The sequence below is a fragment of the Lemur catta genome, chromosome 13 (genome assembly GCF_020740605.2).
Source record: "Lemur catta isolate mLemCat1 chromosome 13, mLemCat1.pri, whole genome shotgun sequence".
Lineage (NCBI taxonomy): Eukaryota > Metazoa > Chordata > Mammalia > Primates > Lemuridae > Lemur > Lemur catta.
The window spans coordinates 28,120,222-28,192,310 of NC_059140.1; the positions used below are offsets into that span (position 1 = coordinate 28,120,222).

General features: G+C 33.7%; 1 long non-coding RNA gene across 3 annotated transcripts; it reads left to right on the forward strand.

Moving 5' to 3' along the window:
* Positions 1 to 27,067: 27,067 nt before the first annotated feature.
* LOC123649189 lies at positions 27,068 to 59,766 on the forward strand. Of its 3 annotated transcripts, XR_006738894.1 has the most exons (7): positions 27,068 to 27,545; positions 27,824 to 27,935; positions 31,422 to 31,486; positions 33,987 to 34,034; positions 35,733 to 35,804; positions 58,209 to 58,298; positions 59,682 to 59,766. It is a non-coding gene; the product is annotated as an uncharacterized LOC123649189 (long non-coding RNA). The 3 variants fall into 3 exon arrangements; XR_006738892.1 differs by having other exon boundaries at positions 27,068 to 27,935; XR_006738893.1 differs by lacking the exon at positions 59,682 to 59,766 and adding an exon at positions 58,798 to 58,855 and having other exon boundaries at positions 27,068 to 27,935.
* The last annotated feature ends 12,323 nt before the right edge of the window (positions 59,767 to 72,089 follow it).

Here is a 72,089-nt window from a genome sequence, read left to right on the forward strand (position 1 = left end):
ACCTATAATCCCCCAGCCTTCTCAGAGAGCTCCCCCATCTGGAAACAATCACCCTACTGCGGCCAGAGTGAGGGAAGCCTGGTTTTTAATTTTATGTAACATGTGATTCCACTGATTGCCTGGTTTCATCCACACCTCCCACTTCTGCTGTCTGGCCCTGTTGAGTACCGGAGAGCGTGACCACATGACTTCCCTCTGGGTCCTCAGAGCTGAGGCCCTTTGCCTAGAGTCTAGACGTTTTCCTTAGTAACGCCCCAGCTGCATTGAGTCAATTCCTATCTAGTGGTCACTGACGTTCTTCTGACACACAGAGTAGCACGTACAAGTTTAGGGTATCTGGGTGACCATGGAGATTTATAGACCTTGAGAAATCATAATTTGAAATGTGTTTAAATGTTTATATTCTGAAAAATTCAACACTTAGAATATACCCTATAGTCTCCTAGTGCAGTTTAATCAGAACTGTCTTCTGAACCTCTCCCCTTTGTCTAGTGGTAGAGAATAAAAATCACATCAGCCCTCTCCTCTCCCAGCTGTGCCCTCTACCTAGAGTGCACCACAACACTAAATGGTAAGGTTACTAGTTTAAACCTATCAGTGGGCCTGAATGGTACCATTCACCTTAGAGCAGCAGTCCCCAACCTTTTTGGCACCAGGGAATGGTTTCCTGCAAGACAATTTTCCATGGACCAGGGTTGGGGAGTGGTGGTTTGGGATGACTCAAGTGCATTACATTTATTGTACACTTTATTTCTATTATTATTACATTGTAAATGTAATGAAATAATTATACACATCTATCGGCTAATGATAATCTGTATAATCTGTATTTGCAGCCGTTCCCCAGCCTTATCATCACCACCTCAGCTCCACCTCAGATCATCAGGCATTAAATTCTCATAAGGAATGTGCAACCTAGGTCCCTTGTGTGGGAAGTTTACAGTAGGGATCACACTCCTATGAGAATCTAATGCTACCGCTAATCTGATACGTGGTGGAGCTCAGGTGGTGATGCAAGCGATGGGGAGCAGCTGTAAGGCTATAAATACAGATAAGCTTGCTCACTTGCCTGCCACTTACCTCCTGCTGGGCAGCCCCGTGCCTAACAAGCCATAAACCTGTACCAGTCTGCGGCCCTGGGGGTTGGGGACTGCAGCCTGAGAATATTTCTGTAGCAGCCAAAAGCAAGTTATAAATTTGATAACTCACAGTAATTCTTTGCAAAGATCTTTTCCCCTGATTTCCCAATCTTTTAAACCTTATAGCTAGTTTTTTTTTTAATTTCAGGATATTATGGGGGTACAAACATTTTGGTTACATGTTATGACTTTGCCATACCCAAACCATGATTGGAGGTGTGTGCCTTTTCCCCTCTACAATGCTCACCACCTCCATTAGTTATGAATTTACCCACTCCCAACCCCACAATCCTTAAAAAATATTACTACTGTGTGAGCACCTTAATGTTGATCAGTTAGTGCCAATTTGATGGCCAATACATGAGGAGCCTATTCTTCCTTTCTTGTGATATCTGACATTGGAGGATGGGCTCAAGTTCTATCTAGAAAAATATAAGAGGTGCTGGATCACCGTCATTTTTTTATAATTGAGTAGTATTCCATTGTATACATATACCATATTTTATTAATCCATTTATGGATTGACAGGCACTTGGGTTGTTGCCACATCCTTGCTATAGTGAATTGTGCTGCCATAAACATCCGGGTGCAGATGTCTACTATAGAATGTCTTTTGTTCCTTTGGGTAGATGCCTAATAGTGCTACTGCTGGATCAAATGGTATTTCTATTTTTAGCTCTTTGAGGTATCTCCAAATTCTTTTCCACAGAGGTTGCACTAATTTGCAGTCCCACCAGCAGTGTAAGAGTGTTACTATCTTTCTACATCCTCGCCAGCATTTGTTGTTCTGGGATTTTTTGATAAAGGCCAATCTCACTGGGGTTATGTGATATCTCATTGTGGGTTTGATTTGCATTTCCCTAATGATTAGAGTCAACAAGAAAAAATCAAACAACCCCATCAATAAATGGGCAAAGGATATGAACAGAAACTTTTCGAAAGAAGACAGAATAATGGTCAGCAAACAGATAAAAACAATGCTCAACATCTCTAATCAATAGCTAGTTGTTTGAGAGCTTGTTATTCCTCAAACCCCACTCTCACATAAAGTCTTGAAACTTGTTTTCGTATTTTCCTGTCACTTTTTCTTAGTTCCTCCCCTGCCATAGCTCTCAACTTTCTTCTTTATTATCAAACTAGCCCTATTCATGTGTCTTTTCCCTGACTCAGATTCTGTCTCCTTCTTTTCAGTCTCTTAATTTTTCATCACAAAGTATTGAGCATCTTCCAGTCCTCAAATCATGCCAGGTAAAACTTCTCTTAGAGGTTAAAGAACAAGAGGGAAGGAAGAAAACCCAGGCACTGATAAACTGTATAATGAGCATATAGACAAGATGCAAGGACCAACAAATCCATCACCACATGACACTCTTTTTCCTCTAAGTCTTTATTCATTACTTGTGCTCAAGGAATCAGATTGACAGACACTGGTCATTTGTTCATCAACTGAATCAGCTTCTGGATATTATGTAGGAGGGAATCCTATCCTCTCTATCCCTCATGCTCATGTATAATACTGCAATTTCCAGGTGCACAGACTAGCACCTCTGTGTTCTTAAATTCACGTTTCTTCCTGTAGCACATTTTTCTGATTCAATTCCACAATGAGTTGAAAGAAAAGACAAAGATAGATCACATAAAGAGTAATAAATGGGATTTCTCTGACCATTTTTTCTACTCACTACTTCAGGATATTCAGGATCATTTAATTACTTCCCAAACAATCTCTTAGGCAGACTCCTGAAAAAGTACATTCAGTCTCTACTTATACTTGTCGTCCAGTTCTTGCTGCCCATAGACCCCCGTGAGAGTGTATCTCAACTCCTAGTGTTTCACTAAGCCACTATGATGATTCTGGTCATGTTTTGTAGAGAATTGTGACCCATCAGTAAGACTGGTGTCACTCAAGAGTACTGAAAGGCCAGTGGCACTCTGTTACCATTGTGCTGTCCACATCCATGGTGCTTTTGCTATTTTCTCTAGACACATATGCTCCCTAGACACCACATTGCTATGTCCATTTACACACTGTACTGTAATAGGGAAGATTCATTCATCCAATTTGTAGTTCCAAAATTTCAGATATTTTTTTAGTCTCTAAAAAATGCCCTTTATTTGTTTATTTGTTTTTTTATGGGTTTTATTTTTTTAATTTTTGCTATTAATTTTTTATTTTTTTCTCCCAGAGAATTAGGCATGAGCTTATGAAAGACCGGAAGAAAGGCTGGATGTTAATTTACAAAGCTGAGTAACAGATACTATTGTGTATTCTAGAGTGGATCCTCAAACAAAAAACCCAGTTATCTAAAGAGAGCTACTAAGGGAGAAGTGGACCAGGCTACCTGAACAGACAGTATGATTTTATGAAAGGACTGCCTGTCTAGTTTCCTGATTGGCATAGAAACTCAGCCCCTTACTGGTGTTCAAATGTATTTATAACTACCTTCTTGATAGAAAATGCCAAATGTTTCAAATGGCAAAATTTTGTGAGGTAATACTTTTAATTTTGAGAATAGCTCTAGCCATTTTTGATTATAGCTCAAGAAACCCTCAGATTCTGGCAATAGTTGTATTTATCATTAGTCTAACTCTTTAATGTGGTTCATAAGAGACAGCTTTCCTATAAGTTGTCATAAATACATTAGTGAAAATTTGGGAGAAACTTTTTAAGGCAATTAACTGCATACTCTGTCCCCATTTTTAAATGTCTCTCTTTTTAAAAAATGTTCTTGATTTATACCAGAGTGTGGTGTGTGCCTTCAGATTTTATGGGGATTATTCTTCTCTAGTGTGAAGCTTATATCTGTAGATGAGATCTTTACAGTGAAGATTTTGCAAGGCCAGTCATGGCTCATCCTTCTAATGATAATATGCAACTAGATAAAATAGCAAAGTATTTTCTGCAAAGGAGGATTTCATGCTTTTATAGTTCTACTTCAGTTAAAAGTAGGAATATACCTAAGGCTCAAATCTATTATTCAAAAAGATCTGCCAGACAATAAAAATTTAAAAAAGCAATGCCAGGTGTTAAAAATGACTTCCTATGTGCAAAATGAAGTGTGAAGTTTATGACAAAGTTTTATAGCAGTGATGCTCCTTGATTTTGAGTCTGTATATATTTGTCCTATTGCACTTAAGATTCTTTAATTCTAATATATTAAAAATGTGTTTAAAGTGTTGTACTGTTTATTAATTTACTCTGTGAAGATTCATTTCTGGCAATGCTTACATTTTTCCAGATTACGTAAATATCTTCCAAAACATACTCACTTATATTAGACAGAATCTAGATTCTGAAGTAAGTTTATGAAGCCACTATGCTTCCTATTAGCTATATTATACTGAGCAAAATAAACAGAAATGCACAAACAATACTTTTAAAATAATTGGTTATTTTTATTAATACAAATTGAGAAGACATTTATAAAAATGCCTAGCACAGGATTTGGAAAACAGTTGATGCATAATAAATGTCCATTCTCTTACCCATGCCTTTATAATAAAAAGAAGAAAGTTTTAATCAGAGCAATACAATTTTACGCTAAGAAAATAACTCTGTTTCATCCAGTCACAGTTTTTAGCCTCAGGCAATATAAACATAACAATAAATCTTTATTTAGTTCATCTAACTGTAAAAAGAAAAACAGTATTATATACTTAACACTTCTTGGAAGGAAACTCCTAACGAATTAACAGAACGTAGCCTATTTTCAGGTCTGAAACCCTAAGCAATAACTTGTGGAAATTTATAGAGTTTGAAATTATACACCAAAGTTTTCTTGAGATAAGAGAAAATTGAATAGAACTGTGGTAACCTATCATTTATATTCTTCTATTTACAACCTAAATATTCTATGCTACATTTGGTAGTTACACATTATTCCCCTACCAATACTCCTCACTCCACTACATTTTAATAGTTCTCCAAAACAAACTCAGCTGTGATAATGAGTTTGTTATTTGTACTTTACAGTTCAATAACTGTGGAATCAAAATAGGAAGTATTTCTTGTTTGTGTAATGTAGATTTTAAGAACATATATAAATATTTTTGTTAAATTTAAGAGGACCATTTATTTGAGCTGCATGGATAAAAATACAATTTAAAAGTAAATTTTCTTGAGCTAAATGATCAGTATTTTTTCAAGCATGTAATGAAACTGCACCTCTGTCCTCATTTTATGATTAATACATAAGTTCGTTTTTAAATATTTAAACGAAATATACTTGTGCTTGTTTATGAACTAAACAGTTCAGTAGTTCTTTTTAAATCAAGGATAGTTTTCAAGTAGCATAACAAAATGTTTCAGAGTATTCAAATTCCACATTGTGGAAGAAGCCTCATTTGAATTCAATGAAAAAGAATTTTCAATTTGTAAGGCAGATTATTCTTTTCAATTTTGTTTCTGACAAAATAGGAAAAAAATCACTTCTTTTAAAGCAAAATTGGTTCTTTAAAGCAAGGAGTTTTAAATATGAAAATGTGTAATTAACATTTGTAAATTCTTTTGCATATGCTGAAAATGCTCAATAACTGAACATGAAAATGTGAACAGTTATGTATTTTAGCTCTTCGCCTTTAAAACTGATAGAATATGACAATTTTAAGGATGGATGTTGTATAAAACATAGTATTATTATCAGTCAAATTTCAAACCTGTAATTTTATAAAGGGCATACCCTGAGATATTTACAGGGTTTATTTTGAAATTTTCTAATATACCATAGTTCATGAGTGTATAGAAAATGGAATAATAGAAATGAATAAATAAATAAAATTGCATAATAGCACTAGTTGTTCTTTGTATCTTCCAGGAACATCCATTAAGTTGAACCATCAGTTTAACTGCATTTTGTTCTTACAAGCATTACATCAGAAGGACATTTTCCAAATGATACATTATTAATTTGATTTTTATTGCCATTTAGAATTAAATTTAACTAGTTGAGAAAATTTAGTTTATCCAAATATTACATACATAAAGGAGAAAAAAGAAACAGATTTTACAGGACAGATCTATTTATCATCTAGCTATCTATCTACCTATCTATCACGTATCTCCCTATATCTATAACATTTATTGACTTTTAGATAACTAAGTAGCTTTGACAACTTAGCTACCCTTTTCTATGGAAAAGGGTACCTTTTTTCTGTGGAAATCATTTTATCTTTCTTTTCTGCTCATCTGTAACAGATGAAATTAAATTATATTTCATTAGACAACTAAAATGCTGTAAGTCTAAAATCTAGCCTTTTTAGTTTATTGCTATTACATACACTTGTATATGTCTGTAAAATAAATAGATACCTATGTAAAGAGAGCATTATTATGATATTTATTTACATATCTTCACTAAATAGCTGCATTTTGAGGCCGGACGCAGTGGCTCACGTCTGTAATCCTAGCATTCTGGGAGGCTGAGGTGGGTGGATCGTTTGAGCTCAGGAGTTTGAGACCAGCCTGAGCAAGAGTGAGACCTCGTCTCTACTAAAAAAATAGAAAGAAATTATATGGACAGCTAAAATATATATATAGAAAATTTAGCCAGGCATGGTGGCACATGCCTGTAGTCCCAGCTACTGGGGAGGCTGAGGCAGGAGGATTGCTTTAGCCCAGGAGTTTGAGGTTGCTGTGAGCTAGGCTGATGCCACGACACTCTAGCCTGGGCAACAGAGTGAGACTCTGTCTCAAAAAAAAAAAAAAAAGCTGCATTTTGTTAAAGTTATTTGAAAAGCAATTTTGATAAATCAAATCTTCTTATTAATTTTGTAGAGTATTTTTATTCATATGCATGATCATCTATTAAAGCTAATACTCATTTTAATAGAAAAAAATAACATTTCATAAAATCTTTACAGAAATAGTAGATATCAACATTAATGTATAAACTTTTGTGTAACTGTAGTTATGTTGTCCCAAATTCTGAAGATGTTCTATCAAAATTCTCTATATAATATGCAAGCATTCCGTTACTTTCTATCAAAATGTCAGCTAGTGTAATGAATTTACAATGAATGTAAAGTAAACATAATGAAAAATTTTAAAAGATGGAATATCTTGGTAAATATTCCCTTACCTACATTTATAATGAAACACACCTGTCTCCTGTCACATAGTATAGTATTATATATCTGCAGCAAAATTATGAAAATTGGATTATACCAAAAGAAAATTATTCACTGTCTCTTAAATTGCAGTTATTTATTAGTTTCCTGGATCAATAACTAATGAACTAAATATCAAGGTATGATAATAAAGAATTGTTAAAAAATATCTGCAAAGAAATAAACATTCTATTAATCTACTACATACTACACTGGTTTCTGTATCTTTTTCTCTAAGAAGTATCAAAAAGCAGCTTGAAAAAGCAGACACTCTCAAACTATAATGGAACATATATTCGTTTTGCTAACAAAGACACATTTAATAGAATCACATATATAAAAGAGCGAAAATGCAGCTATAAACAACTTCAAGAAATAATGAGCCTTAATTATTGCTGACTTAAAAGCATAATATACATAACAAAAGAGTGTTTCTTGAAATAGTTAAAAAGAAGTGAAGTATTTCTCTGCAGGAACTCTGGAAAGAAAAATTGTGACTGCTAGCTATGGATGGTGGAATCATGAATGTTTTCATTGTTTTTTCTTTTTGTTACAGTGTTTTCTAATATTTCTAAGTAACTGTGACAAAGTGGATACTATGAGAAATAATTTATTTTTACTTTTGAGCTACCAGCTTTTTTTCAGAGAATGCTAAACATTAGCTAATTTCACACTACTGAAGTCATACTTCAATGTAGCCATATGTCATAAGCTAAATATCGATCTAGGAAGGAAGTTCTAAGAAAACAAATGAATATTAAATTGATGAAGAAAATAATTACATACTTTTGGGAATCATTTAGGGGCTCATTTTGGCATTAAAAGTTAGTAAACACCCTTGCCTGAATCAACTACAAAGAGAAACCTATCATTGTGTCTGTGAGGCAGATGATACCAACGTGTTAGGGCTTTGGCATGACGGTCAGTAGACTCAGCAAAATCAGGATTCAAATCGGATTTCCCCAAACAAGTAACTTCGTGGCCTCAAATCAGTAATTTCATCTCTCTGAAACTCAGATTATTCTTTCCATAAAAATTGATAAAATCATAGTAACTGTTTGAAAGGCACCCTAGTTATCCTCGGGATTAATTAAAATATAACAGTATATGTAAGGTACCCATGATGAGTACACATTTTTAAGATTTATTCCTTTTCTTTCCCTTTATAAGACAAAAATTAATAAGGTCATGCTATTTATTATACAATGCCTCTCCCTACCTATCTTGTTTTCATCTCTGTTCACTTTCTTTGAATCTGTAAATGTAAACAATTCTGGTACTTTAAATCTATGTTTTTGCCTGTCTTCTCATGATTATACATGTTGAAAACTATGTTCACTGATAACCTAAGCTATTCGTTTACAACCTTCCATAAAGTGTTAAAAATGTGTAGAACTTTACTTTTATAATTTGGAGTTACCCTTTTGTTTTGACAATTGTTTTTAAAACAAATTTTTTTGGTTTCTTTTTTTTATTTCAGCATATTATGGGGGTACAAAAGTTTAGGTTACGTATATTGCCCTTGCCCCGCCCCCCCCAAGCTTCAAGCATGTCCATCCCCTAGACAGTGCGCATCACACTCATTATGTACGTATACACCCATCCCCTCTGTCCCCACATCTGCCCGACATCCAGTTAATGTTATTCCTAAATGTGCTCTTAGGTGATGATCAGTGAAACCAATTTGATGGTGAATATATGTGGTGTTAATTTTTCCATTCTTGGAATACTTCCCTTAGTAGAATGGGTTTACTTTGGTTCTGGTAATGACAGTGTTATTTTTACTAGAACAGTCTTCTCACAGATAATCATAAACTCTATACATGATGCAAAAATTATTGTTTGAAGGGTCTTCAGAAAGAGCACACACAGGCAAGAGCTAGAGGGATTCAGCATATGATTAAAGGGTTGCACACGTGATTGCATTGCAAGGTCATATAACTGGAAATATAAAGGAACTTACTCAGGGCTGAAAACATGGTTAAGAAAAATAAATTTTTTATAATGTACTTGCAAATTGCTCATAAGTTTCAGACTGTTTCAAAATAAAAGTATGAAAAATGAAATAAATAAAAACGTGCAGTTTGAAAATTAATTGATGACAGCAGATTTACTATGCATAATAAGCATACAAAAGCTGCTGTATGTGTATTAAGATAAAGCAAATTAGATAAAACAGATTGTCAGTAGCTGATGCAAAGGTACAGATCTAATTTTCCCTTAACAAAGGAACTTCTGAAAAGTGGTTTTAAAAATGAATCGCTACATTTAGTGAATAAATTTGTCTAGTATATAAATCCAGCCAGAGACATGAAACTAAAAACTTGGTATTAAATTATATAAGTTATAAAATTATTTTGTTGTAACAATTAGGCCCTACCAGTAAATAAATAAAATCAGATTTTCTGTTTTCTGTGAAACAATGGAAACATTAAATAAATATCCCAATCTGACATGACTCACAGTATTACAAACCAATTTTAACTTAAAAAAAATCTACACAGAAATTTCTGTAAGTTAATATTAGAAAAGAACTTTTATCTGACATGATTCTATATACACAGCAAATATTTTGCAGCAAAGTAATGAATGGAGATTTTCTAAGTCAGGTTGAAATGTAGAGTAATTTTGATAATATTAGGCAAGGAATGTACCTGTAAACTCTGCTTGTAATCTGATTGCAGTGATTGAAATGGTAATACTCTATCTATTCTTTTTTTTTTTTTTTTGAGACAGAGTCTCACTTTGTGTTGCCCGGGCTAGTGTGAGTGTCGTGGTGTCAGCCTAGCTCAAAGCAACCTCAAACTCCTGGGCTTAAGCTATCCTCCTGCCTCAGCCTCCTGAGTAGCTGGGACTACAGTCATGCACCACCATGCCCGGCTAATTTTTTTCTATATATATTTTTAGTTGTCCAGATAATTTTTTTATTTCTATTTTTAGTAGAGACGGGGTCTCACTCAGGCTGGTCTCAAACTCCTGACCTCGAGCGATCCACCCGCCTCAGCCTCCCAGAGGGCTAGAATTACAGGCGTGAGCCACCGCGCCCGGCCAGAAATGGTAATACTCTATCTATTCTTAGTGATCAAATATTTGGAAACAGAATATATCATTGAAGCATGGCATTTTGATGCATTTTATAAAGCATGCATTTTAAGATACACAGCATCTTTATTTCCATATTCAAAATATATGAAAACTTGCCTTCTTTTAAGTTCATGTCTTAAAATGTCCAAAAGGGAAATGCTTGTAGACTTTATGGGCTGGGTCTAAATCTCCTAGAATCTCAGTTGATTTTTGGAAAAGGTTTTAATGAATCAATAGCTCTACCATTTTTAACTTGACTCAGCCTCAGTTGCAGAGGCAGTGATTATGGGGAAAACATGAGAGACACTTTCAGACAGGAAGCTCTCTTCTGATTTTCTTACCACTAGTTGAATTTCAGTATTAAAGATTGTTTCCATCTTTGTGACCATAAGCCTTAATTTACCTTTGCTCTTTATTTGGTACTCTTCCTTGCACTGTACTCTCCCCTCTCCACCCCCTGAGATCACTGCCTAGGCAGGTAGCTACCTGGAGCATACAGAAATTATATTAGATTGTATTACAGTGCGGAAAATCACAAGTTACAACTGTGGTTATGGAGGGAAGCTCTCAACAGCTATATCATTAACTTCCTCATCTGGCTTTCTGCAATATTTGGGTTCTCATCAGTTCTCAGTTTCTAGCAGATCTAATCCATGTTAGAGTGCTCATCTTCCCCCGGTTACCTCACTTTATTTTTTTTAATGAAATACCTACAAGTAAGGAGTGGAAATTTCTCAAATGGAGTCTTCTAGTAATCCAAGATTATAGCTACATTCCCTGTGTACTGCAAAACCACAAAGCATCTGAGCCTGACTGAATCGATCTTTTATGTTCCTCTTAGCTCATTCTTTATTTTCTTACAATTCTCGTAATACTCTATTTCTGTCTATGTAAGCTCCACTTTCACCTACATCAAGTGCTATTTAATATCTCTGACATTTTCCATGATATATCTCCACCCAGTTATGACTTTATATTTAAAAACCTATACATTTATATGAATAAACTAAAAAAAACTCCAAACATCAATTTTTTGTGACAAAGTATACATAGAATAAGAACAATTGGAAATATGTGCTAAATATCATTGTCAAAATTTTTCAAATCTCTACCCTTGATAGCATCTTTCAATAACGTGACATCATAAGACTATTCTAAGCTTGCTGCACAAAGGTGCCCTCTGTGCAAAGCTGGATGAACTCCAGGTATTTTATATGCTGTGGTTGGCACAATGCACAGATTTATATATCATTCTTTATTTTGACAGTATGCTGACATGGAGTTGAGACAGCACACAGACCTTGCCCTGTACATGTGGCTCTGCCCCCAGAAGGGGCTGGGACATTTTATGCTGTTGTTCTTGTACCTCACAAAAGAAAAAAAATAATAATAAAGAAAGAAAGAAAACTGCAATAGAGAAGATTCTAAGTTGTAACCGTTATTCAGGAACTTTTCACAGCAGACTGGAGTTTCTATTATTGTTGAATTTCCTATCTGAATGGCTTGAGGTCAAGTCTGACTTCAGTACAATTCCTAGTGAGACTGAACTCTGAAATAATACAGCTTTTCTTTCATATCCTTCTCCCTCTCCCCTTGGTTGATTTACCCTGGCTACCAGCCCCACTGCAGTTAACAAACAGATTGGGTGCTATTTCCAAAAAGCAACTCACTGTAAATGCTTGGCTATTAAGCCAGGAAAGGACTGATTTAAAACTCTTAAGAAACATCTCACTTCTTACTATGGTAATCATAGTTTCTTAAACATTAGCAGATACCTAAAAAAGAAAAAACAAAACATAAGTCATTTATAAGTTCTTTTATACAATGTGATCTATAATAGACACATTTTTCTCACTATCCATAATAAGAATAAGCTTTAAGATGCAAATTTTTAAAGAGGACAAAATTGCCAGCCTAACAAAAAAGGTTACTGGAATCTATATTATCTTGCCAAAAACAATGGGAAAAAATCATATTCATTGTACATAGGTAGGTGTAATTAACATAAAACTATTTTAAAGTAATCTAGAATTTGTATCATAATAAAAATAAAATATGAATAATAAATACCAATTTAAAAGTACCACGCAAAATACCCTCATTTCACCAAGATACTTTTTAAAATAACTTATTTTGACAAAGTTTAATCATATCAAGGTGATCTGTTTGACTGTTCAAAACTGAATTCCATTTCAGAATATGATAAAAAAAAAAAGTCACTGAAGTGGCTATCATCGAAATCAAGGATTTCAGAATGCATTTTATCTTCTGGTATGAGAATATCAACTCTAGGTGTGATGACCTAAATTCAGAAATATCTCATTTTTAAAACTGTTTTATAGCTTGAAAAATCAAAAGATCTGCATCTTTGTCTAGAAATTAGTCTATAGATATCCAGGACAGACTTAATGACTTTGAATTTCAAGGATATACAATGCTTGAATCAAATGTATTTTGACAAGTGACATCACCTTCTATTTTATATGAACACTATCTAGGTGGTCTTTAAATATTTAGCCATCTTTATTAGAAATTATTAAATCCATACAATTGACAGTTGAATAAAGTTCTCATACCTGACATGATTGATATTTTGGTTCAGGGAATCATTTTAGGGGCTATCCTGAGCATTGTAGGATGTTTGCAACATTCCTGGCCTCTAGGTACTTGATGCCAGCAACAGTGACAATCAAAATGTATCAATAAAAAATGTATGCAGATATTGACAAGTGGTCCTGTCCCTGGAGGGATAAATCACACTTGGTTGACAACCACTGCAGTAGAAGGAAAGGGGCAGTGTTATTACATACAGATACTTTAAATGTATTGATGTCAACATCTTTTCAATGCATTTGTCCTTTCTATGATGCACCAATGCCATATTAGTTGACACTGGACAGGAGTTTGATTTCCACTACTCATCATTCCATTTCAGAAGCAATAAATCATCATATGATTCTCTTGCATTCAGACAAAAATGTATCTTTACTAATTTTCAGTATGTCATTAAAGAGGTTAACAGTTTTGAACTACTTTACTTAAGTACTTATGTTGATTAATTTTTAGTACCTGAGAGGATAATACAGAATAATTTTTTAAAAATTTTAAGACGTGGCCAGGCACTGTGGCTCACATTTGTAATCCTAGCACTCTGGGAGTCTGAGGTGGGAGGACTGATTGAGCTCAGGAGTTCAAGACCAGCCTGAGCAAGAATGAGACTGAGTCTCTACTAAAAATAGAAAAATTAGCCAGGCTTTGTGGCATGTGCCTATAATCCCAGCTACTTAGGAGGATGAGGCAGGAGGATCACTTGAGCCCTGGAGTTTGAGGTTGCTGTGAGCCTCACTGATGCGAGGACATTCTACTCAGGGCAACAGAGTGAGACTCTGTCTCAAAAAAAAAATTTAAGAAGCTACTTATGATCACAAAATATGCTATAAACTAGAGCTTAGATCACCTATTGGTAGTAATCATCAAACTCAAATAGAAAAGGATTTATAAAATTTAAGTTTCACAATTTCTTAAAGTTATTTCATTTATTGCATTGCATTTGTTGAAATTTAAAGAAAGTCAAAATAGAGTTTGAATTTTTTAGAAAAATTTTTGTTTCCTACTTATTGTTTTAGATCTCAACTAGATTTCAAGATAATGATATTTGAGATATTTTATGTTTAGGTAACATTGTTTCCATTTTTATATGTTTATTTCTTGAAATAATTTAATGTATTATATAAAAAATTATTAATAAAAATAATGTACATTCATTTTTAAAAGATAAGATATAGCAAATGGAAGGAGCTTCTTGCATGTTTTCACAAGATCATAGATCATTACGTGAGTACTAGCCTAGTACTACACAAGTACTAGCCTAGAGTATGACTTTCAACTTTCTTGATTGAAATGTTGATTCCATTAAGGTAGTAACCTAATGCAGAGAACTGACTTGCTATATTGTAAACTAAAGGTGACCTGTGAATGAAATCAACTGCCAATGTATTGATTTTCACTGAACAATAGATGAATACAAATATTTGTGTTTGAAAATTAGCACACACAGGTTGAGGAGCATTATTTTCCTAGACTGTTATGTAAATAGTTTACTCTCTCAGAGTATAAGGAAGCAGTTCTGCTTCTTACTGACTAAAGCTAATATAGAAATTTTAGTGCACATAGTGAGATTAAAGAGATTGGATAGCCTTAATAAATACTAATAAGCTGTCCATCAATATATTCATTTGTTATACAAAATTAATTAAACACAAAAGGCTAAGAATTTATTGGTGAGAAAAAGATTTTTTTAAGTTTTCTAAATAAATACTGGCTGTTTAGGAAATTCTCTACCCCATATACTGCTGAAGATTATGGCAAACTTTAAACACTTAAGCATTAACAACCTTAAACTGTGACAATATAACAGTGCATATTTTTAAATTTTTATTTTGAAATAATTGTAGATATACAGGAATTTGCAAATATAGTACACAGAGGTCCCATGTACCATTAACCCAGTTTCCTCCAATGGTGACATCTCATGTAACAATAGTTGACAAAGATGATTTCCTTGACCAAATTCTAGCCAGGTTCTTCTGAACCCTCTTTTCAACTAGGCCTCAACCTTAGCATATAAAGACTTGGATAAACACTAATATAGTTTCTAATACTTCAGGGCCATGTTCCTAGGATGATGCCAATCCCCCTTACAGTGCCTGCCTGAGAAAATTCAGAGCTGCCCAAAGAATTTACTGGCTATTCTAGCCATAACCTAATATCCAGGCTCCTTTCTCCCAGTCTTGTTGGGAGTACGTGACCTTACCTTCCAAAAGCACCAATAGCAAATCCAGATGGGTTTCACATCAGCCAACACCACCCCCCGGCATTTTGTAATTTTCCACTTTCCTGACATTATTTAACCAATTGAAAGACATTTGGATTGTTTTTAGTTTGGAACTGTTATAAATAAAGTGTCTTTAATCAGTCACATGCATGTTTTTGTATTGACATAAACTTTCCTTTTCCCTGGGGTAAATGGCTAGAATTAAAATTGCTAAGAGTATTTTCAGTTTGTTTGCCTGTTTTCTATTTTTTACTTTTTTATTAATAAACCACCAAACTATTTTCCAGAGTGTCTGTACCATTTTGCATTCCCACCACCAATGTATGAGAAACCCAGTTGGTTTGCATCCTTGCCAGTTTTGGGTGACATATTGCATTGCATCACAGAGTAGTTAGTCTCATCGTGTTGAGAGAGGTCACATTAACAGTACACTTGCAAGACATTTTAGGAGTAGATGTTTACATAAATGATGAATTTGAAATACCCAGATTTGCTAATAAAATATAGTATATTTAAGTGAAAAATGTATTATTCTTCAGATTGTAATGTGTTGTCACATATGCTTTTGACATACACAAAGTTTTCAGAATTGTATTAGAAGAAATAAAATTGCTACTATTTAGAAAGTTTATAATAAAATGTAAGAATTTCAAAAATTTAAGAATACCAAGTTAGCAGCCAATACTAAGGTAAGTCATAAATTTGGTTGAGTAGGGGAGCTGCAGAGCTGTCTAAACAACACAGAGTGAAGCAAGAATTGGATAATTACTGGTATATGACAATTTAAGAATTCTTTAGCTAATAGTGAAAGTAGATTAAGCACTCCACATTGTGGTTTCCCCAGTGATAATTTCCTCTTCCACTTTGACTTTTACAAGCTGCCAAGTCCTACTATTGCTTAAATACTTATTTCAGTTCAAAATTTCAGTGTGTTATGTACCTCTAAAATGCTAAAGCAAACTGTATTTATTGACCTCTACTTTTTAATTCATTTTTTTCTGTGAAAAAATGTATATGATAACATATATTAATATATGCATATACTTATATGTATAATGCATACACATACATACACATATACATCTGCATGTGTGTGTGTATGTGTGTGCGTTCACTTTTTTCCCCAATAAAAAAAAAGATGTATTGGACACTATGTGCTAGACATTTCTTATATAACTTATAGGTATATTCATTATTAAAAACCATCATGTATTAGTATATTAATAAAATATTTTAAGTGAAGAATCAGACAGGTTAAGTTTGAATCTCAAGGCCACATTATTATTCACGAGACTATATTTTATTAGCTTAAACAGAGGGAAAGGAAAAAGCTTGGATAATTTAGGCACCAAGTTCCAACAAATATGAAGCTGAACAATTTGAGAAACTGTGAAGATCTGGTAGATTGGTAGGCATTTTCCCACATTCTCTCTCTTCCCCTCAAACTCACACACATTTTCACATTCTGAATGATGTTTTTGAGCAGATTCTAAAGGACTCCTTCATAATGTTTCTTGAAATTATTTGTACTTATAGTTCGTATACATAATATCATTGGTTTATTGTTATTTTGGTATTTATAAAAATTCATAATTATAAAAATCTACTCCCGGAAATTTCTACTTTTAAGCTTTCTGATTTCTATGCATAAATCCAGACCGGATGTCCATTATGTAATTGTTTATTTTTCAATGAATCTATATTAAAGCTTCAGTTTCCTTATTGACTCTAGTGACTTTATTCATTACAAATTACATATTTATGTTTAGTCATCTGTGTGAAAAGTCAAATAGGAATTTTTTTTCTTTCTATTGTGCCTAAGTCAGTTATTATTTTTATAACTCCATATTTACTATTTACACATTAGTGTTGGCATATTATATACGGACACACACACACAAATAAATCAATTAAAAATAGATAAAAGACCTTAATAGACATTTCTCAAAAAAAAGACTTACGAATGACCAACAGTTATATATAAAAAAATCTTCAACATCACTAATAACCAGGGAAATGGAAATCAAAGCCAAAGTTAGATTGGCTGTTAGCAAAAAGACGTTAGCAAAAAGACAAAAAATAAGGGATGCTGTCTCAGATGAGGAGAAAAGAAAACACTTATACACAGTTGGTGGGAATGTAAAATAGTACAGCCATATGGAACACTGCATGAAAGTTCCTCCAAAAGTTAAAGATAAAATTACCACATGATCCAGCAATATCACTTTGCGTATATATCCAAAGGAAGTGAAATCCATATGTTGAAGAGATATCTGCATGCCTACGTTCATTGCAGCATTATTCAAGATAGCCAAGATATGGAATCAACCTAAGGAAATGTGGTATGTATATATAATAGAACACTACTCAGCCATAAAGAAGGAAATTCTGACATTTACAGCATCATGAATAGGCATGGAGGATATTAGAGTAAGTGAAATAAATCAGACGCTGAAATACAAATACTTCACAATCACACTCATGTGTGGAATCTAAGAAGTGGACCTCATAGAAGTATAAAGTAGAACAGTTGTTACCAGAAGCTTGAGAGGAATAGAGGGGTAGGGAGAGATTGCAGTGTAGGGAGAGACTGGACAGTAGACACAAAGTTACAGTGAGTTGGGAGGAATAAATTCTGGTGTTCTATTGCACGGTAGGGTGACTATGGTTAACAGTAAGGTATTATGTATTATCATATAGCTAGAAGACAGGCTTTTAAATGCTCTCACCACAAAGAAATGATAAATGCATGAGGTGATGAATATGCTAACTACCTTGATTTGACCATGATACAACTTATATATGTATCAAAATGTCAAATAGTATCCCATAAGTATGTACAATTATAATGTGTCAATTCAAAAGAAAATAATTTTTCAGTTGATTTATCTAAAATACCATATTTTTCTTCCCTCATTGGGATCACTAGTTTTCACTTTGAAAAGAGAAGTTTCAAGGAAATGTCATAGTTCAGATTAACTGGATATTTTTAAAATCATTACTTTATTTCTTCAACACTGTGGAAAGTCAATGCAACTAATGCAGTAGGGGTTAATTTTAATGCTAAAAAGGACCAGATCAAGAAACATACTGTAAGATGTGACTGTACAATGACTTCTCAGTTTCCTTGAGTTGGCTCCCTTGTATAATCCTCTTCTCTTGACTTTCTTCTGTCCAACAGAATATAGCAAAGTGAAGGGTTGTCACTTCAGTGATATGTTATGTTATATAAGACTCCATCTTGTAGCAGACTGCTCTAGAGAATCTTTACTGGTTTAATGAAGCAAGTAATCCTGCAGGGAAAGCCCATGTTGCCAGAAACTGTTGGCAGAATTTAGGAACTGCAGGTAGCCCCCTGGATCTGAAGGTGGTCTCTAGAGGCTGAAGATGGCTTCTACTCAGTAGCTAGCAAGAAGCTGGAGTTATCAATCCACCAAATGCAAGGGATTTAATTCTGCCAGCAATCTCCACAAGTATGAAAGTGGAGTCTTCTTCTAGTTGAACTGCAATGAGGCCAACTCCCAGATTGCAGCTTCCTGAGTCTCTGAACAGAGGACACAGGTAAGCCACACCAAGGCTACCGACTCGAAGAAATTATAAAATTATAAATGTCTGCTCTTGTAAGTTTCTTAATTTCTGTTAATTTTTTGTATGCTGTTAAAATTTTGATAATGCATTACACCACAATAGAAAATCAATATATAAGACTTCGGGCTAAAAAATAAAAGATAACCTTGTGAAATACTGTGCAATAAATATTCTTCATAATAGACTTTTGTGAAGAAAAAGATTTTTAAAAGAAGTAATCAACAATTTAGTTTTTATCAAATTACTCTCAAATAAGAGGAATCATGGAAATTAAGCCTGGAGGAGATGACACATCCTCAGCTCTAAGAGATTAAACCCGGAGGCAGGTTTTATTAGCTAATTGAAAAATCATTTCTTCTTGTGGAAGGAGTTAGTTTTGGGAGGCAAGAGAAATTTCCAAGAGCTATTATATAGCCTGTTAGGGATTTAAGAAGGAGTTACCTGTTCATATGCTCATTGTGGACAGTGAGGGAACATAAATAAATGATATAGGGCAAGACTAAATGCTTATACAAACAATGGATCCTGCTAAGAGGGAAGGAGGGCCCTCTGAACAAGATATCTTCTACTCAGTCCATGGCCAGCAGTTGCTGTTTGGAATGATTGAGTCTGCTCTTGGCTTGGGTTTCCAACATTTCAGGATAATTCAGAAGCATGTGTTTATGAATATTAAATAAATTATATAATTTAAAAACTCTTTTTAAAAATATATGTGCATCCCAGCTTTTTGTGGCTCTTAGTTTACCACAGGTTGCTTTATATAACAGTGGATGGGACATCAGGAAATAGCTAAAGAGAAATGACTCACAAAGGAAAACCTTCAACTTGAAAAGGATAAATCATTTTCCTTACATTGAGATAGTAGATCATGGATGCAAGTTTGCAGAAGGTATTGCATTAAGGTGATGTTATCACCAAACACAGAGGGATGACGTTGAATTGATAGCTTTGCAGTAGAACTCAGCTATGTGTGGGTTGCCTTCTACCAATTTTGGAAGGAGAGGGGGAAGTAAAAACTAACTGTAAGAAGGAATTGGGACTTATACCAATTGTAATTATGTAATAATCTATTTAATATTTCTTCCCTGCTCTGACATATAATTTATTAGTTAGACAAGTAAGGTATAGAGTCAGACTATTTAGAGTAAAATATTACCCCCAACTCTTATTAACTCTGTGGCCTTCATGTTTGCAGATATGCAGGTAAATTGTTACCCTAGAGATAAAAGAAAATCTTCCAGATTGAAGCCAGTGAAGTAATTGCTAATGTGAAGGAATGAGATTTACAAGTAAAATCAGTGAAGATAGGAATGGGCATATGTATGTGTGTGTGTGGTGGGGTAAAAGGTTGGGTTATCTGTGAATAGACTGACTAGAAAATTGCTATGAAGTTTTGATATCTATACCATTCCTTCCAGGTTATATTGTCAACATCTCTGGAAACATTTTTTTGCTGCTCTTAATTTGTGACTATGATGGAGTCTTGTTTGAATATGGCAAACAAAATGTATTACAGGTGTGGCACTTTTGATATTGATCAAAATGCAGTTGGAAGCATCTGGGATATAGCACTTTAACCCTTGGAAATAATTTGACGTTATGTATGACCAGATTGTCCAACAATCTGAATATGTATGTCATGAAAAGTAAGCTTGTATTTTGTTGGATCTCACAACAAGTCACTATTTTAAGACCTTGAGGTGTGCTTCTAAGCATCAGCTAAGTAAAAATAGATTTGTACTTAAGCCAGCTGGATCTTATTCAAGAATAAATTTCAGACAGGCAAAGAAACAGCTGGAATACAGTTTCTCGTATGTGGGGTGCCAAAGAAGATGTATGGTTAGGTGTCATACAAGTATGGAAGGTATTAAATGCCAGATGCCTAAAGCTTTTTGTTTTAATAACATGAAGCAAAAGAATAATGATAATATATTAAGCCTGACATATTCTTTATTTGCAGAAGTATGAGAAAGTAGTCTAATAATATTTAGCTCACTATAGCCTAATTTCTAAGTTTTGAATTGAATTATAAAATATCTTAAAAAGTATAGAAATCTTAAGCATGGAGTGTGCTTTTCCTAAGTAAACATGACCATGTAATCAATACAGAGATAAAGAAATAACATAACATCCCAGGTCAACTGTGCCTGCTCTCAAGAACTATCTCCCATTCTAGTCCCATTTATCTCTAAAAGTAATCATTAGCCTAATTTCTAACACCATAGGTTAGTTTTTACTTTTACAATGTTTACTTTTTTGTCTAGTTTCCTTCAGGCAATATTGTGTGTGTGTATGTGTGTGTGTGTCTGTGTATAATCTAGCCACTTTACTATGTGAAACTTTTTGTTTTCTTTGCATTTTTTATTATTATATAACATTGCATTGTACCATTATACTAGTTATACTAAAATATACAAACTCTAGTGTGATAGGGCAGTTGGCTCTTTTCCAGTTTGAGACTATGACAAATGATGTTTCTATAAACATACATGTACATGTCACTTGATCCACACTTTTGTCTCCGGTTGATGCATGACAGGGAAAGAACTGCTGGTTTGGGAACAAATTGTCTAATGTACAATATGTTGCTAAATAGTTTTCCAAAATGATTGTGTAAATATAGAATTCTACCAGCTGCAGCACAAATAGTACCACTATCTCTTGTAATTTATCATTTGTTAGTTTCCTAAGTTTGATCATTTCTGTTTGTGTGGCTTATCATTGGGATTTAAATCGAATTTACTTGATGGTTAATGAGGTTAAGCACATTTTTCATGTCTTCAGGGCATTTTCATATATTTTTTACATGAATGCAAATATCATGTTGCCTTAATTACTGATAATTCAGCTTCTTGATTTTTCTTTGGCTCTTATGATTTCCATATAGATTTTAGAATCGGCTTGTCATATTTCAAAACCAAAAACCTGAGCTTTTGTTTGAGAGTGTGTTAAATATACAAAGCAATTTTGAGAGATTTGACATTTGTAAAATTAAGCATTCTAATCCATGAGCACGGGTAGTGATAACATTTAGACTTCACTCATTTTTCTCTATAATATGTTATTGTTTTCTGGTTAGAATATTTGAACAATGTTCATTAGGTTTATTCCTACGTATTGAAGTTTGTGATGCTATTGAAAATGGTTTCATTTATTAATTTCATTGTAATTATTTATTAATGGAATATTAAAGCACATTTGAACTTTGTATATTGATCTTTAATTAAGCACATTTCGGAAAATCAATTAGTGATTCTAATAGATTTTTGGAAAGATTATTTTGAAATTTTTCTATACAAAATCATGAGTGCACAAAAATGACAAATTTATTTCTTTCTTTATATCCTTATGTCTTTTATTTCTTATTCTTGCATTGTGGAACTGGATAGAAGTCAGAGTAGCATTTTGAATAGAAGTTGTGAGAATGGATATTCATGTTTCCTTCTCAGTCTTCGGGAGAAAGTTTTCACTACTTCGCCATTGAATATATTCAATGCTAACAATTTTGGGTAGGCACCTATCGAAACAGAATTCTTACATAGCCCATGATTTCTGGCCTCTGAGATACATACATCTTCTTGCATGTATTAAATCAAGCACTAACCTAGTTTTACTCTCAGTTCACTGACAGATTTTTATTATTAATGAGTTTTAAATTTTACCAAATGATTTTTCATTATCTATTGAGATGATCTTTCTTCATTTTTCTGTTAATGTGGTAAATAAAGTAATTTGACTCTTATATTCTTAAAATAAACTTTACTTGATCATGGTGATTATATTGTTCTTTCTATATATAACTCTACTTGCTTTGCTAGTATGCTGCTTAGGGTTTTTTTTAATTTTTAATTTTTTGCTTCAGCATATTACAGAGGTACAAATGTTTAGTTTACATATATTGCCTTTGATCCACCCGCCTCAGAACTTCAAGTGTGTCCATCCCCCGGATGGTGTGCACAGCACCGATTTGGTGTGAATATACCCATCCCCTCCCCCCTTCTCCCACCTGCCCAACACCCGATGAATGTTACTACTCTATGTGCACACAAGTGTTGATCAGTTAACACCAATTGGATGGTGAGTACATGTGATGCTTGTTTGTCCATTCTTGTGATACTTCACTAAGAAGAATGGGCTCTGGGCCGGGCGCAGTGGCTCACACCTGCAATCCTAGCACTCCGGGAGGCAGAGGTGGGTGGATCGTTTGAGCTCGGACTTCAAGACCAGCCTGAGCAAGAGTGAGACCCCCGTCTCTACTAAAAATAAACAGAAAGCAATTAGCTGAACAACTAATAATATATAGAAAAAATTAGCCAACCATGGTGGACCATGCTTATAGTCCCAAATACTCGGGAGGCTGAGGCAGGAGGATCACTTGAGCCCAGGAGTTTGAGGTTGCCGTGAGCTAGGCTGACACCACGGCACTCTAGCCTGGGCAATAGAGTCAGACTCTGTCTCAAATAAAACAAAAGAAGAATGGACTCCAGCTCCATCCAGGATAATAGAAGAGGTGTTAGATCACCACCATTGTTTTTTATGGCTGAGTAGAACTCCATGGTATACATATACCACATTTTATTAATCTACTCATGTATTGATGGGCACTTGGGTTGTTTCCACATCTTTGCAATTGTGAATTGTGCTACTATAAAAATTCGAGTGAAGATGTCTTTTATATAGAATGTCTTTTTTTCCTTTGGATAGATGCCCAGTAATGGGATTGTTGGATCAAATAAATGGTAGTTCTACCTATAGCTCTTTGAGGTATCTTCATATGTTCCAAGTGTTTTTTTTTTTAATTATTAGAGGAATTGGCATCTGATTTTCCTTCTCTTGTTATCTTTGTAAGATTTTGAAATCTTAAGAATTTAGAAATACTTAAATTATGTGTTCATATATTTAATAGATATAAGACCATTCAGTTTTTCTATCATTTATTCTGGTCATAATATTCTGTATTTTTGTCTCCACAGCCCTGTGACATAGTCAAAATCCATGATTAGCTTCTCAGATCATTATCAGCTACTTTCTGCTGGACTTTCCAACTCCCACTTAAATTTGGCAAATACTTTAAAGAAATTTCTCCTACATTCTCTTTAGAGTTCTCTTCTGATAATTTGAGTCCTAAAATCTTGTCTTTGGGGATAGATTTTTGGGGTTTCAAATCAATTTTACCATATTTTAATTATTTGATATTATTTTCTAGCTTTTCTGGACAATCTTTATTTGCATTATTTAGTCTTATTTCCATCCATTATGTCATAGCCAGAAGGAAAATCTGGACTGATTTTAGTAAATAGAATAAGTATTCAATAAAACATTGACAAGAAAAATGATTAAAAAGATTATAAAGTCAGTAGAGTGATAAAACTTTTCAATGTCCTTATTTTACAAATATATAACTATTTTCAAAATACTCATATTTTACTAGCATTTGAGGCAATTACTTAAATTTTCTAATTAATGTACATAGACATATATGATCATTTTTCAAATCTCATTATCATTAACAGAACATTCTCTTTCATAGATTACTTTAAATAATTTATAAAGATTTTTCTGAAACTCATGAAATGTTTTCTATTGAAAATAGCGGCAGCCATATTTTGGGTTGAAAAAGTGTTTTAGAGCTTTAGAATACTCTTGTCATCCATAGCAATTAAAAGCTGCCATTTTAACTAAGTGACTCTAGAGATTTTCTTCTCACCGTGGTGCAGCTTTGAGTCACAGTCCCTCAAGTGTGCTATGTGAGACCACATTTCTCAGCTACAGTTAGTCTAGTTCAGTGTTCACACTCAACATTTCCACCTGGCATTTTCTTTACTTAGAAATACATCTGTAATACCAGTAAAAATGTGGAGGGAAGGGAAGATTTCTTTCTTTCTTTTTTTCTTTCTTTCTTTCTTTCTTTTTGTTTTTTTTTTTTTACTCAGTTACAACTTATTGTATCTTATGGGAGTATTATATGGCATAGTATATCTACAAGTAAGAGAATTTGCAAAGTTTTGAGAAATTTTCCTATATTAATAAATGTTAAAAGTTTATTTGATTGAAAATAACTGTAATTTTTGTCTTCAAAAACATGACACTTCTACTCAACGAACTTGGTGATTATTTTAAATAAATCCTAAGTTACCTTGAGGAATTAAAGATAATCTAGTGATGGCAGTCATACATCTTCTTGAATTGGATCTCTCTTTAAGAAGAATTTACCATTCAGTTATAAGAAGTACAGTAACTTGACAGCTCCCAACTCTAGTGCTTTCATGAATCATCATCGCTTTTAAGCCAAAGCTACACCTTTCCTGGGCAGTCCCCAGACAATGCGTGAGGGAAGCCAGGGTGCTAGGGCTTTATCTTCTTCCCAAATTTGGACTCCCCTAACAGCGATCCTTGCTCTAGAGATGCACAGTGGATTGACCAATACATCATCGAATCTGCATCATCATTTAAGACTCACCTGCCCAACCATACTTTCTGCTCAACGATGATTCATTCCCCTTTTCCCACCTTTATCTTTCATAGAATTACTGCCTCCCCCCACTTTATCTTCCGCGTAATATCCCGTACTGCTTATTCTGTCTCAGCATGGCTTCCTGAAAGACCGTACTGATACTCTAGTTTAAACCTCTCCAACTCATGCACATGATTCAATCAAAGTGAGCATTTTTAATACTGGACATTTAAAAAAGGACTTGGGTCTAATATGGGTGTGAGAAATATGGTGAGAGGACACAGACTAAAATAAAGACTTGGCTGAAACTTTATTTTCTCCTACCTCACATTTCCTTCCAGTTCTTTAAAACCAAGCTTAATGGAGTAGATAGGATGTTAAACATGGACTTTGTAATTAGTTTATCTGCTGATGGATCATAAATTTCAGCATCTTATAGAAAATGTCTCATCAGGTAAGGTAGGTGTCATAGATACTTTGGAACAAGTGTTTGCCATTAGAAGGAGAAATGGTGTCCAGCACATTAGAATTCCCTGTCATCCTGCTTTTTCCCTGGAGCTTCACAGCATTTGCTGATCAAAACAGGACCTCGTTTTCATTGGTCTGTCTCTCCTGGAAAAAGTATATATAGGTGCTTATTTTTAATCTTACTAATGGCTCAGAGATACTTGAGTTCCAGCATTATTGACTCAAACTCTTTTTTTATTAAATTAGGAAATGAAGTCTAAGTAATACTCAAAAACAAAATCATTATTTATTGGCATGCTGTTTTTCTGTTAAAAATTTAGATTAGAAATTTTAAGCCTAAAATTTAAAAACTAAAATATCAAAATGTAAACCTGAGAATGATTCTAATCTCTTCTTTTCAAAGGTAAAATCATCACAACAATATTCTATAAGAAATTCTCCATTGTAGGCTAGTAACCATTTTTTCTTTTACCAAGTCAAACTTTAGATAACAATAAAGAACACATTAGATATTTTCAACTCTAAATGAAAGGGCGTTAAAAGGTGTATTAATTACAAAGAGTTTTTCATAGCCACACCAGTTGGAATTTCTCAGTGTCTCTACCCTGATATCATCCTAGTTTGAACTGATCTTGGCTGCTGTTAACTTGTAGTACCAAAGAGTCAATTTTGTATCTCTTCTCTACTCATATTTTGTTCATTAAAACGGGGAAGGGAGTGACTACCTGGCCATGGCCCACACGAGTAACTTTGCTACTACATAAGCATCTTTCTAACTCCTGATTCAAAAATTGTTTATTTGTAAGAGCTTTGTTCTCGCAGCCAAGGGAACCATAAATTCTAACTGTGTGGAGTGACAACAGATCATGTAATGATGAATAAATCCTCTCATATTCCAGCTTGGATAAATGCTGAGGAATAAGGTTTATAGGTACACTCTTCATCAGTGCCCTAGTACCATGAAATGTTCCAGAATTATACAGTCCCCTGGGGAGATAGGGGTTGGGCTAAATTGACTGATGAACTCCTAAATTTATTGAAATTAAATTTCTGCAAACTGACAACATAAAAATTAAATTTAATTACGGAAAAGATTTTAAAGTTATACTTCTTGAACACTTGAGTTCAAAGTAGAGATTTGTATCCACTCTAACACACAAACCCTCACACATAAACACACTTGATTTTTCTTATAAATGGTGAATACAGGATTCATGTTACTTATTCATTCACTTAATATATAGCTCTTTCCATTTTACTACACATAGATTGACTTCTTTTGAAACGCTTCAAAGTATTTTATAACATAGATATAGTATAATTTATCTAACCATCTCCCTAGTGATGGGTACCAGGAGCATTTTTCACAAACAGTATTTTGATATGCTTAATAACTGTTTCTTTTACTTCCGCAGGAGAAGTGGGATTACTGGTCAAAGAGAATGTGCATTTATCATTGTGAGATCTCGTAGTAGACTCGCTAGAGAGCTGGTGATTACTTTCTGAGACTTCTTAAAGATTTATTCATTTGTACTTATTTTCTGTTGTTAAAAATTAGCTCAATCTCTGTTGCCGTGAAATCTAAACTAAGTTATTATGTGGATAACTATTTCTAATTTCAGTTTGTTGAAGTGAAATGAGTATATTGTTTGTCTTTTCATGCACTGTTGTTTTGTAATAGTTTCTTTTTTGAGTCTTTTGTTATTCTTGAGTTTTAAAATTACCAATAAGCCCATCAATAGGTGGCATTTCCTGATGACAGATTTATATTCACAATAGTTTTTCCCCTCTTTTCCTCAGGTCATTGTACCATCTACACACCTTTTTTTCCTTCAAATACTTTCTTGTGAGATTGACTATGAAGCACTTAACAGTAAGTTCCCAGCAGAAGCATGTAATTTGACTTCAGTAAAAATTTGTATTTTAAAGGGAATACTTATAACTAGAAACTATCTAATGTTTCAAATGCTTCCTCCTGACATCACTGTGAAAATAAAACTCAAACTTAAAAATTTGTAAGACTATGATGATGTATTTTACCCAAGAATAATTTCTATTTGAGTAGCAACACTGCCACCAAGGCAACCCATACAAAGCAAATGGAAAACTTGAACAGTTTTTTTGCCTTCTCGTTTCTTTCTTTCCTTCCAGTTTTTCTTTAGTCTATTTACCTACAGGTGCAGCTGCTTAAGGAGAGGAGAAAGCCCCTGCCGGATGCCGGAAAAAGTCCAGACCTGTGCAAAACCAGTGCAGACCAGAAAAGGTGACCTCCGGTTACCTTTAACTCATTAACGTATCATTATAATACTATAATAAAAATCACTCCCCTCAGTGAAAATCGCCTCTATTTTCTGTATATGTGTTGTATGAAAAAGCATGTTCATGAGCTGGATCTGCCCACTTGAAACCCTGCCATATGCATCTTTACACCCACTTCCCCTATCTTGGAATTATCCCTTTAAAACATTCACGTCTCCCTTTATTAGGGGAGAAGGTGCCTTTATGCCTTTATAGCCTAAGCTCCCTTTCTCCATTCTTGCTCACAAAATAGAAACTTGAATGCCTTCCTGTCTGGATGTTCTTTCTTTGTGACTGATACAAAGTAAGGGAAAAAACACATTTTTGTTGTTGTTGTTTATTTCAGAATATTACAGGGGTACAAATGTTTAGGTTACATATATTGCCTTTGCCCTGCCCGAGTCAGAGCTACAAGTGTGCCCATCCCCCAGACAGCAGGCACCGCACACATTAGGTGTGAGTTTACCCATCCTCTCCTTCCCCCCCACTTGCCCAACACCCGAGGAATGTTACTATTATATGTGCACATAAGTGTTGATTAATTAGTACCAATTTGAAGGGTAGTACATGTGGTGCTTGTTTTTCAATTCTTGTGATACTTCACTTAGAATGGGCTCCAGCTCCACCTGGGATAATACAAGAGATGCTAGTTCACCATTGTTTTTTATAGCTGAGTAGAACTCCATGGTATACATATACCACATTTTATTAATCCACTCATGTATTGATGGGAACTTGACTTGTTTCCACATCTTTGCAATTGTGAATTGTACTGCTATAAACATTCGGGTGCAGGTGTCTTTTTTACAGAATATTATTTTTTTCCTTTGTGTAGATGCCCAGTAATGGGATTGCTGGATCAAATGGTAGTTGTACTTTTAGCTCTTTGAGGTATCTCCACAATTTTCGGTACCAACGTGACAAGTAAATATTAGAACTAAAATGAGCACTTGTATATAGTGAAGTTAGATATTTGCATGTAATGTTGTAAATGTTTGGATTTAGAATCTTTGGTAACATTTTACATCTTTATTTTACACTTCTTTTTTTCTGCATTATCATTTATATTATAACTAAACAATATGAGAATGCTTTGTTAAGATCTAGTTGTAATATGAAAGGAAACATTTCCAAAGATAACATAATGCATAATTTAGCAGTTTTATTTTATTTTTTCTTTCAAAGCTGTTTAAGGATTATTTACAATAACTACAGTCACTATGGCAAAGAAAGAATGACTCTGTGTTAAGAGAAAACTGAGGCAACAGCTCCTTTGATCCCAGCAAATATGATTCACCAAGTTTTATAAGAAATAAATCGGCTGCCATGCAATAGGATATGAGACTAAGAGTGTATAGTAATAATTAATAGTGTCTATAGAGAGTAAAAAAAGTTCTTATTCTAACCTCAACTAAAGTTTTAAGCATTGTCACAAATTAATTTCTATAATGGTAAGCAAGTGAAATCTTCCATACTGTACAATGGTGTCATTGTATTCTCTTCTCTTATAGTGTTGCTATGTCAAATTTTATAAATGATTATCAAATATTTGGGACTTAGATTGGAGGCTGGATGGGCAGAAAGTATGCAGACTGCTTAGGATGAACTCTCCAGAGGTCCTGACTAAGGCACTTCAGTAGAGCCCAGCTAAAGCAGCAAGGCTGGAGTGTTTTCATGTGAATAGAGTGCAGCCTGTGTTATTTGAAATAGCTCATTTTAGTTTCATATTGGAAGGAAAACAAAGTGGAAAAAACTTTTGATATTTTCTCAAGCGAAGAAAAGTGTTTAAAATATGTAAATTGTACAACGAGGTAAAGAAAGGAATTGCAAGTTATATCTAAGAACAGGATGTGCCAACACTTAAATTTATAAATGTTAAGAGCAGAATTTCTTGATTCATATTTCATTATCACCAGAGAAGGACCAACAGTGCAAGCAGTAAACCAGAATATGCAGATAGAAGTGTCATGCTGAACTCATTTCTGTAGAAATAGCCACTACAGAATGTCTAGCACATGGTTGGGAGATTCTGAAAAAATTAACAGGTCAATAGTAAAGACCTGGAGAGAACAAAAACCATGAAGCTATTCCTTTACACTTTTTTTCTTTTCTTTTTTTCCATCTTGAATGTTATCTGATTATCCCTTCACCTGCATAAACATTACTTGTTATTCTGTCTGATTTGGAATAATAAGTATATATAGACAGAAACATCAGGCTTTGGAAATGCTTAAAGTCTCGAGAATCACAAAATAAGTGTATAAAAATTAAACTTTAAAAAAAGTAATGGGAACTAGGTGTTTGACCTATTGTGTAAACTTTCTTTAATAAGAAAAGTTAGCCAAGTGATCAAGACTGAGACATTGAAAACAAAAATGCTGTAATATTATACCCCCAGTTCCTATACAGCATCAACATAATGTGAAAGGCAGAATGCACTGCATGATTAAGATGATTTTATCTAGGCTATTGCATAGGAAGAATTGTCATAATGAGGAATGTCTCAAGGAAAGGAAGAATATCTGGGATTTTATAGAGGCAGGCAAACAAGGGAGTCATCTGTGAGTCTTATAGGAGTCATTAAAAAGAAGGGACACCAAGTCATGTGGGAAAATGTAGTTCTTTTGAGGTTAACTCTTTCTGGAACACAGGAATGGGGGTAATTCTTAACCATCACCATTCTCTGTGAGCACAGGTCCCAAGTTAAATTCAACATTCACCACTTTATATGACAACTCATTATTTATTCCATTGCAAAAGTACTTTTAACTGCAATGTTGGTTGTTTTGTTCAGGATACATTGAATATGATCCAAAGTGATAAATTTCTTATAAAATTCATTTCTAAAAGAATAATGCCAATAATCCTGAAGAGTTGATTTCTCTTATTAGACAATGAAAATTATATAAAACAATTGTTATAGTTTTGCCTGTACCTAAGCTGAGAGCTAAACTGAATGTTCAGTTACAAAAACTATATAGTAATATATGACGCTACGTAGGATTCTCCATTATTTTCATGTTAGTTATAAATATTACATATTAGTAGTTTTATTGTCTGAATATATTTTTAACATGATCCAAATCTTTTTGGAAGGAAACGACATATAAGTAATACAGTTAGCTCAATGTAAGCAAGGGCAGTTCAGCTTCTTTGTTGTTTCTTTAAAACCTAGCTCATATGTGTTGAAATTATTTATTTATGAACTCTAAAGGAGAGTGGGGACCATGAGGGTAGGACAATAATTATGTAGCTATTAGTGAAAATAGGTATACAGGAGTTATCTGCGTGAATATGAATTTAATGAAAAATCATAAGATAAAGGATTATAAAGTAAAAGAAAATAGTTCCTAAGCCATGTCTTCTCAAAGGTACACAAAATCAGTTCTTAGATAAAAACTCCTCAGAAATATTTATGAAGTCTTCTTTTTGTGCTGTTGTATTTACCCAGATTCTCATCACTTGACAAAGAGAGAGGAAATATCAAGAGAAGAAGAACTTGGAAATAATTCAGAGGTAACTTTCTTGGTTAATTGGAACTCCTGCTAATCCAATTGTTACAGTTCTTTATACTTTTACATGATTCTTGCTCAGTTAATAGCAACAAGTTAATATTCACTCATAGGAAAAAAGGAATTGATAATTGATTGCCTACTAAATATTATTGGTCATTCTGTCTTTATTCTTTATCTTCTATTTTTCTCTTTCTCGGAGATTATCAACAGTCAAACATATTTATGGCTTTCTCTCATAAACAAACTCTATCTCAATAAATAGCATTGTCTACCATGTAATTGCATAATCCAGAGTTCTAGTGGTCATTTTTAATTCCTCATCCCATACTCACTAATTTATGAACTGTGTATTGAGCCCTGTGTTAAAGATGCTCTTCTTATACATATCTGTAAAATGCTTCTTCTCTACTTATTTCTAATCAGTTTCTATGTATCCACTTTGCCACTACCATTAATAAATTTATTTTCCTATTGGCAACTACAATATAAATATCTATAAATGTATAAGAAAAGATAAACCCATCATCACATTTATGGCTTTGAATATCACTTACTTGCCCTTGAGAGAATTTAATGTTTGGTTTTAACTACTCTTTCTACCATTTCTATAGAGGAATCCATTCTTTAAATTCAGCACTTGCTTTATTTGTCTGCTTAAATTTATTAGATCCTTGAACTTGATGTTTCTTCTGTTTTGTCCTTCCCTTTGTTCACCTGGATAGTTGCTACCAAACTTCTTGGTCATGTTCTTTTTATTGTCTCATGAGGAGGCCAAAGCCTGATATCCCTATGGTACACTACCAAATTAGACTCATGATTCCTTTCTAAGCATGCATTGTATTGTAAGTGAATATTAAATATCTATGTCCTTCATGTTCAAAGGTAATTTCCAAAAGAAGGTGTGATACAGATATCAAATGAAAATATGTTAAGTATTTTAATTCATTGTTAAGATGATGTTTTAAAAATTTAATGGAGACTCTAAAGAACAGAAGAATTTGTTGTTCAGGCATCCAGAACAAATGTACAAATGGAAGCAATGAAGGACTTTTACATGGGATGAATGGAAGTCAATTGAACCTCCAGTGGACAGAATTTTGCACACTGATTGATGATAATTATTTTTGCATTGCTATCAGATACCCATAACCTGACTTACTTGCATAATAATATAGCTCAAATGGGAAGAAAGATTAGAATTGGATAACCTGGAAGAGTGGGATCTGCAATGTACATAGAAACAATTTTTTTTCCTGCATTCAGTAACTTGTCAACTCCAAGGAAATAAAGAAACTGCCTCATTTGTTTACACACTATTTTTCTAGAATTTATAAAAATATATGCCTTAAAATAGTTAAACATTTTTCATTAAAAATTAGACAATGTCTCTCAAATTTTTAACCACAGCCCATGACTCTGTCTTGGGAATGAAACCCAATGTATCTAATTCCTCCAGTAGATAGTTCATCTACATGCACACAAACAACTCAAGCACAACATTATCAAAATTTATATTATGCTTTCATTAAACCAGTTATTTCTTCATTATTCCAGATTAGCTAATATTTTTGTGTTACAAATGAGTTAATGATTCAACAAACTGCCTTGCTTCCAAAAATTTAAATCTATGTGTCAGCTTGGAAATATACACCTGGCATCTCAATCTCATAGAGATGTAGTTAATTTATAGGTTATTTTCTATTTATGAACTTAATATTTTTCATATCATAGCTCTAAGTATTTATATTGCATTAAAACTGTGAAACTTCCATACATTACACATGACTCCATGATTTTTTGCCTTTCAAATCCTATAACATTAGAAATTCTATTCACCTGTTAAGCCTCATCTTAGTAATTTCCTCTGTGAAGCTTATCTTAGATCAAACCTAATCTACTATACTTCATACTTTTTTCCACACTGAGAAGAACAGCTTGCCTCAACCTAGGTAGTACCACAGTATTTGACATTTGGTACATTCTTTTACTATGGTACTTTGATTGCTTCACTGAAATTATTTTGTTTAAAAGTGTGTTTCATTTAATAATCTGCAAAGTTTCAGAAGATAGAAAACTTACACTTCTTATCTTTGAAACTCAGGTGGCTAACAATAAATAAATCAATTAAAGAATGAATAAGAGCACAAATAAATCAATTATCATTATTTTTTGAAAGAGAACTGTTTATATTCACTTCTCTTTTCCTGGAGAACAAAACAGCCTTCTTTAAAATGATATACTAGCGGGAAAATAAAAGTTCAACTAAATTTCTTGGGTTTCAAAACATTTTCCATTTCAAAAACCATAATGATGAAAGAAACACATACGTGGCATTCAAGATTGCAATTGGTGCCAAACCATGACCAACAGCTTTTTTTCTTAAAACGGTTATTGCAAAAATTTCAATCACTATGGAATAAAAGACATCAAAGGCGATTTTATCTGGAAATACAGCCTTCTAAAAATCAGTCATATAATTTGTTTTTCTTTTTTCAACAAAGCAGTGTCAAATTGCAGTGTAATAGCGCAGCATGGAAACATCTCTGATGGTGAGTTTCACTAAGGGTTATGGAGGCTGAGCTATAAGAGCTAGTATCCGACTTCAGCTCACCTAAGCCCCTTCTCTTAGAGAGTGTGGAAATATTGCACAGTTTAATCATATTTTACAGAAAATGAAATGCTTTCTGAGGCAGAATGGCAGAGTACATTTGTATTTTATTTTTTAAAAAAATTAGAGTTTTCCAATAAGTTGGCTTTTTCCCATAGCTTTGACCAATGATCTACAGAAAGCTCAGTTTGAAAAATCTTATTCTTTGTGTCTTTTTCTCTACTATCTTTACTACTGCAGTCAGTTCCTACTTTACTCGTGCATATTTTCAGCAGGAAGGCAGGTTTTGTATATTTAGAAATTTATCACTGTTTGGTCATAGATGGAATAAGAAATATTTATTCAAATTATTCCAACATTTCATTGAGTGGGTTGATTGTACACAACATTAATACTGTGAGATTTCAATATGTTAGGTAAAATTAAGAAATTTTAGATAAAATTACAAAGATTTTTTTAAAGGATTTTTAAGATTATGTAATATTAATGTGCTTTCAAAATCTCCATAATAGCAAAGAGCACAACCTGTTTTTCAGTCATGTTTGATGAGGGAGCCCTTTTCTTAGAAGCAATTTTAAGCAACTATGTTTTATAGGCTATAATAGGATATGATAATTCCTCCCATGTAATCTAGTTTTGAAAACAAACATAAACAAAAGTACCTCATCCTATAGCATATATTACTTTTGATTTCTTCTCATTGTTACCTCTGTACTTGTCATTTTTTGAAATGTAACTAACAAAACCATAATTATGATGTGCAGCACTTTACCCATGTAGACACATACAGATATGTTTTTCCATTGTTCATCTGGTTGTTATTAATGTTGCCCAGGCTTGTTTTTCTGATGATTTGTTCAAAGATATTTGTGCTTGGTTTTCATGGGATCTGAGCCATGAACTCACCATTAGTCAGTGATCTAATATAAAATATGCTGTGCTAAACATTAGGAAATACATGGAAATTTATTTTTAATATAGATAGAAGACAGAAAAAAATAAGTTGATTGACAATATTAATAGCTTTTAATTTATTGTTTACCCTGTGCCATTGACTATGCTAAGTGTATCACTTAGATTATCTCATTTACTTTTCACGAGAACTCTAGGGTACAGATATCACCATTCCCTCTATGCTGTAAATGAGGAGATTTAGAATTTGGTAAGTTAAGCGATTTGACAGTGACCTCCCCGTGAGAAACAGAACAGGATCCCAATTGAGGCAAGCTGACCCTGAAGCACACATTTCCTGATGATTGCTGTGTTGCCTCATAATAGCCCTCATTGTGCAATGGTTAGAAACAGTAGTGATTATTTTAATTGGCCTCATTGGTGAATGAGGTTTTGTAAAGGCAAGTCTAGTGGAAAACTATAGGAGAGATGAGAAAAGAGGTGTGTTTTCTGATCCATTGCTACTATGCTTTATATAGGGAAAGAAAGCCATCTTGAGTTGCCAATTTACTTCCATGCCCTCACCATGGGGACTCCTTGGTGTGTGGAATGGAGCTAGGGTGGAGAGGAGGTGAACACAGAGTCCCCATGCTATGAGAAATTGGGTGGCATTTTAACAGAATCAGCTGTCAACCACTGGGACGTTGCCAAAAGTATAAAATCTCTCCTTTTTCCACCCCTTCCACAGCCATGGCTGCCCCAGTATGCTCACAGAGACCTAAGAAGTCCTTCCTCCAAGCCTAAGAATGGAATGATAAAGGTATGACAGCCATCCCAACCAGCCCTAGGAGTTCAATGATCATTTGGACACATGACCAAGTCCACCCCCAAATTCAGATGAACATACACAATATTTCGCACACACTCTCCAACAAAGGAGAACAATTATCTAACCACCCCAGAAGTTGGCTTTTACAAAAATTGCCTCTATTTATAATAATTTTCTATAAGTTCAAGCTCTTGGGTTTTTTTTAAACTATAATAATGGCTTATTAGTCACAAATACTAAACATTCTCGAATTTGATCTCTTAAAATAATCATCTTTTAAGACCAGTATTTCCCCAGTCTCCATTCTCTATCTTTCTATGTGTTCACCAGCAAAACTCTCAAGATAGTATTATTACCTTTGCTGCCTTTTCTTCCAGTTATGACTTACTCTTTATTATTTTTCCTCCTACCAATTTTTCCTCCTACCAACTACAGTCTTTGAGAGCTCAATTTACCAACGACCCACTAATTAACAAACTCAATGATCTCTTCTAGGTCCTTATTCCACTAGTCCTCTTTACAGCAATCAAAATCACAGACCACTTGTTCCTCCTTGAAAAGCTCTTCTAACTGGAAGAAGAAAATGAATGTCTCTTCCCCATAGAGAGATTGGGGAGAAGAATGGCCCTTGGCTAAGAATTTAATCAAGTACTTATAAGAAGTAATTTCAAAGCTTCCACTTGGTCTTAGTGTAGCTAAGGTAGCAGGTTGTAAAAAATGTGTGGTTTAGCATTAGCCCATTTATTATTCCAGGTAGACTTAAAATGGCACATTTTAAAGGCAGGGTGGGGAGATGAAGGAGAAGCAGAATCCTGGCATTGCATAGTAATGAGACTATGCTAACTCTATTACGGTTATGTGAACTTGTGAGTTCTGAGGCAGTTTGGAAAGTGTTTGTTTTCCTGTTTAGAGTTGGCGCTATTCTGGAAGATCTATGCATGTGTATAGGTGCATATGATACAGAAACAGAGAGAGGCAGAAAGATTCAACAGATAATAATCAGAAAATTGGAGAAACAAAGTGTTTGTGACTCCATCTAATCTTTGAAAAACAGCCAAAGGATCCAAATTAAAGTGCCCAGGGTCACTCCTGGACTGCATGAAGGAACTCTGCAAAAATAAGTAGTTCCTGAGTGTTCCATTACAGCCTATATGCTGTTATTCTAGCTTGAATATGACTAGATTGGTAACATTTAATTTGAGATGAAATCAATCTTTATACATTAGCTGTAGAAGAAGAAAATTTTGCTAAAATACATATAAAAAACAATGGAAACATCAACAGAGTTTTTAAGTATGTTTAATTTATATATTCATTTCTCCCCCATCAATTCTTAAACTCTTATAGCACAAGCATTCTAAGTCTTATAAGTGCTCAAGAAATATTTTTAGAATTGAATTGTTGAGCTAAATATAATATGTGTATGGTAAGTTAGCCATACACTAAACTTATATTAACTTTGAAAAATATAATTATTTAAAATGAAATAAATGTAAAAAATACATAATTTGGAACTTATTAATATTAAATATACAAACAATTATTTAGTAACCTGGTATAGAGACAATGTATGTGATAGCGTAAGCAGCTATTTTTGAAAGTGTTAATGGCAGAGGGAGAAAGTTAGGAGCTAAGCTAACATTTATTTAGTGCCTACAAAATGTCAGACACTTTTCATAACATCTTTTCATAAAATATAAATAAATATCTTAAGATGAAGATATTCTAATTCCAATTTACAACTGAAGATTCAATCCAAACGTCAATGATGAGTAGCTAGTTTGGGGAAGAACAATAAGTTTCAATTTTCTTGCAAAAACCTATCAATTTACTATGGCTGCAGAGAAATGATAAAAAAGATTCTTCTTGTATCACTGTTCAATAAGAAAGACTCCTCATGGATAAGCAATAACTGTTTTAAACTCAGAAGGAAGAATAGACTGTTCACTGCAATTATTGTTATCACTGCACAAGTCCAAAGTCAGAAAGTGAGAATACAAGTGTATGGCCATGTGTTTTTATGGGAAATGGAGATTGGAAGAGGAGGCTGGTCAGGATTCTAGCTTAGATATGTGCTACTCTCAAATATACTACTATTTCCATTACACCATTAATTTAACTTTAGGATCTAGGGAAAAATATTAATATAAATTTTTGAGGAATGCATTATTAATGACAGATGTCACTGAAAGGAGATACTCAGGAAACATTACTCCAAATTAAAAGTATTTTAATAGACCATGCTTTATGATAAATTACTAATAATAGGGCAGAAATTGGAAAGGAGTTAGCTCTCTGCTTCCTTCATTCTTGGCTTTCCAAGATAGGTTTTATCATTTTTATATCTAGTAGCCTTTGTGAGCCTGAGAATAGAAAATGTATCTAGACATTTTGACATAGTACTACCACAAAACCAAGAAAATAAAATACATATTTCTGAGTTCAGATAATCTTTTCCTTTCAGTCCCTGGGTCATACTTTTTGAGCCATACTTGTTTTCCACCCATTGTATGCCTTTCTCCTCCTCAGGGAGCTTTAGCCCTTCAGTTTTCTTGTCACTTGTCCCCACACAAACATCTCCCAACACCTGCCCAGACTGTGGTGGCTGCAGGGGGCCAGTGGGTCCCAGGGAAACGGTATGATCCCAGCAGTTGGACATTCAGAGTGGGCTACCTTCAGGGGAGAGGAGAGTGCAGCAAGCCTGGGGAGACCCTCAGAACAAATGGGCCCAGAGTCCCAGCTCTCCTCCATTCAGACTCCTCCTCCTCCTTCTATACCCCACCCACAGCTGCCAAAGCAGCTGTGGCAATTCCCACGTAAGTTGACACAGGTGCCCCAAATGATGATTGAGCCAAGTCTCTCAGGAGTAGATGCTTCCTCTCTGTTGGCACACCTACCACACAGAGGCTTCCACAGAGAGTGCACCCTATAGATAGTATTACCAGGGACTTCATGTTGAGTGGCTTATGATTAAATTTAACAAATGGAAAACACCAACAACACAAGCTTGAAGGGCAAGAGTAGAGACTCTCCACTCTGCTTTGGGGATGCATTTTTGTCTGCAGCTGTGTTTCTCTGCAAGTAGAGATTGAGTAGCCCTTCCTCCATTGGTTCAAATTTTCACTGAACAATTATAAAAATATTTTCTGTCCTTTTCCCTTTGGATCTACAGGTAGAATGGCTCTCTAATATTGCTGCTAACTGGGTGCCTCACTATACCTTGTTTGTTCCCTCAAATCTGCCTGCAGCTCTTGAGCAATTTTTTCAGTGGGGAAAATTTTATGTTCTTCTGGGACCGTGAGCAACCCAGATTGTATCCTGGTTTTGGGTGGTATAAGCATGTTCTTTTTTAAGCCTTGTAATTTGATTGTTCTATGCCTTGGGTTTAGCATCTCTGGTCCACACTTTATCCTTGGTTGTCATGGACACTCCATCCAGTTTGTCCTCCTCATTTTTTCCTTTCTCCTTCCTCCCCTTCAAAAGCAGTTTTCTCTGAATCTTTGTGCAAGTTAATCTGTAATACTAATCCATCATAGAGTTCAAATGTGTGAAAATAGCTGATAATAGATCAAAATGCTCCCTCCTAGGTAATATCCTAATACTTCTACTGGGGGAGTGGTGATGCATTGGGAAGAGTCCTGCAATTTAAGGGAAAAGATCACACCTGAGCTAAGCTCTGGCATTACCTATTTCACATTTCATGGATCTATTAAACACGTACTCTTCTGTGGTATAGCAAAATAAGGTGGCTTTGAGTATGAAGCAAGTAGTTTCTAACCTTAAAGAGCATTTGAATTTATTTTTTCTTTCTGCATTAGGCTTCACTTTCTATTTATTTCCATTTATTACCAAGCAATGATTTTTTTTTGTAGAGGAAGGTGATTACCATAGCTTATACTACGATACTCATTACTTAGTCCTTACCTAAATATGTGTGTAAAATTGAATTAAATTTTCTCTACTTTGTTTTACATTGAAGAATGCATGTTCTCAATCCTAATTCCTAATATTGTTTCAAGACCAATTGTTTATTTGTAGCACTATTAAATATATTGATAGATTGACACTATAGACTTAAATTGTACTCTATTTAGATAAAATAACTTTGTCAATACCTCTTGAATTAACCAGGAAAATGCAGAATCGTGAAATATTCATTTCATATTTATCATTAATACCACTCTAATGTTTAATCAAATTACCAATATTTATTCAAAGGTTTGCATCATGCAAATATAATAAATTTGTTTTCTGGGGGGAGCAGTGAATGTATTTAGAAAATAACAAAGAATAAATTGTACAATATTTGCATTTGGGTTTTAAAAGTTATTGCATGCTTTAAATTCACATTACACAATTTCTAGGATAATTTCACACACTGAATGGACTTTTTAAAAATATTTCAAAATAATTTTGAAAGAAAGGAGATAAATTTATACAAATCATAATGAGTTTATATAAAATGGTATTGTCTTATTAAAATTATAGAAGTTTATATATGCTCCCTCAAACATAATTGAAGTATCTGAGCATTAGCATAAGCTATTTTTATAGTTTATTGATATTTTCTCAAATATCAATCTGTAATTTTGCTCTATGTTAGATAGTATTTAATAACATCATATGATTCCATTGTTCTTGAGTGATTGAGCTCTTTTATAAGATGGAAAATGAAATTAATCTAGTTTTATGTATTTTTTTGCTACTCTTGATAATAAAGTTTGATAGTGAAACAGTTAAGTAAAAACAAAGTTTCTAAGAAGAAGCACTGAAGTGCATGTGATCTAACATAATGTGCTTCACAGAAACTAGAAATTGGATTAATATTGCTTGCTCATGCTTGAAGCACAGAAAATTGCTCAAAGGCAGATGGATGGAGAGTGAAAATCTAAAAATAAAATTCCCAGTGGAAATGAGGATTTTCACAGTTCAGATTGGTTTTTTCTAGGATATAACTCTCATGACGTGGAACAAAACTTTACAAGCAGGGCACTTAAAAGTATTATAAGTCATACATATGTACATATATGAGTGTATGTGTGTGTATGAGAGAAAGAGTTGGAGGGGAAGAGAGAAAGAGATCTGAAAGACATATAAACTAAAAAACAACAACGTTAAAACCATTCTTCATTTGTAGCATAATTGTCATCATTTATTCACCTAATCTATGATTTCTTTTCTAGACTTCCAACAGAAGACTTTCAAAACTTAATCTACTATAATTTTAATGAAAAAATGCATAGACTTTGGAATGATTTTTGTTATTTTATTTAAATAATTCTATATGGGAAATATAGTCTCTTTATGGTTTATACTTATTAACTTCTTGAAAGATCAAGTGTCTAAATGCTGCAATCATAATACCTACAGATAAATCAGCTGAACTGTACAAAATGTAATAAGTGAGCACAGTAATTATGAAAAAATGAATAAATTCTGAATGAAAATTTATTGAAAAATATTTAATTATGCCTAGCATTGAAATAAACTCCTAACCAGAAAATGTGTTAAGTAATAAGATACTTATGTTTTATAATATTATAAGGACAAATATATAAAACTATTGGTTTTTGTTGTTAATCACATACTATCTGCTAATTTAGTATAAATACAAAGTACAAAATGTGCCTGTTTACTAATAATGCATTTATTATTTTTTTCTTGTTTAATTCTAGAAATTCTACTTAAATAACAGTAGTTAACTCTTTTATTAGTGATAGGAATTAATAAAATTGTCTCATTTTCCTTACATGAAAATAGAGAAATTGCTTAAAAATAATACTTTGTCTCCTCTGTTACCAACCCCAATGTATATCAAGTACAAATACAGTCAATATTTTCCTGCTGATTTATCTTATAGTAATTTTTTTCAATATATTTTAAATATATGACCTAACACGTTAAGAAACTCTTTATTCTGGATGGGATTCTTAGACTATATTTAACGATACTCCCTTGTTAGGCTTCAATGAAGGAGATAACAAACTTGTAAGTGGTTAAGCTTTCTTTCATAACTTAAAAGGTTTGACTAAATTCACTTATTTTCTGCTTGTCTGTCCAATGGTTTTATAAATCAGCTTTAAGGGAAATCATGAAAAGCTTTTTTTAATTCTTTAGATTGAAAAGAAAAAGACTCTGGAGTGACCCAGTAATGTTCTTCAAAAGACCATTCCTTTGGTCTCAGACTCACCACGGATTTACTGGTTGAATTTAATGTTACCCATCTTATCCATAAATAGTGAGGATTGATAGTCTCCCAGGACTCTTCTCAGGCTATAAATACATTTTTACAGAAAGATTTCAACAGCTGTTCTTCATCTTCACTGATAACAGGGCAAAAATATAAAAGAGAAAGAAAAAGTAAAGAAAAAGAAAATTGACTTAAATTGTAGGAAGGTTTATTATATCATAAGAAAAGTTAAGAACTGGAATAAACCCTAGAAATCAGCAATGGTGATGGACTAATTTTATAGGTAAGAACACAAAGAAAAACAGAAATCTCTTTTGGAAAAATAGAAGTCTCTTAGAACAGTCTCTTAGATATACCTATCTAAATGAGAGTTTAGAATCAAGTTAGTTTTGTCATAGATACAAAAGATTATCAACATGTCTTCAAGTTTTATGAATCTAATGTCATATAACAGATATCAGATTAAATAACATAAATTTGAGAGAAATTGTCTTTAATACCAACATTATTATGAATTTTGTTAAAGAATTTCAGAGACTAATTTCTTGTCAAATCTCCGCATCAATTTCTATATCCTAATAAAATGAAAGTTATAGCTTCATATAGAGAATATAGCCCATGTTCAACATGCTTCCCTAATTCCAATGAAAACATTTGCATGATTTTCTTCCTAATTTTAGCATCAGCCAAAATTGTCCTTTTTTTTTTGATTTTGAGACATGATCTCATTCTGTTGCCTGGGCTAGAGTGCAATGGCATCATCATAGCTCACTGCAACCTCAAATTCCTGGGCTTAAACAACATTCTGCCTTAGCTTCCCAAGTGGCTGGAACTACAGGTTCATGCTACCATGTCCGGTTAACTTTTTGTATTTTTTTGTAGAGACAGGTATCACTATTTCCTGACCTTAAACAATCCTACCCCCTTAGCCTCCCAAAGTGTTGAGATTACAAGTGTGAATTTCTGCACCCCACTGAAGTTGTCCTTTTTCCTAAATGTAATACTACAGTAAATTAGATTATAGAACTACAGTTCAATTGTTAGACATTTCACTGAGAAAGAAATAAAAACACTTTTTTCTTTAATTAGGAATTTTTATTTTTCCACATATTTAGAAGTGGAGGTATTTGTGCTTAAGCAAAAATTATTTTAATCACAGGAAAAAATATTAGCTGATTGTAATGATATAAGCATATATTCCTTGGAATAGTCATTGTTTTCAAGACAAACCATTTTAATTCAGAATTAAACAAAAAGAACTTTACACTTAAGGAAAAAAAAAACCTTAATTACATAAATTTGAAAAGGCTCATAGATCTGAATGCCCCTACTTTTATTTTCTTCAGTCAAATTTATCGACACTATGTCATTATGTTTGATTGAAAGGTAAAGTAAATCACTTAAGAAAGACTTAAAGAAAATGAGTAGCATATTTTATAAAACAATCATCCTATATTTAGAAGAATTTTTCTTAAAAGAGTTTATTATCAGTAATAATAACTTTTAGGATTTGAGAACATAACTTATGCTTTAAATGTCATTACTATTTTTTAAAGATAATTCGACCATTATTCTGTATCTATCGTATCTGAATATGTGATTTACATATTAATAATGGTTACAAAAATATAGTTAGATAATTAGAATGAACAATATTTGATAGCACAACAAAATGACTACAGTCAACAATAAGTTATGGCAGACTTAAATAACTAAAAGAGTGTAATTGGAATGTTCCTAACACACAAAAATGATAAATACTTGAGGTGGTGAATACCCCAATTACCCTGATTTAATTATTACACATTGTATTCCTGGATCAAGACACCACAAGTATCCCATAAATATATACAACTATTATGTACCCATATTAATTAAAAAATAAAACATTTTTAAAAGTCTTATTATTTTGGATTTTTGCATTCTATTCATTCAAATTTATCAAAAATACTTATTAATTTTCACAAGTATTTAGAGAACAGCAGGAAAAACACCCAATACTACCACAATTTTCTACTTTAGAACTCACTATGATGTTTTGCTATGTTTTAAATACCTTATGGGAAGTAGTTTTCTTTCTGTTAATTTGAAAGAACAAGGCAGTGCCTTCTACTTTACCTAAAACAAGATTTTCTTCAAACTTGGTATTTACAGCACAGCCATACAACCAGAAATAAGAGAAAATGACCTGGTAGGACATTGACTGTCCCGCAGCTTGAACACTTTACCCAAAGAGAGTGAGACTGTATGGGGCTTTAGAATTGTTCATAAAATTAAGTTCGTTGATTTAAGTACCTTGGTTGGAGTGACAGTACAGCAGAACCCTCACCTGGAATCATTCAGGCTAGAAGGAGAGAGAACAGTACAGCTCTCACCTGGAACTCTTAACCCCTCTGGTGCTGACTGGAAGAATAGGAATTTATATAGACAACAAGTGACAGAGCTTAGGAAGTCACTTCAAGTTGGAATATAATTTTTACCCTATTTCCTGAGCATCACTGTCAATCTGCTCCGGACAGTGTAAAAACTTAAGCAAGTACAAAAGTTTTAGAAATCTTTCTTTCATAAGTAATCAAAAACAAAGTTTCCTAAGGAGTAATTGATAGAAACAAGCACATACTTATTTGAAAAGTTTTATTCCTCAAGTATTCCAAATAGATAGATGGATGAGACATGACCATTATTTTTAGGTCTGTTTTTTTGTTGTGTCAATTATACATACATATGACTTTTTTATGCTCAAGAAATGTTTATTGACAATCATGAAATAAGGCCGAGTAAGAGTAATTGCTTATAATTCAATAAAATAGACTAAGTAAAAATAATGTCAAATTAAAAACAAAAGAATAAGCATATTGAAAATCAAATGAATACACAGAATTCCATCAAAATGTCAAGTTCGAGATTGTAGATAATGGTGTAACATGAAACAAATAAATTATCAGTCAAATCAATTAATATACTCATTCCTCAAAACAATTTATGAATTGTGCACGAGACATTGTCCTAGCTACAAATAGTTGAAAGGCAGTGCTAAACACAGGAGACTGAAAATAGTCAAAGAAATTGTATATAATCTCTTGAAGTTGTGACAGTTTTCAACCTTTTACTTCATTAATATTATTCTCCTTTCTCCAAGGAAGAAGCTACTGATTTTAACCTTTTCTAGGCTAATCTTGGCTATTATTCCCACACTCCACACAGCTAAACAATGAAGCGTAATATTCTGCCCCCAAGCCAATGCCTGTCTTATATTTGCTAAATTAATACAAAGTCCTGCCCAATTAAAAAGTTGCTTTTAAAATACTTTTATCTTACAACTTTATTGAGATAATACATGTACCATAAAGTTCACCAATTTAAAATGTACAAGTGAATGATTTTAAGTATTGTCAGAGAATTTACCAAAAAAAGCCCATAATTACAATGTAAGTTTAGAATGTTTTCATGAAGCCCCAAAAGCCTCATACACATTAGCAGCCGTATCTCATTCTGGCTTCACACTCTGTACCCCCCCACCCTAGATCCTCCTGGTCTCAGCTCCAGGCAATGACTAATCTACTTTCTGTCTCTGGATTTACTTAGACTGGCATTTCACACAAAGGGGATTATTCATATGTGGTCTTTGAAACTGGCTTCTTTCACTTAGCATACTGTTATTTTCTTCTTTTTTTTTTTTTTTCTGCTTCTTTTACTGTATTTCCCCCAAACATTTTCTTCCAAAACATTATTTTAGAGAAAGAAAAATAAATCTTAAGCAAACAGATTTTCCACTTCAGGCCAAGATAGAGTAATAGGCTCAAGATTTATAGTATTGTATGAATTAACTTTAAAAAGTACAAAAATACATGAAACAACACTTTTTAAGACACTAAACATCAGGTGAGCCCTCAAAGACAGGAAACCAACAAGGTGAATCCCACAATTGTCCCAGCTTATAGTCTTGAGAGTTTCCAGGTCATAACACAAATAGGGAAGCAGAACAAGCCTGACAGTCTCCCTGAGCCGAGCTTCCAGAGTGGCTAAAAATCACAAAGTGCAGAGTCGGAAAGAAGAAAGCTCTGGAGTTCTGCAGGGTCCTTTTCCAGTACCTTGTCAGAGCATGCAAGTGAGCAAACTAAGCAAAGACTTACCTCTACCAGAAACCTTTAACTTCTTTACTACTAACATTTTTTGCTGCCCCAATGGGGATTTTTTTGATACAAATCTAGAACATTGTTAAGATGTTCCTCTCTGTTACTAATGAATCAATATTTCTTAGTCAATCATTTCTTTCTACCCTGGAATCAATTCAAGATTATAATATTTGATTTATAAAATCTATAAATGTGGTAATGAAATATATTACTCTCACATTTTACGCTCCTATAAATGCTCATAGCTGCTGTCATAGTCTTATAAATATCATAAAACAAATGTCCAGTTATTTTCTTACACAAGATAAACAAAATGTATTGCCTTCCAAAAAGTGTGAAGGTATATGTCATCTTTTAATGAAATTTTCAAAATTAATAGAATGGTAAATCAATCTCATGCTTCTAAAAAATACATCTAATACATTTAATTAAATGCAAATAGATAAAATTTAATATAAAATGCTTTCATTGACAGTATATTTCATAATTGTAAGCTCAATTTTACCTATATTAAAGTGTCTGAGAGATATCTTCTATATAAATAGCACAAAATAAAATAAAATAGATTGTTATGAACATTTGTTGTTATATGTAAGATAGCATTTTCAACAATTAGAAAGAGTTATTTCTTGCCTTGCTTTCTATTTAACTATATGGAATATATAACATAACAATTCTGGGAGATATTTTGTATAAATTATACGTAAATAAATTCAAAATATATAAATTATTATAGTGAATTTGAATTTCAGTGGCTGTTTCTTAAAATTATAAAATAATGTGAACTATAATGATAAAGTGTTAAACTATGTCCTTTCAAAAAATATATTCATATATGTCAAAATAAAAATATATATGTTAATTTAATTTCAAACTCAAAACATTAACATGAGTTTTTACATTCTTATTAGATATAGTAGCTCTCTAAATCAAAATTACTTCTTAAAAGAATATGTAATAGTGAATAAAATCATATGACTTAAAATATATACTCATGTGAGAAGAAATGTGGTAGATATTAACCTTTAATCTTCGTTTGCTATGATGGCACGTAAGTTTAAATGCCAAACTACGTACAACTAGCCACTCAGTCCTTTAACATATATGTACAGAATACCATCTGGGCACTGCCAATGATCTATCCACACATTATTTCTATAGGTTTGCATGGATACAATTCTAATTTCTGAGAGAAAAAAATACAGTTTCATATCTAGCATTTTAGTGTTAAATATTAGCTCTAGAAATGCAAAATCTCTAATTCAATAAACATTCATTAAATTTCATAAGAGAACTGGAAAGTAAGGTGAAGGAAGGTTTCCAGAAAATAGAACAAGAGTAACAACAAATTAAGAAAAATAGGAAAAAAAGAAAGTAAATTTAGAGCATCAGCACTCTTAGATAAGAGTTCTTCTGCCAGTAGGCAAAATGAAAGAAAAAGAAAGAGGAAAAGAAAAAAATATATTAAGATGAGGAAAGGCATTTGTCAAAGTAACAGTGTTAAAACTGAACAAAACAAAAACCCACACCCAAAATTAGCTGATGGCACTCCAGCCATCATTTTCATACTCCCTGTGACAGGATGAAGCAGGGGGTGGGAATGCAGAGTGTTACAACCACTTCCACTAAACTGCATTTCTACAAAGTTGCTCACCACACTTCACTGACTTTTGCTGCCCAAAATCAAGTCTGGAGAAATCTGTCAGGGAGACAATAGGCATGAATTAATTTAAGAAGAGAATTCTTAATTCTGAAGAAAAACAATGCTGTAGGGTAGAGGAATGTGCCTATATTGTTATATAAATTATATATTCTATTACTGACCTGTGAATGATATTTACATACTCATAGAATGTTAACAGTGAATAATGATTTACTAAAAATGTGAGTTTTGATTTGTAGGGTATTAGCGTTATGTATGGAGAAATCATTAGTGTTAAAGCCTCACCTTCTGTAATAGTAATTATATAGCATACTTAAAATAGAAATCAAAAACTAACATTATTGTTAATAAAAAACAAAAGTCAATAAGAAATAGTTAAATGAATAAAAATTGCTACCAGTGGAAGGATTTAGGAGTAGCTTATAGTTTCTTTTTAAGTTGTACATATGTGTTTGCTTAAGAAAACATGAAAAATATTTATATTTTTTAAAAGGTAGGATTAATGGTTTTCTGGTTTGGAAGAGGTTGTAAAATTACCACGGCAGAAGTACTATACTCAGAGAACTTACAAGAACTTGAAGGATTCGATTTGGTACAATGTTACTCACACTAGGGGTGACCATGAGAGTTAACGGCTGAGGTGAGTCGGAGAAATGTTATTAAATGCTAAGAGGTGATAGAACTGAAAAGAAGTTTTTTTGGATAAGACTTTAGAAAGAAATGAGAAAAATGACTACATAGGAAAATACTGAATGATACAATTATTTGACATTAGTGACAACTGAGCTGTGAGTTTTGAAGGAGGAAGACAGAAAAATGATTTGGAAGCAGTAATGGATGACAGTGAGAATCCAATACCTCATCATGAAGACCCAAGTCATATGAGTTAGGAGAGAAGGGATTAAAAAGAGAGTCTACTTCACAGGGCTGCAGAGGAGGTGTTGTCTCTATCAGAAACTTACCTATTTAGGGAAAGAATGTGGAGATTCAGAAAATTGGCTAAAGCTTGAGAGGAGTTGCTTATGATAACTCATATATTTCAGATTTGTTATTTACAAAACATTTACAGGCATTGGAATTGGTTGGTATAAGGGGAACTGGAAAATTGGGGTTCTGGTGAAGACATCAGTAAAAAGTGGGACATTATGAAATTAGTACCTGATGTACAAATCTGATTGTCTTTTGGGTGATTCATTGTCTTCGGAGAAAAGTCACCAAGACACTGTTTGAGGGTTAACCCCAGGGGAAGAGCTATTCTGGAGTTGAGGTCATGTGGGAGACTTACATGATACCATTTGTGTGCACTAAATTTAAAGGTCATTTACAAATAAATCCACAGTTTCAGACATGAAAATTCAAAACTATCTGAAAACATTATCAATGAACAGAAACTAAGATTATTATAGAAAGCCTGGTTTAGAGAAAAAAGGTGCTAAAATAAAAAAGACACTGATCAGAAAAGAAAAACTATGCAAACACAAGAGAAAAAGAAATGGAGCAGGACTACCTTACAACAAGAAATGGAACAGGAAACTATGGTGTATAAATAGCACTGAAAGAGAGCACTGCTGGTAGTGATTTAAAAACGAAAACTCCTCAGTTTGCTCGAAGGACCGCCTTTGACTTTACCTAGTGTTCAGCTTCCTTTGCTCCCAATATACAAGATGCTTGCAAGCCTCTAATAACCATTGACTAGCAGCATGAGGTTCAAGAAATACATTGAATTTCAATGTACAGAAAGTTGCTTTCATTAGCTGCCAACACAGTCTAGAACAAAGTCTTGGCAGCAGCCAAGTAAATCTCTTGAGTGGTTGAAAGTACACTTTTCTTTCCTCGGCTTCCTAGGTAGGAACCTTGTGGAGGCCTCTGGAGGGTAGCCGAGAGAATTGAACCCGTTATTTATTGATATATCACCTTCTTAAAATTGTGAAAGGTGTTGTGTAATTATTTTTACCTCTTGAACTCCCATTAATATCAGAAATTAGACTTTGAGTTTTCATTTATCAGTTCCTGAACTTCAACATGAAAAAAAATAGTATTTTCAGATTTCATAATTTTCTTAAGTAAAAAACTGTGGATTTGATTCCATAAAAATCTATTTCTCAAGAGCCATTTCTCTCTGGGGTAACATTCATGCCAGCAGTGGGTATATCGGCCTATTGTTTATTCAACATGAGATAATCCTGAATGTAATTCTAATTCTATTCTAAAAGCACTGTATGTAGAATTTCTTTTTCTAGAGCCTTCATATTAATAGAGGCTTTTGTTTAAAAAGAGGATGGTAGAGTATTGGATACACTAGTAAAGAACTAATGTGTTTGAAAAATGACATTTTCAGAGTGTTAATGGTAAGCTGTTATGTTTTTCTTGTTTGAACTGTAAAGTAGTTCCATAATTAGGTTCAGAAAATTAAAAAGATGAAGCTTTTGTAAGTCAGTAAAAGTTTTAAGTCTTTTCAAATACTGAAAGAACCCTAGATATTAAATCTTCTTACATTCCAAACTTAAGAGTAAGAATATTTCTATGTTAGAAATCATTACCTGGGTAGATTTGAGGGAGAAAAAGAGCATATTTTTCAACAGAATAATAGTACCTTATTTCCCATGCAAGTACATTTCTGTCATAATGGCCAATCTACTGGCACTTCTCTCCACAGAAGAGACAAAACTATACAAACCTACCTGAACTAATGGAGAAGATGTGTGCGATAAACAACTGTAAGCCAGTTTTCTGAAGTGTTCAATAACATAGCCAGTCAACCATGTAATAGACATCATTATTCAGCCTTTTAAAAATATAAAAAAAGTTAAACTTGAAGTGGCAAACCATTTGTTTCTTTTCTTAACACTATACACTTGAAGGCAAGTAATGCATAATAATAAGATGACAATTATTGGAAATTATATACTTCTAAAGGATCAGAAATTTAACATGGGCCTGATCGAGTTTCAGAAAGTTTTACACACACACACACACACACACACACACACACACACTATCGTTTCTTAATTATAACTCATAGGTTGAGTAAACATGTTTATAATTCAATAAATACTACTTGAATGTATAGTGCTACATACAAAGTCTAAATGGAAACTATATGGGAAAATTGTATGAAGCATCTAGTTTTTTTTTTTTTTTTTTTCAGAACTTCCTTTCACATAACACTATTTTGACAGAATGTTACCTATTTCAATCACTTCTAAATCATCTTGAGAAAGGAAAGTCAAGGAGAGTTGCAGGGTTTTTAACTGTTTGATGAGAACTTCATCACCTTTCCTTTGATGTGTAACTTTCTCTTGAGAGGCCTAGGGCAGGTCTGATGGAGATTGATAACTGAAGGCTCTGAGTGTTGTAACTCTGTGATCCCTTCATTATATTTGTTTGTGGGTAAATATTTTACAAAAGCCTTCAAAAATAAATCTTCCCAACCCATGATTTTTATCATTCCCTCTGGTTTAAGAAAGTTTCTTTTCTTACCTTGTCTTAATATTAGGAAAACTATAGTAAGCACTTTTCAAATACCAAAATCAATAAGCCCATAAAAATCTATTTTTGTACTATAAGAGATTTTGAATAGAAAGTTAAGTAATGTTAATCCTAAATTATTTCAAACAAAGCAGCCTGTCATTATCAGAAAAATTTAGTTTGTTCTGATTGGTACTTTATTAGAATCTTTAATAGTAATAATCAACTTGATTGTGTTTGATCAGTTTCAAAATTTTAATAGAGATCTACAAGCTCTTTATGGAGAATATTACATATAATTTAAAAGAGTTTTGTCTCTTACCTAAAAATACCCATACATTTTAAATCTCAATTATCATAGGATTCATCTTTTTGATTAAGGAAAATAGTTGAAATAACATATTCTGTAAAAAAAGCAGTTCTATGAGAAATATCTTCATCAACCAAAAAATTGTCCATAGACTTTTGTTCCTTATTTCTCTTGAACTAATGCTGCTCTTAACTATGAGATAAAACAAGAGACTGGCTCATACTTAGGAATCAATAGTAATAAAGAGGAAATACAGGAAATGATATTTCAGTGTGAGTACCTTTATGGGTATCATTTAAACCCAACTATTTCAAAAGATTTTTATAGTATTTTATTGATAATAATAAATCATGGTTATGGGAATAAAGATATAAACACCAGTTAAAAGACAATCAAATTAAACTAGCTTTGATACAACTTCGGTGCTAGTCAGAACTTGTATTAATGAATTCTATTGCAAAAGCTGAAAAAAATTAACTTCCAATATCTTCTAAATCATATATATTTTAATAATATTTCTTCTTTGTGTTTGTATCCATTCATATGGCATAGATGTTTTAAAAAATTTATTATGGAGAACACATTATTATTAAGTCATAAACCCAAGATAATTTTTGTCTATTAAAAGCCAAGGCTGCTTTTGTCACTTTCATTAAAAATTGTTTAATGGTACCACTCAGCACCCTGGCCTCTCCTTTGCAGCTTCAGCACATTTCATTCTTCGTCATCAGTATCTGTATAGCACCAAATGTGTACTTCTATCCTAACACTTTCCACATTTTGCTGTCAGGTTTTACAATACTTATGGGCCTTGGAGAAAAATGTGCAGCCCTGAAACAGGTTTGTTATTATAGTTGATATTTTTTTCTTTATTATTTCATAACCTGTGCTGAACATACCTCCTGACCTTATTAGATCTCAATGTATATTTTTGAAAGAGTAGTAAATAGTGTAGACAACATACATTTTTGCAAGGACTTTGCTGTTGAAAATAAATTAATCCATTTGTCCCTATTTATACTCTCAATTGAAAGGGAATGTGCAAATTATTAATGTCCAAATTGTTGAAGTTAATTTTAATGTATTTAAATAGAATGAGCCGAAAAGAAGTCAAACTGTACGTTAACACAAAATTTTGCCTGGAATGGTAGCAACTGAGTCAATGATTGCTGGAAAGTAAATTCTTACTGTATTTTTAAGCTTATAAGTTGTAACTTATAAGTTGTAACTTATAAGTTGCCTTGAACATATGCCACTGGCTATGTCTTGGCATGAGTCAGAGCAGTAATGGCAAAGTGAGCTGATCTATAAAATCAGTGAAAAAGAATGAAACTTCCAGACACGTGACATGAAAGAACCTCATGGGTGTTACGTTGGATGAGGGAACCTAGATACAAAAGAGTATATTTTATAAGATTATAGTTATATGAGGTTGAAGAATAGGCAATCCTAATTAATGTTAATAGTTATTAGACCAGTGGTTGCTTTTGGAGAAGAGGTGGTGATGGGATGATAGACCAAGAACATCATTGGAGTTCTCAGTTTATGTGGGGTTACATAGGTGTAAGCCTAATTATAAATTAGTGGCTGTACTATTTTTTATTTTTATTTTTTATTTTTTTGAGACAGAGTCTCACTTTGTTGCCCGGGCTAGAGTGAGTGCCATGGCATCAGCCTAGCTCACAGCAACCTCAAACTCCTGGGCTTAAGCAATCCTACTGCCTCAGCCTCCCGAGTAGCTGGGACTACAGGCATGCGCCACCATGCCCGGCTAATTTTCTCCATATATATCTTTAGTTGTCCAGACAATCTTTATTTCTATTTTTAGTAGAGACAGGGTCTCGCTCAGACTGGTCTCGAACTCCTGACATCGACCAATCCACCCGCCTCGGCCTCCCAGAGGGCTAGGATTACAGGCGTGAGCCACTGCGCCCAGCCGGCTGTACTATTAAGATTAGTTCACATTATGTATTTTACTGAGTACGTTATGTTTCAATAAATTAAAAAATGAAAAGTCTTATCTATATGATGTCCATGTGTGCCTAGAGGAGGCAGAAGTTGCAGAACAAGAAAGAAGAAGACTCTTTCATAGCAGGTCTCTTTGACTTTCTATTGCTTTCTGTGATGTACAATAGCAGCACAACTTGAACAATCACAGGACTAATTGTCACAATTTCCTCAGTGTGTCAGATGGCAGGAAGACTTCTAGAGACCCACACAAAAAAGATTTTCGTGTACAAGACGTGATCCAAGAGCCCTATAAAATTTCAGACATTTCTGTTGGAAATGTTGGTAAAGATACCCAAAAAATGAGATACATTCTCCATGTCACAGTGTTAAAATCTAGAAGAGTAGTTACATTTTGCTCAAGTGATTACATATTGAGGGCCTAATTTAGTCAAGATTTTTTTTTTTTTTTTTTTTTTTGGCTGATGACATTTGGCCTTGTCATCCCTTCAGGCCCACACTCCTTTTTGCATTTGCCTCGTGCTACCTGCACGGCAAAGCTCTCTGCAGCTTGGCAGTTTTTTGCTAGGATAAGAAGCTTCCTTTTCCTGCCTTCAGTCTCTGAGGACTACCCTGTTCGTGGTCCTGTGTCCTCAAAGCCTTGTCAACATACACTGTGTGAACTAACTTATTTGTCCAGATACCAATAACAGTAGCGCCCTTTCTTTCCCTAGAGTGGAATTACAGGATATGGATAATAAAGTACAAAAGACACAATGTACTTCGGTATTGGGAACCTAAAGGGGTGTATTTTCTATGTCTTTTAAATTATTCCTATGAATGCAATGAATATATAGAGGGATTTATAAAATATAAAAAATGTAAAAAAAATATTTGGGAGACTATGACCTCATAGGATTTTTCTAATTTGTTCTTATGACATTTTATCATATAAATACCTCCTCTTTTGATAAGTAGGAAAAGATTATATTGCTTTTAACAAAAACATTGATTTATGTGCTGAATTATTCTTCCACCACCTTCAGTGGTTCTCTGATTTCAATCAACATACAACTTTAATATGTCCAGTTCCATTGCCTAAAATTTATGCTCTGACATTATTAGCAGGATTTTGTAAAATAACATCATTTGAAATTATCTGTGGAGGACCAAGTAGATTTAGAAAAGGTGACTATAGGCTTGTTTTCATTAGAGATTTTTCTTAATTTCTCGTACTTATCCCACGTGAACATATATAGACAAAGCAGCTCACAGCGAAGTGAGCAGCATGATTTGCCATTCCGATGGCCACTTGGTGTTCCTTTTTTCCTGGCTGTGACAGTGTTGAAAAATGTAATCACTGCTTTAAGGGTGCCCAAGTAACTGTGTTCTGGCCAGTGAGACGTCAGTTGACTTCACAGAGGAAAACCTATAAAGCGAAAAATAGGCTGTGAAGACATTTTGTCCTTTGTTTTTCTCTGGAGGGCACTAAGTGATGCGGAAGATGAAGCAGGCAACGAGAACCTTTTCACCTTAATGTCCCTACTGATTGTTAGAAAGACTATCAGTCCTACCTTCTGAAACAAGCCAGCAGATTGACCAAATAGAGTGATTATTTTTAAAAAAATTTACAGAGAATATAAATTGAATTTGCAACAGGAGCATTTAAATATCTGTTCAGGTCAGAAGAATTGTGTCTTCACAATTACCAGCCTGATAATCTGGCTTAAACAGATGGTCATTTTTTTTCCCTCTATATACCTAGAAGTTTGAAATAGCCAGTCCTGGGCTGGTATAAGAGCCCCAGGGCTATCTGAGACTTGGGAGTCTTTTAGAATTGTTTTCTCTGTCATCTTTTAAGTGGGGCTTTCTTTCCTGTGATTGCAAGATTCCTGCTTTACCTTTAACACATTTTAGGCATTCCAGTCCAGAAAAAGAACAAAGGACAAAAGGGCACAATGTTATTACAGCCTACTTGTCCCTTAATAAACTTTCCTGGAAGCCATAATCTATGAAGGCTACTTACAGTTTATTGGCTAGAAGAGAGTTATTTGGGCAATTTTAGACCAATCATTGGAAGCTAAATTTGGAGAAAGGCGTTGTCCCTGGGGTAGTCAGCCAAAAAAAAAAACACCGTTTTACTTAAAAGTGTTACAATAGGCATAAAAGAGAAAGATTAAATAAAAGGATGTGATAATGTCTTCAAAATTTTAAATGTCCTTTGCACAGTGCTTTTGTACACAGCACTGTTGATTAAAAAGTGTTATTAAGAACTCAACTCTGCTGTTGCTTTGCTTGGCTATGCTTCTCTACTGTGTGGAAAGACTGGCATGCTTAGTTGAAAAAAACAATGTAGAAATAGTCTTACACAAGACACAATTATTATTATGATACTTTCATATATTGTGTATTTCCTGGGGGAAATAACTCAAATACAAGTGCTAGATTCAAAACTAGAAGCTGAAAAAGTAGTATTTATATTAATTTCCAGTAACCAAATTTGAATTGATCCAGCTGGCCAAGGTAAAGTACAACTGAACACGAGTACTTGAACTTGTTTGTTCCTTGACCACAATTACATGGGTGACACTGATTCTTCCATTCAGGGAGAAAAAATATGGAGTAGCCCAGGAATTCTTTGGAACTTTTTATGACTTACACTAGAACAATGTTTCACAACATTTTTCATTTTGTGGCAAAATCGAACGTGATAGCATTTGAGATTCATGGAGGAAGCTACTACTGGCTGAAGCAGACTGGGTTGAGTGGTTCCATGGACAAACTCATTCAAAATCTTGGGACACCTGTAACCCATTCATAGCTTCTGTGTGCATCATAATAAATTGGTTGGAAAAAAGTTATTTCTTATAAGTTTATATCATGCTGAGTAATATTGCACTTTATAGATATATCATATTGTATCCATTCTAAGATAGACATTTTCATGTTTTGCCATTATGAATGATGCTTTCACCTAATAGGTAGGTGTGGAATTACATGGTCTTATTTAAGTCTGACTTTATAAAAGTCTGTCAATGTAGTTTTTCCATTCTTTCCTCTTTCTTATCCTCAATGCACACGTGTTTCAATTCTTTTACATCATGGCCAAAGTCAAACTGAATTTTTGTCTTTTTATTTTTGATATCTAGAAAACTGTATCTTCTATATATCAATTTTATATGACATATTACATAAGATAAATATGTAAATGTGAATATAATATATAAAGTTGTAAAGTATACACTATACATAGTATAGTATAATGTAACAAATATAGTTATATATAAACATATATAATACATCATCTATATAAATATATATTTATGTAGTTATATATACCTATATTTGTATAGGTATACATGCAATAAATTATACATTATGTAATATGTCATATATGTTACAACATAGCCTAGGATAATATAATATAACATATAGAGTTCATATAAAGAATATATAACCTTCTATATGTCAATTATAAAATGTCAGCCATATATATATGAGATTATATATTCTTTATATCAATTCTATGTATTATATTATGTCATCTACTATATAATATATAATGTTATGGTTACACGTTGCAGGTTAGGTTACATGTTAGGATGCAAGTCCTGTGTAAAAGTATGTTTATTAGATATGGAAATATTTTCTCCCAGTCTGAAGCTTGCTTTTTATTTTTTAAACGGTTCTATAGAATGAGAACAATTTTGTTGATATTCACATTATATATTTTTGTCCTTTATGAAAGTTTACTCTCATTTTATGTTCTAAGAAATCACTGACTGCTAAATGATTGCAAAAATATTGTTTTCTTTTAAAAGATTAAAATTTAAACTTTTACTATTAGATCTATGAAAATTCCAAATTAATATTTGTTTATGCTGTACAGTAACAATCAAGGGTTTTTGTTTGTTTGTTTGTTTTTGTCAGTGTTCATCCACTTATTCTAACACTAAGTTTTGAAAAGACTTTCCTTTCCCAACTCAACAGCCTTGGCAGCTCTATTTATGTTTGACTGATAGTGTATATGAAATTAATTTCTGAAATGTTTATTCTGTCCCACTGGTTGATTAATCTATTTTTAGATCAATATTATACTTTTACATCATACTTTTCAGATTATTGTAGACTTATAGATAGTTAGAAAGTCAGTAAATCGTTCTTTTGTTCTTTCTCTGTCAAGATATCTTTGGCACTTCTAGGTTCTTTATATTTTTATATAAATTTTATAAATAGTTTATAAATTTTTCTAAAAATATTTCTCTCATTTTTTAGAGAATTGACATCTTATTCATATTACATCTTCCAATGTATCAATTTATAATGTACCATCATTCACTTGCCTTCTTTAAATGAGTACTCTTAAATGTAGAGATCTTATGCATTGAAAAACATATTTTTAAATATTTTCTGGGTTTTTTTATGTTATAATACATTTCTTTTTTCAAATAGCATTTTCTGATGTTCAATAGTATGTAGAAGTACGACTGATTTTTCTTTATAAACCTTCTATCCTGTAATTCATCTAAATTTATTTTTTTAATTCTGTAGATTTGGTAGGCTTCTCAAGATTTCATGTATAATCTGTTATGCCTTCTGTGGAAAAAGCACTTTCCCTTCCTCCTTTCCATTCGATATACCTTTTTTGTGTGTGTTTGTTTGTTTATTTTTTGCTTTTTAGTGCTGACCAGGACCATTGGTACAATGTCTAATGGAAGCACTGAGAGAAAACATTTGCCTTTTTTCCTATCTCAGAGGGAACTCTTCATCAGTAGGTATGATGTTAGCCATGAGTTTTTATAGGTTCCTTTATTCAGGTTGAGAAGTTTTTCAATTGTTTTTGTCGAGTGATTCTATCATGAATGATAGTTGATTCTTTTCTCAAAACTTTTTAAAAAATATTCAGATGGTTGTATAATTCTTTAGCTTCTTAATATGGAATTAATTTCAAACCTTTCTTTTTTACTAATATAAGCATTTAAATTATAAACTTCCTTCTAAGTGCTCCTCCAAGTTCATATCACAATTTTTGATAAGTATAGTATATATCATTATTTATTTTATTAATTTATTATTATTTATTATATGATAAATTGCAAAGCATTATATATTATTTATTTACTTATTATAACATTTATTTATGAATTTTCAAAATAACAAGTTTTGTTAGTATTCTCCAAGATTATACATCTTTAAATTATAATTAAGAACACTTAAATGTAAACATATTTAAGTGGTTTAATGCATGGATATTCATATCCTCTTTCCAGGCCACCAGAAAACCCAGTTGCCTTAGCTCTGTTTCTTCCTAAACAGATGCTGCTGCTATGTAGGTATTGTAGCAACCAATGATTTTTCACACTTTCTCATGTTTTAAAGTTCACAGGGATACATTTTGCCCTAGGTTAGCTCTAGATTTTACCTATAGATTTTTTGTTCTACTATGCTTTTTGAAGGGAAATAGGGAAATGCAATAAGTGCACTGTTATTGCTTCTCTTAAAATTCTTCAGTTGAGCTTTTTGAATAACAAATGTTGATACTACCATCATGGCTCCAATTATGTGTATTTCAAGTTTTGTGTTATGTGAGTGAATGTGAAAATTAGGCACTATGATGGTGATTTATAGGGCAAGAGGGTACCATAATCCCTATCTCTGTAGGTTGCATCAAAATATGGTCTGCTGCACACAAGGAGCTGCTTGTGCTGTCTAAATCTCTTTTTAGGTAAAGAGAGGTCATATTTGAAAGAAGTTATGAAAACTGATCAGTGAGGAACACATGGGTATTGTACACATTTTCAACTGTACACAATAGGGAGCCATTTTATTAATACAAGAAATGCAATATCTGTCACTATCAAAAAAACAGACTTTTTTTCTATTGTGAAATATTCTTGGGTATTTTTCAATTATAACTTTGCATATTAACTTAGAGCCTAATTTTGTTGCCTTTTCTAACCTCTGTTAGTATTAATTATAGAAATATATGAAACAGAGAATACTAATTTACAGGAAACTTTTCCAGTAAACATAAAGCCATTTTGACATTGTAATTAACATATAATATTTCATTAGTAGTTTTTCATACAGATGACTGTCCTGATTGAATGATTAGTTTGCTTTAGATATCTGTAGGTCTTTTTACTTCAAACAGATATGGACAATCAACCAAGACACATTGTTCCAAAGAAGAAATAAGCTAAACCATCCTCTTACCAAGGCCAGAGATTGACTGTTCTGATCTATTTCCACTCTCTAACTACTTAAAGCAATTCACTTTCATTTCCCACAAGAGGAGATTTGGAAGTGCATCAAAGACAAACTTGAAATTGGGTTAACCCCTTTGTTCTCAGTTTCTGCTAAGTGGCATCAACCAACTCTATAAAGAAAGGATAAACTTGGAGCACCACTTATGACCTGATTTCAAAGAACATAACTACAACTCTTGGGGGAAATATGTGGTCATTTTTATTCAATTATTTCATGCAATTTCTTTTTTTTTCCCAAGTAATTACAGGAAACTGTGTTTTGCTTCTAGGCACTAGTTAAGCTCTTATTACACCAATTCATTGGAATCGTATTTTAATTTATATACTTTTTAATTTCAAAAGGAGAAGTCATTTTCATTTCACATCAATTACCTTGCCATCCACTTCTTTAATTTAATTTCAAATTTATTTTAAATGAGGTGAACATGACCTGTTCAGAATAATAACATTTATTTGTAAGGAATACTATTTTTCTTATTTAAAAATGGAATATTTCTGTATAAAGCATTTGATGTGCAATAAACTATACAACTATGTAAGTAACTTTAAGAAAATGCAATGTGACAAAGTGAAAATTGGTCATAAGCAGATCACAACATCTATGATAATTCGTTCACTCAACTCATTCTTGCTTTTGTCTAGGTGGAGATATTTGTAGTATAAAAGATATATTTCCAATACTAGTTTGTACTTCCATTTTCAGTTCTAAATAGAATCTGTTTTGACCGATTAGTCTTCCACAGGAGTTGGCTGTTGTTTGCTCTGGTTTTTCAGGAAGTGAGTTTGGAAAATAATGTGATGTTCCACATTTTCTGGGTATCCAGAGGCAGGTGCAACAGTGGCAGTATCAATGTCAGAAGTAGTTACAGGGGCAACTTCTTTATTAGAGCCTTTTAATTTCTGCATTGGAGCTACGCTGTACATTCTCCAGATTCCTGTATGTCAAGAAGTCATTGCTTTGACAGCTGTAAGGGAGAAAGGGTCATTTATTTTCCTTACCCAGCTTAAGGTTCATGGCTGACACCTCAATATAACAAAAGACAGATTAACAAGAGAGAAGCATAACAAATTTATTGCAGCAAAGTTTTATATAACATGGGAGCCTTCTGAAATGATGACCCAAAGACTAAGGGAAAACGATATAATTTTATGCTTAGTTTCAACAAACCTGGACAGTTGTGTAGAAGTATGATTCGACAAAAAGGAAGAATGACCTAATGGTAAAATAAATAAAAACTTGGGGGAACTTAGCCAGTTTGGATTCTTTGTGGTCTCTGGATATAGGGCAAAACCTCTGGAATGAGGTTCTTAGGATTTTCTTTCAGGCAAGTTAGGCCAAAGAATTATTTCGTGACCATGCTTCAGAGGAGCAAAATGGGAGATAGTCAAAGTAACCTTGCTTCTGCAGTTTTTGCAGTAGTCAAGGTGCCCTATTTTGGAATATCTTGAGCTGAGCCCTGACATAGAATTTTAGGCAATGGGTGACTCCTTGCTTTCAATAATATCCAAAGTAGCCTAGATCCAGTTGTGTATGTTCTGAGAACTATTCTTTAAGGCTCAGTCTAGGATCTGGACCTTCAAACTTTCTATAACTTTTGTAAGTAGCAACCTCCTTGTGATAAACCCCTTACTGGTTACAATAACTAGCCTTTTGTTTTGTGAACTGAATCTTGATTGATCCAAGTGCTTAAAAAAACTAGAATTCACATGCATACATTGACTTTTTTTAAACTACCCATTTGTAGTTTCTTTTCACCATCAAATGTCTATTGGAGGATTATTTTAATTTCTAATGGAGGAGGACATGTGCCTAAAATCCAGTTTTCAGCAAGCTCCTATGTTATTCGGAATAGTGATGTGCTCTCTCTGTATTCTTTCCCTCTTGAAAGTGTTTCTAAAAGTTAAATAGAAGAGATAATATAAACAAATAAGAAAAATAATAAAACAACAAAACAAAACAAAAACACATGCCAAAATAAGACCCTATCTGTTGGTTTATCATCAATTTATGTTTCAGTAAATTGAAAATAGCATCCCATTAATTATGTAATAATTTGATATAATTTTATTATCTAAAGAAAAGACCTTTATGTCTACTTGTCAAAAAGCACCCCAGAGGTGACCTGAAAAAAGAAAGCCTTTATTCACCATTATCAGAAGGGCCACTGTGAAAGTACAACTCCCCTGCCTCCTGGCCATAGCAAAGGTTTTATATGTCTCAGGGAAGCAGGTTGATCAGGAGTAAAAGGAACAAGAAAACAAGAATGTGATGTGCCAGGCAAAGCAGTTCTCCAAAGTAAATGGCCTCAGGGCAAGCAAGGCTGAGAAAGTATATTCTGCAGGCTCAAGTTAACCAGGGAAACTGACAATTTAAGTAAGTTTTGGTTTTAGCAAGTACTTTAAACTAGGGGAATATTGGTGTAGGGGTTACTCAAAAGATCTTAATATTTATAATCTTGTCAGGTTTCAGTCTGAAATGTTGGTTCTTAGCGCCCTCATGGTGCTAGAATGACCAGATGCACCAAAATAAGGCAAGCACAAAAATGAGGTTTATTGAGAAGAGAAAGATAGGATTACAGAGCAAGAGCAAAATATAGGTTTACAGAGCAAGACACATAGGCCACAGATGATGACCGGACCCATTGTCATAGCAAAGGGAGAGCAAAAGGAAGACCCTGGCAATGGTCTGCATCTTGTTTTATAGTGCCTGGATTGAGACCTCCCTGTGGCTCAGACATCACCATGGAACCCCTTTGATTGGACAGTTGGGAGTTAGATGACCTGAGTCTTAATACGCATGTGGTTGTTCTAGGTCAATTTCCAGTCTCTATGGTACCTATGCTGCTTGGCCAGTGGGCTAGAGAGTCCTCTGCATTCTTTTGCAGTTGGCATACTAAGTTATGATTGGCAGATGTGTAGGGTATTCCCTTATCCTCCAGGTATGGTTGTAGCTCAGGGCAGGATTAAGTTGAGAGAGGACAAAGATGGGGACCTGGGACCCATCCTTGTCGTTCTTCCCAGGTGGGACAATTGCACCAAGGCAAGGCACAAACTTTCATCCCTAGGAGACCTGGAATCCCTTGCTAACTACCTAACAACCTGAAACAATTTGTCAGTGTGTTCTGGGTGTCTTACAAAGGTGCATATATTTGTCAAAACGGAGACAGTGTTAATATCTGGGCTTTTAATTGTATGTAAAACACATCAAAAGAAAGAAAATAAAAATAGTGAACTCCAATTAATGGTATGCATGCTATTACATCTGAAATTTAATTCTTGATACATGAAAAATAAGATAGAATGATAGAAGGAAGCATAGATACATATCAGTAACATGTAGTAACATATCAATGGTAGAATCTTGACAAGTATGTGAATGGACACTGTAAAATTCTTTCAACTCTGCTACATATTTGAAAATTTCCCTAAGATATTTGGAAAAACAAGAAGAATTTTTTAAAAGAAGGCAGAGGCTCAACAAGAGTTTTATGAATACCATGAGATTTTAAATAATATAAATAAGTGATTATATCTTCTTAGGAAGCAGGGCAGATGAGCAGCATATGAAGGAATGATATATCAAAAGCAATTGACTCCACGATCAGCTTGATCACTATCCTTTAAATAACCTTGGCGAAATCAAATGCATGGTACAATGAAGATAATATATCTCATGACTTCTCACAATTGTATTGTGAAGATTAATGTTCAAATCACTATGCAAATATACATTTGTATTATTCAAATTAAGGACTCCGTTTAATAACACCCCAGGAAGACACAAATCCAAAGCTTGCCTTTTAAGCACAGATTGGAAGGTCAGAAAGTGGAATTTTCCTTTCTAATCCTTGGAGGTTTCTTTCTCTTCTATTTTAGGCTGGCGTTAATTGCTGATAAATGGTGGCAATTTGTTAGAAGCAGACAGTATTGTATCTAACCAGTGGAGCAGAGTAAAGCATTGTTAAGCAAAAACCCTCAGATCTGATGGAGACCAGTAAAAAACAGCACACAGGCAGTATTGAAGTTAGTATCCATTAGAAAAAGGAAGAGACTAATAAAATGCCTCCAAAATGTTCCCCACTTTTAAGGAAATGTGGAAATGAGATTCCAGAAATATCTATAGAGTCACTGACAGAAATGAGCACTAGTGCATTGGTTTCCCACCGTGGCATAACAGATTACCACTCCCAAAGCATTTCAGAACACACCGGTAGTTGTTGTGTGACAATTTCCATGGTTTAGGAGCCCAGGCACAGGTTAGCTGGGATTTCTGCTCAGCATCTCACCTGTTGAATTCAGTGTTGGCAAAGACTATAATCTTATCTGAAGTTCGGGGTCCACTTACAAGTTTATGGTTTTTTACACAGTTCAGTTCCTGTTGGTTGTAGAAGAAAAGGCCCTGGTTTTTTGTTTTATTTTGTTTTTTGTTTTTTTTTTTTGTTTGTTTGTTTTGATGGCTGTCAGTCAGGCGTTCTCGACCCTTAGAAGCTGCCCTCAGGTCCTGTCCACATGCTCCTCTCACAGCATGGAAACTTGCTTCTCCAAAGCCAGGAGAAGAATCTCCCTCTGGAGTGCTGTGATGGATGGAGACTTACATAATGTAGCATAACCACAAGTTACTATCCCATTATATTTAGAGGTTCTGCCTACGCTCAAGCAGGGGAAATTGCACAGTGTATATCAGGTGGCAAAAATCTTAAGGGTTGTCTTAGAATTCTGCTGACTGCAGTTATGTTGTCAATAAAATTAATATTGTCTTAAGAAATTTCTTTAAAAATTATGTTCATCTACCTTGTTAAAGAAGATGTCTGATTCATCAATAGAATGAAGAAATAATATTAAAATACAAGGTCACTAATGATTCTGTAAAAACTGAGAGAGTTTAAAGTAGGTGAGATGAGAAAATTTGGACTCCAAAGAGACAAAGAACATAAGCAAACTAGAGCTCTGGATTTTTACAATCTGTACAAAAACCTTAGCAGAGGTAGTGAGGCATTCATAAAAAGAACTTCATGATCTAAACACATGTCACTGGGCCCATGATGGATGTCACCACTCATCCACATGGTAACTCAAGAATAAGAGCTCAGTGAAGTCTGACAAACATTAAAATGCATTTGTTCATTCATTTTTTCATTTACTCAGTAAATATATCTTCATCTGTGTTCATATGTCTGTCACCATTTGTCATCCAGGTACTGTACAAAAATGAAAGAGATAGGCCTCTTTCTCAAGAAGATTCCTTTCTACTACAAAAATATCCAAGAAGAGAAAACAAGTGACAAAATCTGAGAGTAAATGATGGTGTTGTGCACAGGATTTTCTAGGTGCATAAGAGAGGCATCTTCCACAGACACTGCTTGCCACTGAAGGTTTCCTATCAATGGCGATACTTTCACTGCCCTAAGTAAAAGTTGTATTGGACTAAGAGAAGACCCCATGTGTTCTCCTTAGTGTTGCAAACAGAGTGTAGTACACAATGAAAAGGATATTATGACAGGTTTGGGGGGAAATAATCAAACAAATGAATAAAATATAGGTACTTTGACTAGAATACAGGTGGCGTGGCAGGCACTGGCAAGGACATAGATCAATAGGGAAGATTGATTTATGAAGGATAAGTGATTCAGAGAGATCTGGGTTGGAGTCTTGGCTCCATCAGTAACAAAGTAGATGACTTGGGCCAATTAATCAAGCTCTCTGTTTCTCAGCTTCATTGTCTTAGAATGGGGTAATGTATATCATAATGGCATAGTAGACAAAAAAAATAAAGAATATAAAGCCTGTACTAGTGCTTGGCACTGAGGAACTTTTCAGTACATAGCAGCTATCATTAACTAGGTGACTACTTAAATTCTAAGAAAATGAAAAATTTTTTAAAAATCCAATAAGTGGTTTAAAGTAGGTGGGTGTGGTGTGGGTGGTAGCAAGATGAGATTTGTATTTTAGGAATATTGCTCTGTCAAGAACTTAGAAAATTGTTTAAGGAGAATTGAGGCTGGAGACAGTTGATTATGGAAAAAATGATGCTAAGATAACAGCAGTAAACATAGTGGGAAGAGAATGGGTTTGGTTTGAGACATATGAAGAGATAGAATTATTAAGAATTGATGATAAACTGAGAGCGGAAAACCTTGAATAGCTCTTAAAATTTCACATCTGGATGAGTACGTTTACAGCAGCATCACATACTGATGGAACTAGGTGAGCTATAAAGAAAATGAAGAAGATAGGTCTTTGTCCATTTTTGGATGCTATAAAGGAAATACCTGAGGCTAGGTAATTTATAAAGAAAAGAGGTTTATTTGGCTTATGGTTCTGCAGACTGTGCAAGAAGCATGGTGCCAGCATTTGCCTCAAGGAGCTTCCACTCATGGCAGAAGCAAAGGGAGAGCAAGCGTGTTACATGGCAAGAGAGGAAGTAAGAGAGAGAGGGAGATGTCACTCTCTTTTAAACAATCAACTGTGTTGTGAACTAATAGACAAAGGACTTACTTGTTACCATAGGGAGGTCACCAAACTATTCATGAGGGATCTGCCCCCAAGACTCAAACACCTTCCTGTAGGCCCCACCTCCAACACTGGGGATCAGATTTCAACATGAGATTTGGAGAGGACAAACATCCAAATTATATCACATATCAATTCTTATTCACCTATTCCCACCGCAAAGGGTTATGGAGGGGAGATTATGAAGAATCTCACAGAGTTGGAAATTGTGAAAGAAAGTGATTGGCAGAATAAGGCAGAAACTTCCAATGAGGGTGGAGGGAGAGTCCTCAAGAGACAAAACGCGAAGGAGAATTATTTTGAGTTTGTGGGGTTAGAGTCTTTATAAACATTCCTTTGTAAAAAATTATATAAAACACCCAGGATCTTGGAAAGGAATGGTGGCAGGTTGTGGTCCAGGAAGGCTGGCTAGACAACGTACTGACAAATCCTGCAAAGCTCCTTGTATCCAGATATAACATAGAAACAGCCAAAACTGCCACCTGCACAGAAAAGTGAGGCCTCAGTCAACAAGTGTACCTGGAGAGCACAACGTGGGCTGAAATGACAGGACTGAGCCAAAGTGTTCCGAAAAATTTATTTCATCTGAACTTTTTCAGGACCTTGGAGAGGGAGAGGGTCCTCAGAAGGACTGAGGTTTAATTTTTGAAACCGTAGATAAGAGAGGTTATTTGATTTAGAAATATAAAAGCAATGTGTGCTTTCACATAAGCTGATATGTGGAAAACATAGTGGAAACACTTATTTTTGTTAATAGTAGGCTGAGGTAAAAATGTGAAAGGGATCTGAGAAGAATATGTTGTAAAGATGTTGAATGACATATGTGAATTTTCTGTGGGGGAGAGACATTTGGAATGGAGATATGGATATGCGGATTATCAACATATAGGTGAGAAGTAAGACATCAGGTATAAATTAAATCATACAAGGTGAAAGGATTTAGATTTAAACTTAAAAAAGGCCACAGAGAGAAACCTCAGAAATATCTTCTTTCTATGCGTATGAGAAAGAAAATCTACCAAAAAAGATTAAGGACTGAAACTAAAATCTTACTACTTATCCTACAAAGAACATTTGTGAAAAAAGAGAAAAACAGAAAAGAAAGATGCTTTGGGTTTCATGAGACAAGACACCCTTAAAAATGAAGACAGGCCAATGTTGAGAAAAAGTAAGAAATTAAACAGAGGGCAAATAAAATAAATATGTACTGAAAAATATTGATTGTATTTAGTAATTAGACTTCAATGAAACAGGTCTTAAATTTTTTTCATGGTTTAATTTAAACTGTTATATATCATGTTAGCAGTAAAATGACATTTTAAATACTACTCATACAGTATTCTTGCAAAGAACTTTAGAAAGTAGGGCACTCTTCTTCATCATGTTTACAATTCAGAAATCAAACCCTTGATTAAACATGATAATTTTCCAGTATCTCACAATGAATCAGAGGCAGAGCTTGGATTTGGATGTATCTCAGAAGGTCTCAAATGGGATAGGCTATTGGAGGAGATCCAGGTTAATATGAAATCTGCTCTGCAACTTGGGCCATGTGACTCAGAAGATCCAATGATGGAAAAGGTATCCAAGGAGGATGGGGATACCAAGTGGTGTCTTTCTCAGACTCAAATTTAAAAAAAAAAAGTGGCAGAAAGATCCCAAGGATTCTGTAGCAAAACAATGCCCTCCATGGCAGGCAATCACTCCTGAAACCATTAGTTGCTAGTAGAGACCATGTAGCAAGTGACAAGTGGAGTTTTGCACCATGACTTGGGTTTTCATACATAGCCTCTGAGTCATTAAATTGAGTGGGAACAGTGATAATCTATTGTATGATAGAAAGGCACATCCAGAAGGCTGTGTTTGAGGCTCAAACAAATCCAGCAGTTAAAAAATGCATATAAACAGGAGGCCCAGTTTCCTATAGTATCTATCTGTTGACTTGGTGCCTCTTCCTCAGCTTACATTTGTGGATACATGATGGCTTTCCTGCGATAATCACCACAGGGGGAAATAATTGGGCCTGGCTCACCAACGGGTTGATATAATACGCTGATGCTTGGGATAGGCCTACAGAGGGACTGGGCTTGAAATATGATGGCAAAAGTATACGGACAATGTTAATAGTGCTAACGGTAGATGTTCACTTTAAATTCAGAGGAAAGTGGCCCAAGATGTAGGTAAAGTTGAAGTCCTAGATAGTAGTAAGTATGTTGCCTGGTTGAGCAAGGATTTGGAAGGGAAAACAAAAAGAGCAGAAATGAGAAGGAAGTTCTGAGATGGATGATGTATGTAGACTTGTGTCTCTGAGCCTTAAGTATGTAGTCTTTTTTGCTGATCAAGGAGTATCTACTAAAGAGGCACACAACAGCCAAGTAAATAGTATGCTAGGCTCTGCTGAATGATAGCCAGCCTTCCTCTTTACTCCAGTGCTGCCGGAAAAGGCTCATAAACAAACTAGCCATGGCTACTGTTTCTAGGAGAACGTAGACTAAGTCAGTTTGTCTTTTGAAGGCAGTATCCTCTGAGCTCTCCCAAGGAACATAGTCATATGGTGCTTCTCTGATCTCAAATAAAAGTTGGTTCTAATATTTCAGCTACCTTAGTTTCTCAGCCCTTTCTAATACTATGCCAAGGCATTTCTATCAAATCCACCTAGGTCATCTTCTTACCCAAGCTTCAAGAAATTATTCCAGCAACATATTAGGACAGCTTCTATATTCTTGCTAGGAAATTAAATCCTGTGTCATGGGAGAGTATACTTAAGTTTAGTAAATTATTCAGCATCTAACCTTACATTCTGCCCCACAAAACCAATATCATTGGAAAACTTTCCCATACTTTCCATGGATTTCATCTTTATACATATTAGTAATGTCTCAGAATTCCTCTGAAGTTTATGTTATTTCTTACTTGATAATGATTCTCTCTCTCCACTGAGGTTGGGCTGAGAATATTGTTAACTACTCTCTGGAGTCAATTAGGGAAAGGAAGAGGACAAGAGTAATTTGGTAAAGCACTTGACTCACATGTGATTTTTGAAAAGTTTTCAGATAAGGGGACAAAAAAATATAGTAGCTACTTTTCCCAAAACAGAAGTTTCACGAAAACCTGTGTATTCAAAATTCTCAGACTCTGCCATCCAAATTGTCTGCTATCCAAATTTTCACATTAGAATAAGGGTATTTTTACCTATCATGACACTGTTTTTGACATAGGATATCTATATTGGCTGAGCATTCAATCTCTTATTTAGCTTTCCTACCCTGACATTTGATTCTTGGCCTGGTTTTTAGTACAGTCAGCCCTGAAGCTGTAAGAGTTCTATGTCTCCTTAAATGCTGCTAAGAACTCCCCTGATTTTAGAGCATATTGTGAACTTGGCCCCTGGCTGACCTGGACCTGTCATTTCCTTTTCTTAAGGTTTCCAAAGCAAGCAAATAAAGATAGGCAACTTCACAGTTCTTATAGTAATTACTGCCCCCATACTGCTCAAGTGTCATAGACATTACTTAACCCAAACTTTAAAAAGAAGAGAGGTGTCAAAAATTACTGATGAAAGACATAAAAAAGAAAATATCATGGCAGACAGTATAGGTGATAAGAAAATATTAAGAAAAACTTGATTTTTTTATGGTTACATGCCTTACATTGAAGTCTTTTATACAACTTGAATTAACTTTTATATAGGGGTCCTGTTTCATTCTTCTGCATGTGGCTATCCAGTTTTCCCAGCACCATTTATTGAATAGGGCTTCATTTCCCCAGTGTATGTTGTCTCTTTTGTCAAAGATCACTTAGTTGTAGATAGATGGCTTTATTTCTGAGCTCTCTATTCTGTTCCATTGGTCTCTACTTTTACACCAGTACCATGCTGTTTTGGTTACTACAGCCTTGTAGTATAATTTGAAGTCAGGTAATGTGATGCCTTCAGATTTGTTGTTTTTGCTTAAGATTGCTTTAGCTGTCTGGGCTCTTTCTGGTTCCAAATGAAGTCTAGAATTATTTTTTCTAGATATGTGAAATATGAAATTTGCATTTTGATGGGGATTGCATTGAATCTATAAATCACTTTGGGCAGAATGATCATTTTAATGATGTTGATTCTGCTAATCCATAAGCATAGGAGGTTTTTCCATTTGTTTGTGTCATCTATGATTTCTTTCATCAGTGTTTTGTAGTTCTCCTTATAGAGATCTTTGCCTCTTTGATTAAGTATATTCCCAGGTATTTTATTCTCTTTGCAGCTATTGTAAATGGTATTGAGTCCTTGATTTGACATTCAGCTTGACTGTTATTAGTACATAGAAATGCTTTAGAAAAAACTTTTCTAGACATCAGCCTAATCAAAGAATTTATGACTAAGATCTCAAAGGCAAATACAGCAACAACAAAAATAAATAAATGGAGCTTAATTAAATTAAAACCCTTCTACACAGCAAAGGAAATAATTAACAGAGTAAATAAACAACATACAGAATGGGATAAAATATTTGCAAAGTATACATCTGATAAAGGGCTAATATACAGAATCTACAAACAACTCAAATCAGCAAGAAGAAAACAAACAACATTATTAAAAACTTGTCAAAAGACATTAACAGAAGTTTTTCAAAAGAAGACAAACAAATGGCCAACAAATGTATGAAAAAATGTTCAACATCACTAATTATCAGGGAAGATGCAAATTAAAACCACACTATAATACCGCTTTAATACCCCTGTCAGAATGGCTATTACCAAAAACTCAAAAAACAATGGATGCTGGTATGGATACAGAGAGAAAGAAACCTTTGTATACTGTTGGTGGGACTGCAAATTAGGACAACCTATATGGAAAACAGTATGGGGATTCCTCAAAGAAATCAATGTAGACTTATCATTCAATCCAGAAGTCCTGCTACTGGGTATTTACCAAAAGGAAAAGAAGCCATTTTATCAAAAAGACACCTACATGCAAATGTTTATTGCAGCACAATTCACATTTGCAAAGATGTGGAACAAACCTAAGTACCTATCAATTCATGAGTCGATAAAGAAAATCTAGTATATATATCATGAAGTAGTATTCAGCAATAAAAAGGAATAAAATAATGTCATTTACAGCCACTTGGATGGAACTGGAGATCATTACCTTAAGCGAACTATCTCAGGAATGGAAAAGCAAACATCACACATACGCTTTAATAATTGGAAGCTAAACGATGTGCACACAAACAGGCACAAAGAGATATAAAGTTTATTGGAAACCAAGAGTGGGGAGAGTAGTGGGGTGAGGGATAAAAACTTACCTATTGGATACAATGAACACTATTCCGTTGATGGGCACACTAAAAGCCCCAACATAAGCATTATATGAGGTATCCATGTAACAAAAACATCTGCACTCTCTTAATATTTTGAAATAAAAAAATAAAAAAATGATGATTTGGGTAGGCAAAGGCAATATATGTAACATAAACATTTGTACTCCAGTAATATGTTGAAATAAAAAAAAAAGAGAAAACAAAATAATGTGAAGTAGAGTTTTCATTATAGAAACAGAAAAGAAAATAATCTTATAATTCTCTTTCTTATTATTACAAATTTTAATTGATGATTTTCATAACATTTTTGAAAATTAAATGTATGGCTTCCAAAAGATACCTGAATAAAATTACAAAAATTAAAGAGAATTACTTGAAAGCATCAGGTTTTTCATTCTTTTGAACTCTTTTTCTATTAGTTTTTTTTTTTTTTTTTTACTTTACATATGGGTTTTGTTTTCAAAACATGTACTTTTA